Source organism: Chanodichthys erythropterus, chromosome 8 (assembly GCF_024489055.1).
Source record: "Chanodichthys erythropterus isolate Z2021 chromosome 8, ASM2448905v1, whole genome shotgun sequence".
NCBI lineage: Eukaryota > Metazoa > Chordata > Actinopteri > Cypriniformes > Xenocyprididae > Chanodichthys > Chanodichthys erythropterus.
Window position 1 is genome coordinate 46028761 of NC_090228.1, and position 72089 is coordinate 46100849.

At 36.3% G+C, this 72089-nt stretch overlaps 3 protein-coding genes across 9 annotated transcripts; all 3 read left to right on the forward strand.

Annotated features, from left to right (window-relative positions):
* Window positions 1-7214: 7214 nt before the first annotated feature.
* Window positions 7215-33337, forward strand: LOC137025068 (tripartite motif-containing protein 16-like). Of its 3 annotated transcripts, none has more exons than XM_067393080.1 (10): window positions 7215-7829; window positions 10901-10996; window positions 11082-11315; window positions 12007-12166; window positions 12300-12347; window positions 15475-15611; window positions 31233-31481; window positions 31655-31708; window positions 31783-31913; window positions 32093-33337. In XM_067393080.1, the coding sequence occupies exons 1-7, from the start codon at window positions 7257-7259 to the stop codon at window positions 31440-31442; spliced, it is 1458 nt and encodes a 485-aa protein (XP_067249181.1). In that variant the 5' UTR covers window positions 7215-7256; the 3' UTR covers window positions 31443-31481; window positions 31655-31708; window positions 31783-31913; window positions 32093-33337. The 3 variants fall into 3 exon arrangements, with proteins under 3 accessions (XP_067249181.1, XP_067249182.1, XP_067249180.1); XM_067393081.1 differs by having other exon boundaries at window positions 33100-33337; XM_067393079.1 differs by lacking the exons at window positions 31233-31481; window positions 31655-31708; window positions 31783-31913; window positions 32093-33337 and adding exons at window positions 17437-17528; window positions 17628-17816; window positions 17902-18029; window positions 20118-21855 and having other exon boundaries at window positions 15475-17184.
* A 3823-nt stretch (window positions 33338-37160) lies between these two features.
* Window positions 37161-47377, forward strand: LOC137025074 (tripartite motif-containing protein 16-like). Of its 5 annotated transcripts, none has more exons than XM_067393091.1 (6): window positions 37161-37760; window positions 42515-42610; window positions 42697-42930; window positions 43887-44046; window positions 44200-44247; window positions 45624-47377. In XM_067393091.1, the coding sequence occupies exons 1-6, from the start codon at window positions 37188-37190 to the stop codon at window positions 46142-46144; spliced, it is 1632 nt and encodes a 543-aa protein (XP_067249192.1). In that variant the 5' UTR covers window positions 37161-37187; the 3' UTR covers window positions 46145-47377. The 5 variants fall into 5 exon arrangements, with proteins under 5 accessions (XP_067249192.1, XP_067249187.1, XP_067249189.1 ...); XM_067393086.1 differs by having other exon boundaries at window positions 37188-37760; window positions 43887-44078; window positions 44214-44247; XM_067393088.1 differs by having other exon boundaries at window positions 37188-37760; window positions 43887-44078; window positions 44220-44247.
* A 12242-nt stretch (window positions 47378-59619) lies between these two features.
* LOC137024082 (cornifelin homolog B-like) lies at window positions 59620-61241 on the forward strand. Its single transcript, XM_067391248.1, has 3 exons — window positions 59620-59713; window positions 60851-61005; window positions 61103-61241. Exons 1-3 carry the CDS (start codon window positions 59620-59622, stop codon window positions 61223-61225), a joined length of 372 nt encoding a protein of 123 aa, XP_067247349.1. The 3' UTR covers window positions 61226-61241.
* The last annotated feature ends 10848 nt before the right edge of the window (window positions 61242-72089 follow it).

Below are 72089 nucleotides of genomic sequence, written 5' to 3' on the forward strand. Positions count from 1 at the left end.
AATTTGAAAAGCTTGCAGGAAGTGAGTCACAGATGCTGTTGTGTGGTCGCATGTGACATAAGTTGCCACAGGTAAAGGTGATGCACCCTTGGATGGATTTCTTCCAACCAGCTCATACACAAAATATGTTGGACCTTCTGCTCTCTCTCTTTCTGAATTACACACTCTGTTGCATCCAGGTACTCTATATCCTACATCTTTTGTAGAAGACAGAGAGTGTCATGATGACCAGTTGTGGAATTGTTTGCATAGACTCCAAATGAAACTCAGGTCATTTTGTTTCCGGGTGTTATTGTAGAAATCACCTCCAGAGAAAACCACTACTGCTTTCAGGGTGCTTTCATCAGCGACTCAACATGTACATTAAATGGGCAACTCTGCATCTCCATGTCAAGGCACACATCACCAACAAGGCTCACTGCCCGCGCCTCTATTGATGGCATTTCGCTGTTACTGTGTACCTCCCATAAGTCTTTGAAATTCCAGCTTACCTTTTTATTACCCTTGGCACTCCAGTACCGCAAAGCTTTAAAGTAACGCAGCTTGCGTTCATCAAATCCAGCCTTCAAACATGAGAGCGCATCATGGCCTGCTTCTGCAACAATTTGTTTTGCCCTGCAGAAAGTGTGAGGGTACACAAAAGCAGCTAAAGTAATTTATTTCAAATCACATTCATGATTTTTAAAAAGTTCTGAAGAAAATGGCAGCATGATTGTTTGCATAATTGTGTGAAATGTAACTAACATTTCTTTGCTTTCCTCTTGTCCTCAGAACGACTACTCCAGCAAGACTGACTTGTAAATGCATTCAAACTTGTATAAGCAATAAGGCTAAAACATAAGTGTGCTGAGGTTCTAAAATTGAGCTTCATGTAAGGAAAAGGAGCAAAATTAGCTCAAATGAAAAAATTAATTTATAGGAAATTATAAAGAGTCATTTAGTTTACGACCGAGCAACTGAACCGTCCAGCGTTCATCTACTCAAACCGTAATAAGCTCTGTAGTGGATATGAATATCCACTATCGCGACAACACCGATTAGAACGCAGTAACTTTAAGATCGACAGTTTAAGACATTAAATTTTACAAGCACATAATACAAGACACTTTCTTTTAAAATCTACAAGGGACTTTATTTATTCTAACACAAACACACACACACAAACATTCATATGTGTTGCAGAAAGAAAGGAAATGAGAGAAAGAGTTTTAAGAGAGAGAATGATATGATGAACAGGACTCCTAGCAAAATATGCACTTCAAAAGACCTGACGAACTTTAGCTTTAGAATCTGGAGGTACTTGCTTGAGTCGACTTTAAATTGCTTTGAATCTCCCCGTCGGCGTGGAGAGAAGGGTTTTCCAAGTCGATGATTTGTCTTTTCAGGTCCAGATGGTGGTTAGGTAAAAACCAATCCCATTTGAGCGTTCTGGCAAAATTAAAGGAAGTCTCTTTGTCGTGGCTGGAGTTAAAGTTGAAGAGGCAAAAGTCGTTGGTTGAACTTTGCTGCACACAAGACTCTCACGGAAAAGAAAAGTGAGTTAAAGTTGGATGGCTTGAATGAGCTGCTTGTCTGTTCTTCTTGTTACTCCATGGTTACTCTTTGTTCTTAAGTTCACTAGTTCTTTGTCTTGTGATGTGACTATTTAAACAAAGGTGTTTGTCCCACCTCTGAGAGGAGTTTTGGCCAATCAGATATCGTCCTGTTTCAAAAGGTGGCTTTTCTCTGCCCCAATCATACATAAGTGTTACCTCCGGTATTGCCGGCTTCGGCAGAGAGTACCATTTAGACATGATTTCTATTAAATGGAATATGATACATTTTACACAGATTTCATTCAAGCCATGATTTAGACATAGATTAGAGATTTAAATTCATTCCAAATAAGGCATACTTTCAATCAGTCATTCAAAAGTTATCACATTTACATGAATTGTGGGTGTTCTAAAGCATAACTGGTTACAAGTATGTATGTATAGACATGATATAAAATGTATGCAGAAATGTTTGATGCAGTCTTAGTTGTAGAAACAGTCTTTGTGGGTTTTCTGTAAAGTTCGGTCACTCAGAGAAACAAAAGAGGCCTGCATTGTCTCTTTTGATCTGGAGATCAAAGACTCTTTATCTTCTGGTGACCATTTGGGTTGTCACCTCTCCTGTCAGGAAGCATGGGGGTCATAAAAGTAATTAGCAAGGATTTTTCTGTAGATGGACTGGAGCCAAAAATTAGATTCTGAGTGATTGAAGGAGAGTCTGATGGTGGTGAGATCAGTGACGCTTCCTGGGTCGGCTCAGCCTCTGACGGCTCATCTGACAGCGATCCAGAGCCTCCAAGAAAAATTAGACTTACTGTTCTTCAGGACAGGATTGTTACAATAGTTACAGAGAGTGAGCATCAATAAACTTTGGATATAAATAATTAAGGTGAAGCTGCGCGCTTGAATTTGTCATCGCATCATACATCCTATGCAGTGTGGGGAATTATTATTGTTCATTATTTTCTATAGGTTATTTTAGTAATTTAAATAACATGGGTTATCTTAATATATGATTAATTATAATATTACACCACCCAAATATGTATTTACTTCCTTCTAATTCTCGTTGTCAGTGCAGACTTGTTTATCTTGACCGTTTTGAAAAGTGATATAGCCTGCATAAAAAAAAGCCTTGAACATAAAACAACAGGACAAAAATATAGTTGATGACAAGACATAATCATTTCATGACTCTAGACACTTCTTTGTGAAGACAGTGACATAATACAGTGAAATAATATGTTCTTTAGCCATATAAAAACAGGTGTAATGTGCGTGGGTAAAATTTACCCACATGGCGGTTTTAGGTATACAGCGACCGGTTCTAGTGTTAAATCTGTGCGCTCACTGATAATGACAAGGCCTATCTACACATAAAGAATGGTCTAACTCCTGAATTCGATTAGGGAGCTACCTACAAAGAATGTCAACATCACTAACAAGAATGGCCAACCACATTTGCAAGTGGGGCCAGCAACATTAAAAGTTAAAACAGCTCCATTGACTGTAACAGCTGCTGCAGAGAAAGCTGGCGAAGAAGTCAAGATATATTCAAGCCATCAATATAAGTCTTCTGGGACAGGTGGGAAAAAGTAAGTACCTTTTATGTTGTACTTATCAAAAATTATTCTGGACCTATTGCTGTGGCTTTTTTTTTTATTCCATTTTTGTAAATCCATTTTGTAAACAGCATCCTTCACATGCACAAAAAAGTGTTTGGAAAAACACCATTGCAATGGTAATTACTACAGGTTTGCATAAAATTCTGAGATTGCATTTCACTGCATTTTGAGGAATACTGAATGTTTTCATGCAAGTAAATGCAAGTTCATATTTTTCTAGAAGTACAATAATCATGGTTACACAGGGCACACAACACCTCTGCACTTTCTCTCAACATGAGGAGAGCTGTCAGTCAATAAATGTGAAAAAGTAACTTATTTGAAGAAGTAACAGATTTTTTGCTGTTAACTGAAAAGGTAATGTGTTTCAAAAAAGTTATCTGATTACGTAACTCAAGTTACTTGTAATGCGTTACCCCCAACACTGACGGTAGAGCAGTAGTCAAGATTGTACAACAGACAATATGAGCCAAACTTTTTTTTTACTTTTTCTGTATTTGGTTGACTGCATTTTTAGGTTAGAACAAACCTGAAGCCCCCTATTTTATTTTGCTTACCTGTAACATTTTTTTACCCGCTTTCACAGCTGCAGAAGGTAAAGATAAGTGATGGGGAGTCGACTCCAAAAGAGTCGATTCCTCGACTCTGAATAGCCCCAGAGTCGGGGTCGACTCCAGCACAGGAATCGACTCTCGGTGTCGAATCTGTTGCTGTGTCCGGAATCACTCACTTGTTTACTGATTCTCGAATCCATAGCCTACATAATGCATGGCAGTTAAGTGCATAATGTCTGGTTAAGTGCACTAAGCAAGGAGTGAACGAAATGAAGCGAGGAATTCTGTCGCAGAAACTTTGTCACATACATTTATGTAGCTTACTTTAGAAACAGATAACAGTCATAGTGACTGATAGATATTCTTATCAGCCTGACTTTTCTTTCCCTGTTTCTCCCTGTTTTCCCTCACCTGGTCTTCATGGATGCAAGGGTAGAACGGAGACTAGTTGTTATGGTTTCGTCACACATCTGGTTTTAATGTACACAATGTATATGTGTGTGTGTTTCTTGGAAAGCAGCCAAGAAAGGGTCCCTGCTTTTTAGGCCTTACTGGATCCCCAGGCAAGCAGGGGCACTGGACCAGATGTTGACCATATTTAGACTTGTTTTTTCTATATGTGCCACAATCCTATATCATGAAAGTATATTCTCACTGGACAATTGCTACACCACCCCATGAACATGTTTAAAAGCCCTGTACTGAAGTAAGTCTGAGAGGTTTTGTGAACGGATTGGCTTCATGTTCATGACTCTTTCCCATAGGCCTATGCATTCAATGAGTGAAAAAGACAAACTGAGAATGAGGCACGAATCGGGACCATAAATGTAAGATTAAATAACCTTGCAGTGACTTTAGTTTGTAATTATACATACCTCCGTGTCAGCTTTAGTATTGATGGTAGCTTATATTATTGCAATAAATATAGATTTGATTTTCCATAGTTAACCGTGTTCATTAAACTAACCATATATAAAAATAATAAAAAAACTCACATCAATAACAAACACATTAATAAATGTACATTATTGTATGGATTTTTTATGTATTGTATTAATTTTAGTATCTTTAACTCTCATGTCCAAGCACTTTTAAGACAATGATCATGTGCGTTTAGCGCCATCCCCCGACCATTATAATGAGATGAATTCATTAAAGAATCCCTGCTTTCTCGTTTATTTAATTCTGACATAATATCGGACCACAGATGTTTTTCCTGACTTTTCTCTCAGTAGGTATCGGCAATTAGCAACATTGATACTACTCATCAAGTCATCTCTAAGTGTTGTTTTAATGATGGGATTTTAAGGCTTTGCGTCGGGGAAAAATAAATTAAGTGTATAAGGACTGCCATCTTGGCTTATTTATGACCCTGTTTTGATGTACAGTAAATGAAGTCGAGGAGTCAATTCCATTGACTCCTACAGTGGGCTCCAAAAAACCTGGAATCGAACACCCCTAGTGAAGATGACTCGCTCCCATATTCCTATTCTGAATCTCAAGCTGCAGTGTGGTCCCAGGCTACTTGATGTCTCCCTGTGGAGGGATGAAGCTCTCTGTGTTCTTCACATTGGAGACAACCTAGAAATCACCCATCTTTATAGCGACATGCTGGCACGGTGAAGAGGAAATTTTCATTCCATTTTCAATAAACAACTGTTAAGGTACTCATTACACTTCTCATTACATAAATATATTATAATAGTCTCTATCTATCCATCCAGCTGTATCTATCATCACATACTACACAAACTATGCACTACTTTCATGCATAGTCTACCCCTCTACATATAAATATGACAAAGCTGTACACTGCTTTAACATGTCTTTGTGCACTCGTCTTCATTTTTGTTGAACTATACCTACAAATGCCTTTTGGTTAATGATATTTCTTTTGTTGAATTACAGATTGCAGAGTGTGCAACTGCAGAACAAGACATTCAAATTCATGGAGTGACAAAATCTGAGGATACCTGCACTGAGCAAGTGACGATGAGATCTATACAGTTCCTGCACAGTTCTTCTCTGGAGACCTAATGCCAATTTCATTGACGTGTTACCCATGAAACTGCTTGTGCTATATATCAACAAAAGAATTGTGGGCATCAGACTACTTTCTTCTACCTCTTAAGCCTAAACCTGACCGTATGCTGTTCATTCCACCCCACCCACTTTCATGTTCACTTTACTTGCCATTCACTAAGCTTGTATCTGTCTCCATACCCTTACTTGATACACTCATGCTTTATGCGTTACATTTTATACAGGACATCCAGCATTATCTACACACTACTTGAAGGCTATGCATTTTTGTTCCCCTTTATTGATGTTTTCCCTTTGTTTACTTTTATTCACTATTTTTTTCTTTCTGCACTGGATTTTACATTCCAGTAATATTGACTTGGCCTCATGTTAGTGTTCCAATTAACCAGATTGAACATTTTCTCCCATTTATCAATAAAGTAGCTTAGAAACTGAAAAGATATTGCATATATTTCTTTCTGCTTTTGAAGTGTATTTGCTTTACATGCTTAATTATTATTTATTTGTTATTACCATGTATGTCCAAAACTATTTTTCCTCACACAAACACACACACACACACAAATTGTTGCAATATTTCACCAAAATCAAGATTGAAGAGGCTACATTTGGTCAAAACCTCATGTTATGAAAGGATGAAGTGCTATGGTTATTTAACACAATATTGGCTGATTAGATGGCAATACTGAGCTAAACTGTAAACTGTTTGCCCTCTCCATCCTGTTCTCACTCTCACTGTTCCCACATCTCATCTTTTCTGATAACCCCAGACTCCAAATGTATGAAATCATGACTCACAGTAAAAATAATCCCTAATTATCATTTAAAAGACTAAATATTTAATGATACTCAAAGTGAAAACATTCATGAGGTATTAATGTCAGCATGAAATATAACTTATGATAGTAATTGGTTCGCTGTTGTGACATATCTGAGTGAAACGGCTTCTGGAACAAGAACAAATGTAGGATTGGGCTTGATTTTGTCCATGGGGAATTGATAGGATGGTTGTGGTTTGCTATTGGTGCCCCGCCCTCACACCAGTAAACACATCATCAGAGAGGAGATGTCGCTGCAAGAGGGAGAGAAAGTTATTTTGATTCAAGATTACAAGCACACATGAATTTAACAAAATGATGTGCATAGATAAATCATTTATAATAAATACTGCAATATTCAAAAATAAAAAAAAGATTTGGCAAATTTGATTTCATTGTGACTTTAAGGAACAATAATTCTGTCTCGCTTCTCTCAAACTTATAGTGTTTCTGAGACTGATTAAACACAATGTGTGTGGAAACACCCATCAAAACTAAAAACTTAGCAGGAATGAGGCTCTTCAGGACCAGGAACGAAGAAGCTGCTTTACAGACACACCTGTTTTGCACGCGTCACTCAAACACAGAAACAGGAAACAGGAAACACATGAGTTCAGAGAAAGAGAAACTTAAGTGTAGTTGAGCTGTTGTGTGTTTGTGTCTCTGTGTTCATGCTGTAAAATGGCAGAAGCCAGAATTTCTCAGGATGAGTTCATGTGTTCAGTGTGTCTGGATCTCCTGAAGGATCCAGTGGCCATTCCCTGTGGACACAGTTACTGTAAGATCTGTATTACAGGCTGCTGGGATCAGGAGGATGAGAAGAGAGTCTACAGCTGCCCTCAGTGCAGACAGACCTTCAGTCCAAGACCTGCTTTAGCTAAAAACACCATTCTGGCTGAAATGGTGGAGAAACTGAAGAAGATTAAACTTCCTGCTGACTGTTACGCTGGAGCTGGAGATGTGCAGTGTGACGTCTGTACTGGAAGAAAACACAAAGCTGTCAAGTTCTGTCTGGTGTGTCTGAACTCTTACTGTCAGAATCACCTTGAACAACATGAGAGTTTGTTTAAAGGAAAGAGACACAATCTGACTGAAGCCACTGGACGACTGCAGGAGATGATCTGCTCGAAACACGACAAGATCCTTGAGTTTTTCTGCCGCACTGATCAGGAGTGTATATGTGTGCTGTGTACGATGGATGAACATAAAAACCACGACACTGTATCAACTGCAGCACAGAGGACAGAGAAACAGGTATGAACTTAAAAGAGTCCCATTATGTTCATTTATAGGTTCATCATTTTGTTTATGGGGTCTACTAGAATACACTGTTTTAGTTTGTTTCTTTAAACCAGGGGTGCCCAAACTTTTTCCTATGAAGGGCCAAAAATCAAACTTGATTGAGAGCTGTGGGCCAAAAGTAAATTTTGCATCATAAATCAAACTATATTACATTAAAGTTGCTATGGGTTTATTTATTTCATAATATTTAAAATAAATATAAAACAACTTTAATCTGATTAACTAATGCAGTTTTATTTGTAAAGTGTTGCATTTTAATGAACAATTAAATGGGCAACAATCCCCAAGTGTTCAATGTACAATACAGTTCAATGCCAAATACACAATCAATAATAAAACCATGTGGTTGCAATGTCAGTGACCTAATGAGAGATATGAAGCTGGTCCTTATTTTTCAGAAGTTTTTCAAGATTGGGCTGTAGCTGACTTACAGACAGGGGCGTAGTTTGTGGGGGGGTTGGGGGGGTAGGTAACCCCCCCAATATTCAAATGCTTCAGTTACAACCCCCCCAATATTTCAACATGAAAATCACAGTAGATCAAATGAAAATATGTAGAATTAATTTATTTTGTAATAATAATTTTGTTTCTATTCAAATATGAGTTTGTCATAATAAATTAGACAAAAATATTCTCCCCCTCCATTGAACCGATTGGTAACGCCCAACCAATGCGTGCCGCTCTTTCACCAAAACAACGCGAGTAGTGCTGTACTGTTTGAATGAGAGAGCGCGGGTAGCACCAAAAGTGAAGACAACCGCTGCCCAGCCAACTATATTAAACCGCTGGTCCATTAAAAAGAATAAAGCATGCACTGAGAAGGAGGTATGAGAATGTTGTGTAATAAACTCATATTTTAGCTAGCTAATCCATTGCAATGTAGCTATAACTATCAGTGTAACTGTAACCAGTTACCAAAACAGCCGTGTGTTTTGTAGTTCATTTTTCAACAGTGTCTGTAATGATCAATGACAAAAGTATTCACATCTGTGTTTGTTTTCTTCCTAAATTAATCTCACTTTTGAACAAATTGGCTGAATGAACGATTTAAGTGACTCACTCAATAAAAAAGCGAATCGCTGCCGCCTACTGGCGGTTTCAATATTTAACATAATTTCTTTCTTTTTAGAATCACTCAGTTATGTTAGAATTTGATGAATGATTATACATAAATTTCATAGTTATGAAGGATAGATAGATAGATAGATAGATAGATAGATAGATAGATAGATAGATAAATTATCCAATAACGCTACACATAAAACAGATTATTATTTTTTAATTAAAAACAAACAAACAAACAAAAAAAAAAAAAACAGGCAGCATACGTTCAACCCCACCAATGTTGAAACCAAATCTACGCCCTTGCTTACAGACAAAGACAATATATTATGTAGGTGAGAGTCAGTTATTTGGCTTCTTAGTTTACTCTTGTTCAAGTTCATCAGACTGAAAGTCTGCTCGCAGAGGTAGGTACTGCCAAACAGAGACAGCATCACTTGTGCCTGCTTACACATCTTTGGGTACCTGTTAGCTGGGACACATTTGTAGAAGTCTGTCAAGGGAAGGGATGTGAACTTGTGTTTCAGTTCTGAATCACACTGAAGCTCAATTAGTTCCATCTGAAGATCATCTCTGACTGCATCCACACTGATGGTGAAGGGTTGAGCAAACAACTCAAAGTCAGCAGTGCTGTGTCTTAAGTCCTCAAAGCGGCTGTCAAACTCCTGAATAAGGTTGCTGAGAACAGCATCATACTCATGGACCTTCTCTTTCACCATGCCTACCTCTCCAAGACAGGGAAAATGAACTAAATTTCCTGCATGTGGGATGAGAAACAGAGAGAACACTGTGAGACAAGGACAGGGATGTAAAACAGAGGGAGAAAAAATAGAATAAATAACTGAAAAAAGAAGAAAATTATTATTTCATGACAATTTAAGAAACTAGCTAATTTTAAGCAAATTTTATCAGCTTGACAGGCTAATTTGTGAGAACATTCGTACCTGAGAAGGACAAACTGCTTCTGCAGCCACTGCAAGACATGCCTTGACGAACTCTCCAGTAGCGAAGGCTCTTCCACTTTTAGCAATTAGAGCGGAAATCTGATAACTGGCCCGTGTGGCGCTTTCTTGTGCTGATGAAGGCCGTAGCAGCGCGCTCTGTTCAGATCGAAGTCCAGCAAGCAGCTCGTTAGCCTTCTGTTTTCGCGCCTCGCCGCTGTACTTTGAGAAATCTGCAGAATATTTTGTTTCGTAATGACGACGGATATTGTACTCTTTTAAAACAGCAACAGACTGTTTGCAAACTAGACACACTGCCTTTGATTTGACTTCTGTGAATAAAAACTCATCTCGCCAAGCTTTTTTAAAATTTCTCTTGTCTGTGTGCCACTGCCTTGATTTCTCCATTATTGCGTTTAATTTGTTGACGTTAATTGACGTCATGTGTCGCAAAGCACGCAGTGCTGCACCTTGAATTGCGCATTTACAATATTTTTTTTTATTAATTTACATTTAATTTAAACATTTAATTTCAGTTTACTCTGTTGTAGTTCAACAATAAAACAAACAAAATTGTTATGTCAAATTAGAAATGACAATCTGTGTCGAAGGTATGGGATACGCTAGCCTTGAATACCGCTCAGAAGCACACTGCACTTGGGCATTTATAAGACACTGGACAGTCTTGCGCACTTACTTCCTGTCGCGTGCACAAGCTGTCAAGTGGCCAAGACCGCAAGTGTGATTATTCAGAACATATATGTGTGTTCTGCAAGAGAAAATCATACAAGTTTGGAAAGACATGAGGATGAGTAAACAATGAAAGAATTCACATTTCTGGGTGAACTATCCCTATAAAACTAGACATTGATGAAATAATGCTGACACTTATGACTGAACCTATAACCTTATCATGAAAGATCTTTAACCCTCAATCTCAGCACTTCACTGATACTGGATTCATATCTGTTTACTTGATGATTTATGTGATGTTTCTCCTGTCATTGGTTTGTCCTTTAGCACCAGCTGAAGGAGACGCAGAGGTTGTTCCAGCAGAGGATCCAGCAGAGAGAGAAAGATCTTCAGCAGCTGAGAGAGGCTGTGGAGTCTCATAAGGTGAGTCTGGAGAAGAAGAGAAGTTTGAGAAGTCTCAGTCAGACTCACTGAAGCCACTGTGTGATTGTGATGTGTGTCCTAACAGCGCTCTGCACAGACAGCAGTGGAGGACAGTGAGAGGATCTTCACTGAGCTCATCCGCTCCATTGAGAGAAGCCGCTCTGAGGCCACACAGCGGATCAGAGATCAGGAAAAGACTGCAGTGAGTCGAGCTGAAGGACGACTGGAGCGACTGGAGCAGGAGATCAATGATCTGAGGAGGAGAGACGCTGAGCTGGAGCAGCTTTCACACACACAGGATCACATCCATTTCCTGCAGGTAACAGAGATCTAGAAGAACAGGATCATAGTGGACATGAGCAAGAGACTCACAGAGAAACATTTCATGAGAGCAGAATGAGCCGTTGACTGAAGTGTTGATCTGTGTGTTCGGTTATTATATAATCATCAGTCAGACTCTCATCTGATCTTCTTCTTCTGAAAGAGACGCACTTACAAATGCAGTTCATATCTGGAAATCTCTTAGGAAACATTTTTATCTGAAAGATATATTGAACTTCCAGACAGCAACAGTTCAAAACTTCAATAATATTTAAATATTTAGTCCTCAAACAGGAAGTGAGGCTGTATTTTACCTCTGCTTTAGCATATTTATACCACAAAACCTGACCAGGGATCGTGTCCTAAGAGTCCTTGTGAATTTCAGAGCCACTAACTGCTCAAATGTTATAAATAATGATGATGATCTTGATCTGTTATATTTATGTTATTGTCAGATATTTGATCATCAAGTGTTTTCCTAGAAAGTTCACATATAGTGTAAGAGTCAAACACTAGATCTTACAGCTCTAACATGATATAATGAATATGAGAAGAATGAAGCTGATGCTGTGAAAGTGCTGGATTGAGGAGAGTTACTAAAGATCAACAAGAGCTGCTCAAATCTGACAGTAGTGCAGGTTATTGGCTGAAGTGTGGAGGTGATGAGCTTTGATTTCTGTTTTCTGTAGAGTTTCCAGTCTCTCTCAGCTCCTCCTGAATCTACAGATGTAAATGACGATCCCTTCAGTTCTCTCTCCTCTTTTGATGTTGTGAGAGAATCTGTCCGTCAGCTGAGAGACAAACTGGAGGATTTCTGCAAAGAGGAGCTGAAGAAGATCTCTGACAGAGGTAAAGTCCTGGAGATTCATCTGCTCTCAGATATCATGTAGAAGATCATATTAGAAATGTCTTAGGAACGGATGAAGGGATCATTTTCTCTTGACATGATAATCACACTCTTCATGTCTGTTGATTTCCACAGTCACTTTCACCAACATTGTTCCCAGAACCAGGAACGACTTCCTACAATGTAAGTCACTAAGAAAACAAGCAGAAAAATCACTGAGTGTGTTCATGTTCTTACTGTAGAAGGAGAAAGAAAGGTAACGCTTTAGATTACAGCCCGGAAAGTACTGCGTAATTACAACGAATTTACAGCATAACTTTCAATAATTATAGTGTAACTATACAGTAAGTATGTGTAAGTATAGGGGAACAATATGTAAAGTATTGGGAATAAAGGGGTAACAACCAGGAAAATAACAAATTATTTATACTGTAAATATTTTATATCTAAGGGGTACTTATGACATATAACTAAGGGGTAAGTATGACATTACGGGCCGTAAATTAAAGTGGTGCTTGTTACCCTCTTATTTCATGTAGTTACAGGGTAAGTAATTAATAAAATGCAAACAATCTGATCTCACTGACTCCGAAACCTTTATTTGAAAAAAAACTTTATTAAAAACAGGTCTACAACACTTATTATTCATTTTTTTTAAATCAACTTTTCATTTCAAACTCTAAAGTCCTGACAGAAAGTAACAAGTTTTGTCCTTTTTTTGGTTGTTGTTGTTTCTCGCTTGGCTTCCACCTGCTGTTGTTTCTCAGCTGATGAATCTTAAGAAGGAATCCCGTTGCTATTCTGTATTATAAGAAAATACAGTACACCCCGAAATTTTCTCATGGTTTAGGCTATTCATCTTTTCGCTTCCGACCAACTGTCACCAGCGCCTGCATGAGAGTCGACTTCGCGTTCGATGAAGCACATTGAAATGAGCAACGTGAAGCTTTCATGACGTTCTCGCAGGAGATTCATGTGAAACTCGCGCGAGAACTGCCGTCTCTGTTATTCTGTCTTGTTTGTTTCTCATTCTCATTATCTGCTATTCTGTGTATTTTGTTGTGAGCATTACTAAAATAATAATAATAATAAAAATAAAAAAAACTGACGGCATCCAACATCTGCGTGAGTTTCTCGCACGCCTACGTCACGCTTCAAGTTACGTCAAGCATGAACTCTCAACCCTCGCATGCACGCGCAGAAGACAGCTGGTCGAAAGTTTTAAAAATATTCAAATATTTGGTATTTTTCTTACAAATACGTATCGTTTCACTTCAGAAGACATCGATTCATCAATTAGGGTCGTATGGATTACTATAGTTATTACTGTTTGTGCTGTTTGATGCTTCGACTTTTAGGAACATGTGAACTTGCATTATAAAGCGTTCCCAGATGATTTATTTTTTTCCTAAAATCCTTTTTGTGTTCATCTTAAGAAGGAAAGTCGTATACATCTCAGATGGCATGAGGGTAAAAGATGAGTAAACGGTGAGCACATTTCCGGGTGTTCTGTATTTTTTAAATACAGAATAGCAAATGGGATTCCCTCTTAAGATTCATCAGTGGAAAGAAAGAAGAAGAGGAACAAGAGGAGGAAGAAGCCAAGCAAGAGAAACGAATAAGAAGTGTTGCAACTTTAAATCTGTTTTGAAATAAGTTGTTTTTCAAATAAAGTTTTCCAAGTGATATGACTGTTTGCGTTTTTATTTATTTATTTATTTATTTTTATTAATTACTTACCCTGTAACTACATGAAACAAGAGTGTAACAAGCTCCACTTTAATTTACGGCCCGTAATGTCATACTTACCCTGTAACTACATGAAATAAGAGGGTAACAAGCTCCACTTTAATTTACGGCCCATAATGTCATACTTACCTTGTAACTACATGAAATAAGAGGGTAACAAGCTCCACTTTAATTTACGGCCCGTAATGTCATACTTACCCTGTAACTACATGAAATAAGAGGGTAACAAGCTCCACTTTAATTTACGGCCCGTAATGTCATACTTACCCCTTAGTTATGTCATAAGTACCCCTTAGTTATAAAATATTAAAAGTATGAATAATTTGTTATTTTTCCTGGTTATTACCCCTTTATTCCCAATACTTCACATATTGTTCCCCTATACTTACACATACTTACTGTATAGTTACACTATAATTATTGAAAGTTACGCTGTAAATTTGTTGTAATTACACAGTACTTTCCGGGCTGTAATCTAAAGTGTTACCGAAAGAAAACATGACAGAAGAGTTTTGAGTTTTAATGTGAATTAGTGTTTTTTAACGGGGCGTTCAGAGAACATCAGCGGTCGCTGGAAGCAATATCTTCAAAAGGTGTTGAGGAGTTCTTGGAGGCATTTAAGCACATAAATGTCAAATACTTACAAGATGAAACTTGTTATTTCTTGCAAAATAAATTTTGGTAATACTTAAAGCCCTTATGCATAATGCATTATAAAGGTATTTATAATGTATATAATCTTTTCATAAATAATTATAACCAAAGTTAAAATGCATTATAATATTTGCAGATTCTGAAATTGTTTGTTTGTCATGTGTTTTAATGCATTATACTTTCTAAAAGTCACCAATGAAATCCAGCTAATGGAGTACTCCACATATAAAGAACAGATCCAGAATAGACGGTGTTTCATTTCATCACCATGACTGTTTACTTCAGTGTTTCTGTCAGCTTTCTGTAGCACAGCTGCTGAACTTCCAGTGAAAACAACTTCTGTGTTTAGCGTTCAGACACAATATGTTTTCTATATGTTTTTTCTTGTTTTCCATTGGGAAAAAAAATATTATGAATTCTTCCTGTTTGCTGATTGGATGCAGTTTGTGATGATCAATGTAATTAAGGTTTCAGTGCCAAATTTCTAAAGCATTTATTTAACATTCATAAATATAATTTTATTCACTTGGCTTTTTTGATCCTTGGGAAACTAATGATAATATTTAAACTATCCAGTCAAATCTGTCATGTGGCATTCAGTGACATTCATATATAATATAAGATTCATGATATATAGGTGAATAATAATAGTAATCACACAAAATGAAATATTATATAGAAAAAAAATATATATTATATATATCATGACAGATAAAACATTTGTCAATGTTTTTTGAAATAAGTCTCTTCTGCTATTTGTTCCAAAATACAGTAAAAACAGTAATATTGTGAAATATCCTTTTCTTGGGTTGGGTAAAGGACCTAGATGATGGATAATGATAATGATTTGTACAATATATCAGACAGATTGATAATTCCTGATTCTGATGTGTTTTCTCTCCATCAGATTCCCATCAGTTCATTCTGGATCTGAACACAGTGAATAAACGCCTCCGTCTGTCTGAGAGGAACAGAGTGATTACTGACACTGACACAGTCCAGTCGTATCCTGATCATCCAGACAGATTTGATGATTGGCGTCAGGTGTTGTGTAGAGAGAGTGTGTGTGGACGCTGTTACTGGGAGATTGAGTGGAGTGGTAAATATGGTGTGTATGTATCAGTGTCATATAAGAGCATCAGCAGGAAGGGACGGGGTAATGAGTGTGGGTTTGGATCTAATGATCAGTCCTGGTGTTTGATCTGCTCTTCCTCCAGATACTTATTCAGACACAATGACATAGAGACTAAACTCCCAGTAAAGCCCATCAGCAGTAGAATAGGAGTGTATGTGGATCACAGTGCAGGAACTCTGTCCTTCTACAGCGTCTCTGGAGACACAATGAGCCTCATCCACACAGTCCAGACCACATTCACTCAACCACTCTATCCTGGGTTTAGTGTTTTTTATAATTCATCAATGAAACTGTGTTGATGAATCAGAATAGACTGTAGAGAGATTCTACCCATAATGCTTTGAGCTGATGATGAATCAGTAACAGTGAGATGTTATAGAGTCTCTTATTTTCTCTTCATTACATTAAAACTACAGCTGAACTTCTGTCAGTGAAATAACATGAAGAATAAATGTGTGTAATCAATCCTCATATAGACAGATCAGTGTGTATGTGTGTGTGTGTGTGTTTGTGCACAGCAAATTCATCAGTGTTAAATTTCAAGTGTTAAGCCAATTCAGAGTAAAGTGTTGAAGTTATAGTGTAAAATTTAGAGAAATTAACACCATCAGTGTTAAAAGCTGGTTTGCTTCAGTGTAATCACAGAGTTAAGGTATCCAACACCCCCCAGTGTTATTTGCTACATCCGGGCATTTATTCAGCGATCTCGCTGAAAGATTTTTCCAGACGCCATTTTCTCGTGCCTTGCGGAGGATAAAGAGAAACGACAACTGGTGAGTTAAAGCTACTTTAAAGTTTGCACTTAAGTGATATTTTATATCAACATTATTAATTTAGTGTTAGTTTTTAATATTTTTATATACGGGGATGTATTAACGCGCAAATGATTTATTTGTCCTTGTTCGTTACAAGGCGCGCCATCTGAAGCGGTTTTAAATATTGCTCCTGAGTCCTGTCAGTTATAAATAAGAAGTGTCTCAAGGAAAACGTTTTACTCTGTGCTTACATTGTATAGCTCTTTTTGTGCAAACATGAAATTTATCGGAGTAGTTGATATGGTAGGTGTGTCGAACATACGGCCTGCAGGCAGAGCATAACGTTAGCCCGGGGAGCAGAGCCCTGCCACGGAGGGAGGTGTCCAATCCAATCCGGCCTGAGGGATGATTCCAACAATAATATAAAATTACAGTTATTCGAGACGCAATTTTCTATCACTCGCTTTCATCTCGAATAAGAGAGATTTTAAAGTTTTAGTGGGCAACTATTTCCGGGGTTTTGTTTGTAATTGTGTAAAATCGCGCGCAATCTAACGTTATTCAGCAACGTCAACGTTAATCGCTTATCATTGAAGATAAGTGTCACATAAACTAATAAAATACCTCTGATGGCGTTTACTTAATTTTAACAATAAATTTGATGTACGTTCTCTTGTGTAGGAATCACCGGATCACGAGACACTACTTTTAAAAATTTCTTCTTCAGGTAAGTAATTTGTTTTTTATCTGTAAAGTTGCCATGAGGCTAACATAACCTTGTGAAATTAGATATTTAATAATTGTGTCTTAAAGTCCTAAAAAGGAATATAATTAATATGAATTCTGCATGTATTGTAGAATTATTTATTGCAATTATAAATCTTGGAAATATCTTTCATAAAAGGGATTTTTTTTTTTTTTTTTGGTAAGTGCATTTGTTAAACAGGGTAAGTTAAAAAGATATTGCTGTCATCCTTAGAAGTTGACTGGTGATCACCCATCCACAATCTTCCTGATGAATCACACACAATCCTCAGAGTGTTTCCAAGGCTGCTGGACACTAAAGATCTGGTAAGTATTGGCATCCTTTTTTTCAATTACAATTAATATCTCTGAACTTAGATTGTCAGAAATATGAATTAAAGTTTCTGTTTCTGTTGCTGGAGATAGCTCAAGGTTTTAGCCTCCTGTTTGGTCCACAAACAGCTGTCAAACTGCTGGAGAAGTGGCCTACATTCTATAAGGAAAAGGTGATCAGAGAAGCAGAGAACCTTGACCTTACTACCACCTCAGTGCTCCAGAGTTTGCTGAAGTCTGCCAGGAATCAGTACCATGATGAATCTTCAGAGGATCACCCAGGTATTCATTTCACAGCACTCATGTGACAACAACACAAAAAGGGAAGGGAAAAAAAAAACATTTTTTTGTTTTTGTTTCTTTTTAGAGTGGGACAGTGACATGACATATTTTCTGCTGCTTCTGCATATCCTGCCACCACAACCTTTAAAAAAAAAAAAAAAATTGAAGATCAGCGCAGCTCAGGCCATGGACCATCTAGCTGTATTTCACAAGGTATGTGCCAGGCCACAGTTTGTGATTTTTAGTGGGTAGCACAAACTACATGGTTTCCACGGAGCACTGAAAAGCATTAAAAGTCATTAAATGGATTTCACGAAAAAAGGGCCTTAAAATTAATGACTTTTAATTCTATTCTAAGGGTTAGTTCACCCAAAAATTAAAATATTAAAATAATGTAATTTATTACTCACCCTCATGTCGTTCCACACCCATAAGACCTTCGTTCATTTTCGGAATGCAAATTAAGATATTTTTGATGAAATCCGATGTCTCCGTGAGGCCTCTATTGAGAGCAAAGCCATTCAAACTCTCAAGGTCCATAAAGGTACTAAAAACATATTTAAAATAGTTAATATGACTACAGTGGTTCTACCTTAATATTATAAAGCGACAAGAATACTTTTTGTGCACCAAAAAAAAAACGTCTGTGACGAGCAGGGTGGGGCATTTTACAAAAGTAACGGATGACTGCCACCCACACAAACATAATAAAACATTACTTAAAGTCCAGACCTAGTCCTCTCGTCGCTCCTCCTTTTATGTTTCCGGAGCTCCTCAGCGAGAGATAAGAGACCGGTGCAACGCGCAGCTCAATATCACTCACGTCACCGGCCTCGCGTCGTTCCATCAGGGCTCCCCCCGCCCTGCTTGTCACAATGACTTTTCAACAAAATCTTGTGATGGCCAATTTCAAAACACTGCTTCGAAGCTTTTGTTTTAAATCAGTGGTTCGGATCACGTGGTTTGGATCGGAAAAAAAGATTCGAAGCAGTGCTTCGAAATCACCCATCTCTAGATATTGTTGAAAAGTCTTTTTTTTTTGGTGCACAAAAAGTATTCTCGATGCTTTATAATATTAAGGTAGAACCACTGTACTTACATGAACTGTTTTAAATATGTTTTTAGTATCTTTCTGGATCTTGAGAAGTTCGGTGGCTTTGCTCTCAATGGAGGCCTCACAGAGCCACCGGATTTCATCAAAAATAACTTAATTTGTGTTCCGAAGATGAACGAAAGTCTTATGGTGTAGAACGACATGAGGCTGAGTAATAAATTATATTATTTTCATTTTTGGGCAAATTAACACTTTAAAATTAAAAGTCATTAATTTTTTAAATTTTAAAAAAAATTTAAATTTTTTTTTAAATCTTCTGCTCACTAATAGAGCTGGGTATCTTTTGAATTTTATCGATTCTGATTCCGATTCTGATTATCAATTCCTAGTTTTAATTCCAATAAGATTAATGTCATTTATTACTCACCCTCATGCCGTTTCACACCCGTAAGACCTTCGTTAATCTTTGGAATACAAATTAAGATATTTTTGATGAAATCCGATGGCTCAGTGCCTATAGCCAGCAATGACATTTCCTCTCTCAAGATCCATAAAGGTACTAAAAACACATCTAAATCGGTTCATGTGAGTACAGTGGTTCAATATTAATATTATAAAGCGACGAGAATATTTTTGGTGCACCAAAAAAAATAAAATAACGACTTATACAGTGATGGCTGATTTCAAAACACTGCTTCAGGAAGCATCGGAGCATAATGAATCAGTGTGTCGAATCAGCTGTTCGGAGCGGCAAAGTCATGTGATTTCAGCAGTTTGACACGCGATCCGAATCATGATTTGATACGCTGATTCATTATGCTCAAGCTTCCTGAAGCAGTGTTTTGAAATCGGCCATCACTATATAAGCCGTTATTTTGTTTTTTTTGGCACACCAAAAATATTCTCGTCGCTTTATAATATTAATATTGAACCACTGTACTCACATGAACCGATTTAAATATGTTTTTAGTACATTAATGGATCTTGAGAGAGGAAATATCATTGCTGGCTATGCAGGCCCCACGGAGTCATCGGATTTCAACAAAAATATCTTAATTTGTGTTCCGAAGATGAATGAAGGTCTTACGGGTATGGAACAACATGAGGGTGAGTAATAAATGACAGAATTTTCATTTTTGGGTGAACTAACCTTTTAAAGAGCATTAAATTAGATTTAATGATACTTGCAGAAAACCTAAACTAGTAAGAATAGTACTATGTAAATTGATATATAATTTTTCCCACAGTCAATCAGCTGCGTTGAAGAACACTTGGAGAAACTGGAGGGACATCGCCAGCCATATCTCCTTGCCTCAGGAACTCACAAGTGGGCAATCAGCAGTTACTACATTGTGATTGACATGATGCTCATTCCATGTCAGGGAACCACGTCGTTGGCAGCCTTTGATGAACTATTTAGCACACTTTGTTTTCAGTGTAAGCTATGATGAATAGGGCTGGGTACCGAACTCGATACTTTTTAGGTACCGATCGAACTGCCTCGATACTACCGAGTATCGAAAAGTGTCTTGTCATTCGGTACCAAATTTCGGTACCTCAGAATGGAGCCGAGGAGAGGGGCGGAGAAATGCTTTCGCTGTCTCGTTGAGGAGCAAGAAACGTTGCGCTACATTGTTATTTATATCTAAATATATAAAACTATATGCGCGAGAGAGACCCTATGTGCGAGAGGGCGAGTGAATCAACGGTTTCGTTTTCAGTTTATCTCCGAATGGACGGGTGAGAAACGGCTGTTTATGTGAGCAGCCGGTTCACTACAGATACTGTTAACAGAAAACAAGTGTCGCACTGCCTGCAGAAACAGCGGAACGCGCAATGTTTTATAGTCTAGTTATGGACAGGTACAACACACAGCAGCTTTACATCAGTGTTCGTCCCTCAAGTTTATGGAAACTCGCGACCGGTTCGTGACAGGCTCGTTCGCCTGCACGAGCACAGGCTCTGCCTCTCTGGCTCCAGAACGCGAACAATTCTGCTGAAAAAGAGGTATCAGCGTCCTCCTGATACTGCGGATAATTTGCGGGTCGGGCCAAGTAATAAAAAAATAACATTCAAATAAATTGCAGGTGGATGAGAGATGAATCATTAATCTGTTGATTTTAATAAAGACGCATAACTCTTATTTCACGGTAAGACGCAACGAACTTGCGTCACTCTTACTTCCGCTTTGATCTTGTTAATAATAATTAATTTTTTGAAGAAGAACAATTGCTGAGTGATTTAAAAAGAGCCTCACATACTTAATTTTTGCATTGAAAACTCAACTTTATTAAAACTATTTGCACTGATTTATTGTGTTGGGTAAATTTTGTTAATTTGTGTTTTTTTTATTCCCCGCAGTGGCTCTGGAGATGAGTCTTTGAGTCTGAAAAAAAGTCAACAAAGTTAAAATATAAAACCATTTTTTTTGAGGTTATGTAATCTTGTTTAAACAGATTTTATAAAACTGGTATCGAAAAAGGTATCGTTTAGGTATCGGTATCGAAGTCAAGGTATCGGTATCGTCTCGGTATCGAAAATTTTTGAACGATACCCAGCCCTAATGATGAATCTCTCAGCAACATGTACACATTCCTCCAGACAGCAGTCTACAGTATAGATGTTGACACCACTGAAGAAAGTCCAAAGGTGAAGGAACTGAGAGCCAAGCTCATTAACAGGAACTAAGAGTCAGTGAACAATGTTTAAGTGTTACGTTTGCAGAGTATTGCATAATGCACCTGTCATGTTATGTGAAGCTTTTGATGATACTTGAAGCTCTTCGATTTTTGATTGTTTTATGCTTACAGATTGTTTTATATTGTACCAAACGGCTGCATCATAGACTGCAAACAGCAGGTATGAGCTTTGTTTTATGAAGTTTAATGTTGAACAAGGTCATTGTACAGGGTATTTTGAGTGCCCTGTCCCTGGCTTAAATGAAATGTGAAGCCCTGTTAAAAGAAAAATAATAAAATCTATTCATTGCAGCACTTTATGGTCTGATTATTGGGATGGTAACACTAATAGATGGTAACTGTTGTAACTATAGTGTAAATCCTAATGGTCTATGTAAATACTCAACATTAATTTAGCTTAAAATTTGCTTGAACGTTGGACCAGGTCAACAAGTTAACATTGAACACCGATTTGGTGTTCTGATCATCCATTGTGGTGTTAAAATTTTACACTATAAGAGTTTGTTAGTTAACACTGTCAGAGTGTTAATAATGTTAACTCTTTTAAAAGTGTTAATTTAACACTTTGCCAGTGGTTCCCATATATACTCTGGGTAAGTGTTAATTTTAACTCTGAGGGAGTTAAATTCACTCTTTAAAATTTGCAGTGTGTTTGTGACATATCAGGACACAAATGACATAGGTATTACAATGAAAGGGAGACTTATGAGGACATTACCCATGTCCCCACTTTTCAAAAGGCTTATAAATCATGCTGAATGATTTTTTTTTTTTTTTTTTTTTTTTTTTTTTTTGTGAAAGTAAAAATGTGCAGTTGTCTGTAATGGGTAGGTTAGGGGTAGTGTAGGTGAATAGAAAATACGGTTTGTACAGTATAAAAACCATTACGCCTATGGAATGTCCTCACAATTCCCAAAAACAAACCTTTACATTAAAAGGATGCAATAATATCATAGAGTGTAAATGATTAAATTTCTTAAAATTATTAAATGGATGCTGCATTATTAGGTGAATAAAAACCCTCCCCACACCTTCCCCAAACCCTACCCAATAAACACTTTTAATATTATTAAACACTCATTCGCAGTTTATTTCCACTTTTAGAACATTATTTAAAATTTTTTTTGAAAATAAATGCGAGTTTGGCAAAAGGCGGATTTGAATCTGCTTCGATCGCGTTAAAAGCCAGATCTGTGAGCCTTACTCGCTACTGCTGCACCACAAATGGAAGAGAGACACGAAATGGAAAACATTCTGAAACAACTTCAGAATTCAGATTCACACATTCATTTTTTTTAAAGTGTTAACAGCAGTATGAACTGACGGCATATCTATCGATTTTTAAGGTAATCAGCGAAACTACCTAATTCACATTGTTATATGTGTTTTATCCTGTTAAAGGATTAGTTCACTTTCAAATAAAATTTTCCTGATAATTTACTCACCCCCATGTCATCCAATATGTTCATGTCTTTCTTTCTTCAGTCAAAAAGAAATTTTTGATGAAAATATTCCAGGATTTTTCTCCTTATAATGGACTTCACTGGCCTCCAAACGGTTGAAGGTCAAAATTACAGTTTCAGTGCAGCTTCAAAGAGCTTTAAACGATACCAGACGAGGAATAAGGGTCTTATCTAGTGCAACCATCGCTCATTTTCAAAAAAATTGTAAATGTATATGCTTTATATAAACAAATGATTGCCTTCCAAGTGGGTCCGCCAACACCACACTTTCATATTCTTCAAAAAGCTTACGCTTTATGTCCTATGCCTTCCCTATTCTACTTACGGAAAAATGGAAGTAGAATAGGAATTCCATTAGAGTTAAGCTCATCTTTGCTTGCTCCTTTTAAGTTATCTTGAATAAAACAGCTAATTTTTCATTAAGCCATGGGCGTCGGAACCATTGTATGTGGGTGGGACAAGACCCACCCACTTTTTAAGACCAATGATATTGGACCCACTCACTTTTACCGTCTCTAATTCAGCATTTGTCTAATCCCCCTCAGGTGATGCTACTCCACAAACCACCAACAGAGCATAAAAAATACCAAAAATATATATATTTTTTAAAACATCGCCAAGTAAAACGCTGCGTTTATATAGAACTGTCTCTTTACCACCACAACAAACGGGACACTTTTCAGACGCGCATTCCACCTTCGCCTCAGCGCCAGCCGCAAGTCAAACGAGTCAAAAGGTAGCTTCAGCTGAACAACAGTGAACTGCGGTCAGATGAGATGTTGTCAGGATATGTCAGTAAAACTCCAATCAGCCGTTAGGCTATAGCCTAGCCTACTGTGCTCGAAGCGTGAACTCAAGAATTGCTCGAGCAAATGCGCCGGCGCGCGCTGCATATTACTTTATTATAGCTTAACTAAAGCGCTAAAGAAACTACGGGCATGCACCGTCGTTATTCTGTTGTAAATGAAGTAGGCTAATGAAATTACCAAACATGCGATTAAAGCTGCCTCAAAACTGTGCATGCATGTATGTATTTGTTGACATGGTTTTAAAGCTATTGTTATCCAATTTGTTGGCGTTAAAACGTCTTAAAATGCATATATGTACACCAAGGAAATCAAAATTTTCTCGGGGGAGCATTCCCCCGAACACCCCTAGCAAAATACATGTTGTGGCCTCGGTAAATATAAAACCATGCGTACAGCCCTGCTTCTTTTATATCTAACGAAATATATATATATTATAATTGCATAAAAAAAAATTTGGAGGGAGGACCCACCCACATTTTTTTTGCTTCCGACGCCCATGCATTAAGCACATACAAAAGACCTAAAACGGAAGCAATCTAATCGTGTTTTACTGAAAACGGAAGTTAGATTGCGCATAAAACTCTTTACAGACATAATTAACTGTGGTTTGAATTTGAATTTAATTTCAAACTTTGATCCAAATACAATGCTTTTAGTTTTTGTCAAATTTAGAACCTTTGTTCTTTAACATTAATGACAGACAGCATTAGTGGCTGCTGTAACTTTAAGATCTGCCGCTGTTCGGTTGTTTAGTCTGACGTCACGCAGCAGCGCTTCCGGGTCCAAACGCTCTTTCTCATACCACAAGAACACAACAAACAGTGCTAATATACACACATAATGTGGTGGTTATACTACCCAAAAAATTATAATCATAACCTTTATCTCCATACCAAAATCCCAGATGGCCAGACAGTGATTCATCTTATAAATCATTAAAATATTAATGTCTGTGACGCTGTGAGCACAGAGACTGTTGTGTAGACTGTATTTTAAATGTTTAACTTTTTAAAAATTTAAATAGCGCTCATAGAGACGGCATTCTCAAGTGAAACGAGTCGAGTCTTGGACCCAGAAACGGAGTTACTTAACAAGCGGGTTGAGAGCATTTGATTGGACAGAAGATTTGATGAGAAACTGAAGTGCGATGTGATGTCATGAAAATCTGTGATCCATTTTAGTGGAAGTGAGAGACTTAAATCTCCTAAATGCGAATTTTGTCATTGTTTTTGAACACACCTGCTTAATTCATAACCTTAAAGCAATAATTCATACTAAAAGCTAAAAAACTTACATTTTGATTTCAGGGTAATTTTAGAAGCATTTGCATGAAGAAGAGTGGGATCATAAAATGTAAATTGTTTATATGATTACAGAAAAAATGGATGCTGTGTGAAATCTTTTTACTGCATTAAACTAAAAAACAAACTCTTTAACACATTAAAGGTCCCGTTTTTCGTGTTTTTTTTTAAGCTTTGATTGTGTTTATAGTGTGCAATATAACATGTGTTCATGTTTCTCGTGTAAAAAAACACAGTATTTTTCACATAATTTACTTATCTGTATACCGCTGTTTCCACTGTCATAAAAACGGGCTGATGACTTCCTTGTTCTATGAAGTCCCTCCTTCAGAAATACGTAACGAGTTCTGATTGTGCCAGCGGTTCCTGTGTTGTGATTCGACAGCAGCTTAGCGCACCCAGAGCCATAGAGAGCGCACCTTGCCACGCCTCTTACCATAACGTGTGCTGCACATAGTTTTACATGTGGGATTATTGTGGTGTCGTGCCGAATGAACACAAAAGACAATAATTCCCGAGAGACTGAACTCTTTAATCTCCACAAGCAGCGACAGAAAATGTACAACGTTAGCACTCACTCAGAAGAGTACCTCATACGGAAAACAGCCATATACATAAACATAGTCCCCTCTTGTGGCCATTATGTGCACTGCAGTCCAACATTAACTATTGCAGTAAGGATACCACAATTATAATTTTCGGGAACCGAGTTAAACATAAATTGTAACCATTGATCTCTAAGTACAGCGTCCCTGGGAAGGCCAAACAAAGGTGATTGGACTGCGGGATGAAAATAACACTGTTTCGACGACATGGCGACAAACACACTCTACAAATGCAACTCTTGCTCTTCTCCGTGGGAGCGCAACAAGACCACGCCCCCTTTTTTGTGTATTCCTGTGGGCGGAGGTTAGTCAAAAAACTGTTTTAGTGACGTCATTAAAGAAGGAAGTAGAGGGATGTAGTCCAAACTGGCCGTTCGATGTAGGCGACTTCTGTTAAATAAAATATCTCGCTTGGCATTGAACTTTGAGCTTTAAAATTTTACAGATTTTATTTATACTCTAACAACAACATTACACACTAACTAAAGTTTGAAACATGGGATCACGAAGAACGAGACCTTTAATGTTGACAGAACTAATATAACCGATGTGTTTATGTGAATACGAGTCAAGATGGTTGTGACAGTATTTTAATGTGTATTGAACCATAAGTGCAACAAGCCATGAAAAAGAGGCGGCCTGTGTGTACGCACTGGGAATGAAGCACAGGAAATGAAATCATGCACAATTCAGACCAACTTTTTTATGATTCACATTTTTATTATAAATTTGTGTTATTTGTTGTTATTGAAGACATCAGAGAGTTAATGTATGCAATAAATGATTTTTTTAACACACATTTTTAGCAATTTAAAAATGTTTGAAGGAGTTTTTACACAGCTCCCCGGTTGTGAAACGCTGCATTAAAATACATGTGGCACGAGAAATCTGTTCATTCATATCAGACTGGAGTCATAAAGTCATGATCTGATTTCTTTCTTTTTTATTACTATTTTATGACAAACTGCACGTAATGATTTTCTTTTAAATTGAAATTGAATTTATTATTGAAATAATCTGGATGGAATGAGGTGAGTGTCTCAGACAAAAGTGAGTGTCTAAGTACAGTAACAAAGCACTCATTTTTTCATCTTGCTGTTAAAGATTCGACAAAAGACTCAACATTTTTTCCCCTTATTATTAGCGACCATTATTGTTGGTGGCCATTAAGTGAAATATATCTTTGCTGTGATATACTGTTAATGATCATTCAAACACTGTCATGTGTTTCCTTTCAATAACAAAATCAACGCACTACAAAAATGAAAAACAGCAGTTAAGAAAGCATCTGATCGTAGTGATGTAAATACGTTTGCACAAGCTCGGCGATTTACCGGCAGATGAGTAAATTATAATCAAACCATAATATAAATACTAAAATAATACTATAATAATGTAAATTTTAAAGTATAATGAGATTATAGATCTGGCTATGAGAATCTATAGTTTGAATTAATCCCTTTTTGTTTGAAACATTGTCATTACAGTACAGAATAGCTCTTTCAGCATTATCCTGAACACTAACTATATTTCCATCAAAAGTTGTGAATTTAACCTAAGCATGAAATAAAAAAACATTTATTATTATTATTATTATTATTTATTAACAGCCTTTTATTGTGGCCAGCCTAAGGCACACCTGTGCAATAATCATCTAATCAGCATCTTGATATGCCACACCTGTGAGGTGGATGGATTATCTCGGCAAGGAGAAGTGCTCACTAACACAGATTTAGACAGATTGGAGAACAATATTTGAGAGGAATAGGCCTTTTGTGTACATAGAAAAAGTCTTAGATCTTTGAGTTCAGCTCATGAAAAATGTGGGCAAAAACAAAAGTGTTGCGTTTATAATTTTGTTCAGTGTAATTGGAAGATTAGATGGGCGTACTCCTCCCAAAATTACATTTAATAACTTCACTTAATGCATTGTATTTCAGGACTTGCATTTATATAGGCTGAAATTCAACATGGTCATATATTTAATCTATGAATAGTTCACTTCAAATCATTCACACATTTTCATTATTAAAAATTCAATAATTTATATTCACCTTTCAGATTTCACTTCCAAAATATTTGGTCTGTTTAAAAATACAACCTAAAAATATTCGGCAGGCAATTTTTTTGTCGATTTTATTTTTCTTTACAAATTCGCTTCCACAAATTCGACAGAAAATTCAATACTGCACATCCGGGAACTGCAGGAATAGCAGTAGATTGCCGATGCATGACCTCCATCTGCTGTTAGTCGGCTCACCAGCAGGTGGTGCAAGCGGCTGTTAATGAAGACCAGAGCAACAGCTACAGTAAGTCTTAACACACTACGGTCATAGCTTATACACTAGGGCTACATATATGCAATTTGAAATACAATGGCGGGTACACTTAGGCACAGTCATATTTGTGCATACAATCTTCATGCGGGTTTGTGTGTGTCTCTGTGTGTGTGTGTGTGTGTGTGTGGTGTGTATTGGGATTTGGCTGGTCTGGCCCATAGCCACAAGGCTCTTAACACACAAGGGGGTGATGCTTTTGAAGTCCCCAGAGCTGGGGACTGGGGTTCTCTGTTTAGTTTCTGACAGGGCCACAAAGATGCCAAATCCCAGTCTTTCTTAGACCGGCCGGAGCCAATTCGTGATTTACATGCACAGTTCAGCAGGCTAAAAGCATTCTGAAAATTCCAAAGTTGGTTGGTGTTGCAACAGGCGTTACATTTGTGTGTGTTTTCTATTTATTATGTGTATGTATGTACACTATATTGCCAAAAGTATTGGGACACCCCTCCAAATCATTTAATTCAGGAGTTCCAATCACTTCCACAGGTGTATAAAATCAAGCACCTAGGCATGCAGACTGCTTCTACAAACATTTGTGAAAGAATGGGTCACTCTCAGGAGCTCAGTGAATTCAAACGTGGTACCGTGATAGGTTGCCACCTGTGCAATAAGTCTATTCATGAAATTTCCTCACTACTAAATATTCCACAGTCAACTGTTAGTGGTATTATAACAAAGTTGAAGCAATTGGGAACAACAGCAACTCAGCCACGAAGTGGTAGGCCATGTAAAATCACAGAGCGGGGTCAGTGCATGCTGAGGCACACAGTGAGCAGAAGTTGCCAACTTTCTGCAGAGTCAATAGCTACAGACCTCCAAACTTCCTTCAGATTAGCTCAAGAACAGTGCGTAGAGAGCTTCATGGAATGGGTTTCCATGGCCAAGCAGCTGCATCCAAGCCTTACATCACCAAGTGCAATGCAAAGCGTCAGATGCAGTGGTGTAAAGCACGAGCCACTGACTCTAGAGCAGTGGAGACGTGTTCCCTGGAGCGCTGAATTATGCTTCTCTGTCTGGCAATCCAATGAACGAGTCTGGGTTTGGCAGTGGCCAGGAGAATGGTACTTGCCTGACTGCATTGTGCCAAGTGTAAAGTTTGGTGGAGGGGGATTATGGTGCAGGGTTGTTTTATAGGGCTTGGGCTTGGCCCCTTAGTTCCAGTGAAAGGAACTCTTAATGCTTCAGCATACCAAGACATTTTGGACAATTTCATGCTCCCAACTTTGTGGGAACAGTTTGGGGATGGCCCTTTCCTGTTCCAACATGACTGCGCACCAGTGCACAAAGCAAGGTCCATAAAAACATGGATGAGTGAGTTTGGTGTGGAGGAACTTGACTGCCCAGGTAAAAAAAAAAAAAAAGTACATTTCAATAATGTACTTAAAGTGCTCTATTTCCACGCACTAATTTTGCACTTAATATACTAATTCTTCTTTAGTACTTCTTAAGATAGTCTTAAGAACATCTAAGTGTACTCAACTGTGCTATTTTGAGACACCATGAAATATGAACTTAAATGTGCTATTTCTGTATTTAAAAAAATTTATTTAGATACCACTTGTAGTACACTATGGGTTCAAATGTACTATAAGTGGTATCTAAATACATTTTTTAAATACAGAGATAGTATATTAAAAGCACATTTTAGTTCATATTTCATGCTGTCACAAAATAGCACAGTTGAGTACACTTAGATGTTCTTAAGACTATCTTAAGAAGTACTAAAGAAGAATTATTAGTATATTAAGTACAAAATTAGTGCACAAAAATAGAGCACTTTAAGTACATTACAGAAATGTACTTTTTTTTCACCTGGGTGGCCTGCACAGAGTCCTGACCTCAACCCCATAGAACACCTTTGTGTTGAATTAGAGCGGAGACTGTGAGCCAGGCCTTCTCGCCAACATCACTGCCTGACCTCACAAATGCGCTTCTAGAAGAATGGTCAAAAATTCCCATAAACACACTCCTAAACCTTGTGGAAAGCCTTCCCAGAAGAGTTAATATATATGTTTATAATATATAATAGAATAGAATAGTAATTTAGTTTTTGAATTGATGTTCTTTGATATAAAATAAAAAAAACATTCTCCTTGTTTAGATACTTTAGTGAGGGGTTCATGTTTGTTATGAGGTGTTTTTATTCCCTCTCATTGTACATTGACAAAATTAATGCTGAATGAACATGTCCAAAAGAAAAAAGAAGAACAAAAAATTAATCAGAAGTGTAAATGTAAAATTGATTGAACTCTGACAGAACCTCTGAGTGAGTAATAATTAACATTAAACTCAGCTCACTTTATGATCCTGTAAAACAAGCCAAAGTCAACATTATCATGAGGGCATTCTTGCTTAATAATCAGGTTAATAATTATATTTTATGTTTTTATACATGTCATTAAATTTAAGTTTACAAGTTAAGCATTTGTTCAGTTTTACATCTGTTGATACAGGATGTTGTTGCATGTGGAGGAAAAATAACATTTAAAAGAATTTTGTGGATTCAGCAAGTTGAACTCTACCAGCAACATATGTGGCATGATATCAATCACCACAGAAAATGTCAACTCATTTGTTAGTTAGAAAATTGTTGAGCACTTACAACTGATGTAAAATATATAGCAAAGGTCAGAAATACATAAGAGATCAGGAATATATCAGAGGTCAAGATAATAACTGGCACATGACAATAGCTAAAGTATTTAATTTAAATAAAGTCACTCAAACTTGCACATGGATGTACATTTTTAGGTTATTATTCCTCATAGTCACACAGCCTGTTTTATTTAGTTAGGTGCTATAAATATTATTAAAGTGTGAGATTTTTACCTGCGTAATCGTGAAGATCAGACACTCCATTCACAGGTGCAAGCTTCTCTGACCTATATACATTAAAAAAAAAGAGCTAAACATCGACTGATCCTGGAACACCCCTTTAATTATGGTTAACAATTAACTTGAATTACATTTCTTATCTGAAGCAATATAAGTCATGTACAAAAGACAATAAATCAGGACACTATAAAAGGAACATGAGAGGCTGTGGAGATGACAGAGCAAGAGCTGGAAACAAACATCAGTGAAGAATGAAGGCTTTAGTATGTATACTGCTGCTGTTGGAAACCTTTGTGTTTGTCGTCCAGCAGCAGGTAGATGGAGGACTCAATGAGAATGAGATCAGTCAACAGATCAGCTCTGAGGACGGAAGACAGAATCCACCTCAAACAGACACTTTGAGAGCTGAAGCTTCAACTGACAGCCAACAATACTGCAATCTGTGCTTCCCTGACATCCATGCAGCACTGAGAGAACTGACTGCCACGTTACAGAGCAGAAAGAAAACATCAGACCTTTAGAGACACGACTAAGGGATGAGATAAACAAGAAAAATGATGGTACCTCACCAAAACATTCACTATTTTATCAATAATCCCCAAAGAAAAACACCAATGCAATATATTGTATAGTGTAACTGTTAAAGTTGAGCGTATACTGTGTAAATTGTTTAGATTATTTATTACAATTAGTAGTATAAATGTCATTTAACAGAATCTTTTTTCCTTCACAGAAATTTCAAATCTTACTCTGAGTCAAGTGGAGGAGTTGAGAAAGGAAAATAGAGGTAAAAGTGTGCTTGAATGATGTTAAATTCAGTGTATTCATTCTCATAATATTGCATATGTTTTTCAATAACAGACAGAGAAATAGCTTTTTCAGCTGAACTGATGCAATCTGGCAGTGGATATGTTTGTCCTTTTCCACTGACATCACACTAACCTACAAGAACGTCCTCACAAACATAGGGAACGCCTACAACCCAGTTACAGGTAATTATCAATGAAATGGAGTCAAAATCTTCTGCTCCATTCAGACCTCTCTGCAGTTGTGTAATGTGTATAAGAGAATTAAATGATCTGCCATCTTTCAAAACTATTACACAGTGTGTTTGGTAATTGAGCAATCATACAAGAAACAGTGATTCTGTATCTCTTGTTATTTGATTCAGGTTTTTTCACAGCCCCACTGAAAGGAGCGTACATGTTCAGAGTCTCTGTATTTGGTCATGGTGGAGCTACAGCATCTGCCTCCATTTATAAGAATGGAGAGAAGGTGGTTGTAGCATATGATGTTCAGGCTCAGGATCATGATCGGTTAAACTCCTCAAATGGAGTTGTGTTGATCCTGGAGGCTGGAGATTTTGTCTATGTGAGACTTTGGTCTGGCGCGAGGATATATGATGACACAAATAACTTCAACACTTTCAGTGGTTTCCTACTGTTTCCCTTAAGATAACAGGAGCTTTGAAGAATGTGATTCCAATAATTCTGAAACTTTAGCATATGATGAAAATCATGAAGAATCATTAACATGTGAACCTGTATTAATGAGAACTAATGTGTTTGAAATTTGACATAGTGCTGAAACTCTTCATACAAAGTTACGTGTATAGACAGCTCAGTAATCTGACACAGACATGAATATCACATTACTGAAATAGTAAATCTAGAATGTTAAAGTAATACATTTTAAGTGTAGCTTGTAACTGATGCTTGATCTGTATCTTTCCATCACAAGTAAGAAAATAGAGACATTGTGGCATTTTCTTTTCCTCATATTTTCATGAATATTTCCCCAACAATGCTTGCTTTGAAGCACTCATGATATCATATTTATCAATCAAATTTTTCAGTCAAAATAACTGATTTGTGGTGGCAATTTCCAGAAATTTCGAAAAAATGTGGTTTTATTTATAATTAGGACAGCACATTTACCAGATTATGTACTAAGTTATATGTACAATTGTCACAGTTCGCAGATGCATTGTTTCCTTCTTGTCGCGTGCTCTGTGTTGTGACAGCAGTGGGTGTGTTTGTGTTGGTATGCGTGCGAGTGTGTTTGTGTCCAGGCCACGTGGATCTTCAGTGGATCCAGCTGCCACTCATCACCATCCTAACCTGCTGCTCATTCACGCACCCCTTTAAATACTCACCTCATTCTCATCTCCATTGTCAGATCGTTGTTTGGTGTCCTGTTCGTGGTTGTCTCGTCTGTTCCTGACCGGAGTCCCTGTTGTTCGTCGTCAGTCCCAGGTTGATTGTCATCGTGTCTCGTCTCATGTCTGGATCTTGGAATCATCTCACCGCCACTCTTCACGTCACCAACTTGCTTCACCAACCGATCATCCCAGTCCCTGCGCCAACCGAAGCCTGCACATTTCATTGACTGTATCTCTTTCTGCTTGTTGTTAATAAACGGCGTTACTTGCATCTGCTTCCTGTGTTCAATCATGACAACAATAGTACACATGACAATAGAACAAACTATGCATATAAATTATTTTCTATTTTACCAAAAAATAAAAATAAAGCTATATAGCACTAGACTAGCCTTAATAAAATGAGCATTTAGGGTGGAAAATATGACCAAAATCTTATAAGTAAACCACAGCAATTAGCAATTAACTGCCTAAATATGAGTAAAAGTTTTGAGCACTTTTGGTGCGCACCCGGGTTCAACTGACGTCAGAGTTTGGTATGTTTGAAATGGATGATGTGAACACTGTCTTCTGAACACCCGCAAACCGTACCAGAGTCCACTTAAAAAGGTTGGTCTGGGGTGCGGTTCAAGTGAATCCCGATACAGTTCTCTGCTGATATTATGAATGCAATCGTACCAAATCGCGGAAGTGAACCGCTGTTGATGACGAATAATGTGGTTGACAGTACAGTCATAAGTAGCACACATCATATTCAAGATGAGTGGAAAGGGTTCACTGTGGTCATCAGAATCAATCGAAACCCTTGTAGAATGACTGAATAAAAGCCTTTACGGTTATAATAGTCTGCAGGGCTGTGGGGTGGACATAAAATACTAATGTGGGTACCATCTACAGCCCCTCTACATTGTGGGAAACCCCAATGGTAACAAAAACCTTGAATGATGGCCTTGAATTCATCTTTAGAAGGTGTTTTGATGTACACTTGGAGCAATTCCTGTACCATGACAGATGTTACATGTTTTGTTACCATACAAGCAGTGGACAATCCAATCCCAAATAAATGTGAAAGTGACTTGAATTCCAGGTTTGTAGCCAGCCTCCAGATACATACTGCAACCTGCCCTTCCACAGACAATGGTCTGCCAAATCTCGTGATATGTAAAGATGTGGCCTGAGGATATCACATAGCTGCATGAATGTGGTCCTCTTAATCCTAAAATACTTGCACCATTCAAAGTCTGTCCAGCTGGTTAGGACATGCTTCCACCACACACCAGATCGATGAAGGATCCAAACTCTCCTATGACATGAAAGGAAATTAAGCATTACATGATATATTCTATAAACAAGAAAGTAGAATCATATCTTAGCTCATTCATTAAATTCTATACAGTATTATTGTAACGCAGAGTCAGCGGAGTGAGGATCCATCTACAGCTTTATTATAACCAGAGTCAAACAGTACAGGGTTGTAACACAGCAATGGCAGTAGCGGAGACAAAACTGAATCGTAAACAGGGGCAGGCTTAGGTCGAGGCAGGCGGCAAACATACACAGTCCAGAAAAACAGGCAAAGGGTCAGGGCAGGCAGAGTACAATCACAATCCAAAGAACAGGCAATAGTCGGGGCAGGCAGCAGAGAATCAGGCAACAGGAAAACAGTCCAAGATCAAACACAGTATAACAATCCACAAAGAAACACTCAAAAATGACCACCCTAGCAAATCAAGACTTTGTGATGGTGGTGTGTGTGTGTCTTGCTTAAATAGCGTGTGTGTGATGAGCTGCAGATGTGTGCGCATTCAGTCCCAGGTATGAGGGCTTGTGGGAAATGGAGTCCAAAAGCAACAGTCAATATTCTGGTGAGAGCTCCCTCTGATGATCCGGAGGAAGCGGAGAGGGAGCCTCACCTGTGAAAATTATGTTTTAAGTTAAAACTACACATAAACATCAAAATATTAGTCATACTATTCTACGAAGTTGGTAACGGTTAACTGTACAAAATATTTTATTTGTTTTGATAAATGTTAGCTCTTTCGTGCATGCGTATATATATATATATATATGTGTGTGTGTGTGTGTGTTTGTGACATATCAGGGCACAAATTTGTATAATGACTTACAGCGGTCAACAAAGGAAAGGACAAGGTTTCACATTTTATAAAATGAGTTAACAGAGTCTCTGATGGAGCATTTAATTTTTTCCAGGTCTAGAATGAAGTCCTTCAACCAAGAAAAGTTAGGAGGGGAAGATTTCCAGTGTAACAATATTGGTCTTCTGGCTACCAGTGAAGCAAAAGTAATAATATCAGCATGACGCTCGTTGTTCAAGCCATCAGCAGGGGGAACTCCAAAAACTGCAATTATTGGGCAGGGATTCACAGAAACATTAAGAGCCGTGAGTCCACATTTGATGAAGACACTGTTTCAATTCTGGCCCTCACTGTGTGGGTCTAGAGGAGTCCATGCCTCGACGGGACAGGGCTGTTTTGGCAGCAAAAAGGGACCAACACAATATTAGGAAGGTTGTCATAATGTTATGCCTGATCAGTGTGTATATATGCGTGTGTATGTGAAAATTCATTTTTTTTATTGTACAACATTATATGTATTTAGAAGTCCAAACGACAATCACCTGATCTATACCTATATAAAGGGTGATTAGTGTGTTTCACCTTGTTTTTAAGATACGGCACACTTGGCATTGCTTGAAGATATTGCGCTGCAAGCTCTCAGGAGAGAGCACATCTTTAGAGAGAGCATGGACATATTTGCTGGGAGTGAAGAATGGCTGTTCAGTCACTTTAGGTTGCCGAGAGAAGTCATTGTTGGTTTATGTAACTCTGGAACCACACCAAAGCCATTTCACTAACTGCTCACACCCCATAGCACCACATGTCCAAGATCTAGCTACCATTGGGAACATTCCAAAGGGAAATAGGAGACCAACCAGGAATTTCTCAATCCTCCATAAGCCGTGCCATTCACAAGGTGGTAAAAGCTATTATAAGGCTTATGTTAAATTTCCCTATGGTGTGGCACACCAGATGGTAGTTAAGGTTTCCACGAGATGAGCTGCATACATAATACCATTGGTGCAACAGACTGTACTCATGTGCATATCACAGCACCAGATCCACAAATGCAGTTAACTATGTGACCAGAAAAATGATCATTCCATCAAATAGTCTGCGATGCCATATTAAATGTTGTTGCATGCTGGCCCGGAGGAACTCCCCATTCCTTCATTTTACAGAACAGTTATTTAGGACAGCGTTTGAAAGCTGGAGCTGGTGGAGAGGGTGAGTAGACGTACACAGCCAAAATATTTTATTCAATTCTTTTGTATACAGGTTAATTATCTTAATGTTTATTGTAGATGACTGGGGTCTAAAAACATGGTTTCTGACACCTCTAGCCAACCCAACGACCCCTCAGGAAGTGCGCTACAACCTGAAACATGCCTGTGTGCACTGAGTGGTAGAGCGCACAATCGGGTTACTCAAATCCTGTTGGATGTGTTTGGATGCAGCTGGTGGAATGCTCTTATATAGGCCGGAGAAAGAGTCAGATTGTTTTAGCATGTTGTGTACTGCACAATATCACAATGACACGGGGTGTACCTATTCCTTATGAACCACACGCCCAGCCTGAACCTGTGGATGACAAGATGCAGAATAACACTCTTGCCCAAGCAGTGGTCCAAGCACACCTTCAGCTGATTCAACGTCTATAGTAAAAATAATCTTATTCTAAAATTTAGTTTTTACAATTTGCTACAGTGCACATGCTATAATAGTATGATTGAAGAAATGCAACTTCTAAAAGTGCTTTGTAACGTGAAAAATAGATCTCGCATAATATATTTATTCACATACACTTAGATACGACGAAAGCATGGAAACACCCAGGAAAACTAGAAACTTAGCAGCAGTGAGGTCTTCAGGACCAGGAATGAGGAAGCTGCTTTACAGACACACCTGTTTTACACACGTCACTCAAACACAGAACCAGGAAACAGGAATCACATGACTTCAGAGAAACTGAAACTGAAGTGTAGTTGAGCTGCTGTGTGTTTGTGTCTCTGTATTCATGCAGTAAAATGGCAGAAGCCAGATTTTCTCAGGATGAGTTCATGTGTCCAGTGTGTCTGGATCTCCTGAAGGATCCAGTGGCCATTCCCTGTGGACACAGTTACTGTAAGATCTGTATTACAGGCTGCTGGGATCAGGAGGATCAGAAGAGAGTCTACAGCTGTCCTCAGTGCAGACAGACCTTCAGTCCAAGACCTGCTTTAGCTAAAAACACCATTCTGGCTGAAATGGTGGAGAAACTGAAGAAGACTACACTTCCTGCTGACTGTTACGCTGGAGCTGGAGATGTGCAGTGTGACGTCTGTACTGGAAGAAAACACAAAGCCGTCAAGTCCTGTCTGGTGTGTCTGGAGTCTTACTGTCAAACTCATTTTGACCGTCATGAGGAATTTCACTCTCGTAAGCCACATAAAGTGACTGAAGCCACTGGACGACTGCAGGAGATGATCTGCCCGAAACACGACAAGATCCTTGAGGTTTTCTGCCGCACTGATCAGGAGTGTATATGTGTGCTGTGTACGATGGATGAACATAAAAACCACGACACTCTATCAGCTGCAGCACAGAGGACAGCGAAACAGGTATGAACTTAAAGTGTGCCATTATGCTCATTTACAGGTTCATAATTTTCTTTATGGGGTCTACTAGAATACGTTTAAATCGTTTAATGTCTGTTTACACTCTCTGTCTGAACACTGTTTTAGTTTCAGTTTCTTTAAAACCCGCTTTCCAAAAATCACAGTCTGCTCTGATTGGTCAGCTGGTCCGAGTCTGTTGTGATTGGTCTACTGCTTAGCTTGTGTGTCGGGAATGTAACACGCTTTACCATAACCAGCGATGGGGAGGTGGGGTAATGCCGGAAGAATTGTCACTGGGACGGCACAATGACTGCTGATTATATATGCTCGTAATGATGATTGACAGGACTGAATGATTAGTCTTCTTAATATGACCCCTTTAAACCAGTAGTTCACATTCATCATTTATTCATGTTATTCCAAACTGGTTTGACTTTCTTTTCTGAGGAACACAAAAGGTATTTTAACCGTTTCAAGTTGTTTGGTAGGGTTTAAAGAAAAAAACTCCTTGCTCATCCAAAAACAGCCTCCAGCATATTCAGTTGTCAGACAAGACTGGAACTTCAAACGGGACCAGCTTCTGTGGTCAGATGAAACTAAAAAAAGAGCTTTTTGACAGCAAACCCACCAGATGGATTTGGTGCACACATGGATAAAAAGTACCCCATGCCCATGGTTAAATATACTACTGGATCTTTAATGTTGTGGGCCTATTTTTCTGCTGGAGGTCCTGGACATCTTGTTCAGATACTTGGTATCATGGATTCTGTCAAATACCAACAGTTAAAAAATCAAAACCTGGCCGCTTCTGCTAGAAATCTTATAATGGGCCGTGGTTGGATCTTCCATCAGGACAATGATCCAAAACAAACATCAAAACCAACACAAAAATGGGTCACTCAGCACAAAATGAAGCTTCTGCCATGGCCATCACAGTCCCCTGATCTGAACCCTAAAGAAAATGAGTGGAGTGAACTGAAGAGAAGAAGCACCAGCATGGAGCTGGAATCTGAAGGATCTGGAGAGATTCTGCATGAAGGAATGGTCTCTGATCTCTTGTCAGGTGTTCTCCAAACTCATGAGGCATTATATGTGAAGACTCAGAGCTGTTATCTTGGGAAATGGACATTGCAATAATTGGGTGCCAATAATTGTGGCCAACGTGTTTTGGAGAAAAACATTTATTTCATGAGCTTTTCCCCCATTTTCAATTGTTTTACTTCGATGAAAGGTTAGAATATTGTGAATTTTTTGAATGAAAGATCAAAAGGATAATCAATGCAGATTTATTTTCACAGCCACCTTTGCTCATATTTACTAAGGGTGCCAATATTTGTGGAGGGCACTGCACCTTTAATGGACATCTCTATCCAGGGGCGTAGGAACCACTTTGACATTGGGGGGGACATTTTGGCCATTATGAATCAACGTCCATCTCGCCACCATAATAGTAACATACAGTATGGTGACGTCACGTGGTACGACATATATGAAATAACAGCAAAATAAATAAACAAAATCATCTGTTTATCATCTGTTCATCTGTTTAATTTATCTATTTATTATTACACAAATATTGAAGTTGGGAAACATAAAAGTGTACAAGCCCCCCTGCAATTGCGGGCAGAAAGGAAAGGGGCACTTTACAAGGCAAATATTTGATTTGTAACCCCAAAAAAATACAAAAACACAACAGTCACATACGGCTTTGGATATAGGCACTTGGAACTAGAACTATCATTATTATCTATATCAATAACATTTTACTTTTCTATTAAAAAGTTTATAACAGTAAAACAAAGCTTATTATCTAAGATGACTATGAAGCTAATGAAATTGATGCTTAAGTCTAATATTCCCCTCTAATGCCAGTGCCCCACCTGCTCCCCATGCTCCTTCCCCCCAGACAATGTCCCACTTTAGTTTGGTATCAGTATTTTGTTCTCAAAGCTCCATAGAAACATCCTGAAGACTACAAACTCATAGGAAGATCTTTAAATCTGTCTGTCATTCTCTTGCTCTTCTAAAATCCTCCTGTTCTGCTCTTCAGGGGGTGAGGTAAATGGTGCCTTAGGCATGCCCTATTGCTTAGGCTAGAAAGCCAAAATGTTTTTTTCTCTTGTCATTCAAAGCAATAAATTGCTTGCAAATGGACTTTTTGTCCAACAAGTCCAGTTTATCCTGATGGATATGACAGACAGAAACATGGTTAAGTCTGTTTTGAGTCATTGTAGAGCGGAGCCAAGTCTTAAGCCTGCGGAGGGCACTAAAACTTCTCTCTGCCTCAGAGGAAGAAACAGGGACTACCAAAAGCAACCTGACCAGGGTTTCCACTTGCCCAAATAATCCACGTACCTTTTTTTTTTTTTTTTAGATTTATGGCTTTTTAGTTTTAGAGTTTACTGTTTAAAATTCTGTTTCATAAAAATATATATATTTTCTATAAAATATTATTAATATATCATTTTTGTAAACATCAAGATCTATAACTTTTTTTTTTGGTTTCACTTTTTAAACTTAGTTTGGCTTCAACAAAAAATCTGCCAAGGGTCTTCTTTAAAATAAGACCAAACTTAAGTTTGGGCTCCCAATATTACAGGTTTTATGACAGTTTTTTTTTTTTTTTTTTTTTTTTACATTTTTGATATTTTTGTCCTCTACATTTTAAAACCTCACCTCACACCCTGCTGTGCCACCTGCCTCTCCTTTTGTCTCGTCCATGGCTGCATCATGGCTCTCCTAATAAATTAACAAATGTAGCCAATATGATATTGCAAACAAAGTAATAGTGGACTTATACATGGTCAGTTATGTTTATCGTGGGCTCTTCTGTATGTGAAAAATTTATAAAAGGCAAAAACTTTCATAGTCATCATTAATTCCTTTTAAGACCTCACCTCACAACCTCCACCTGTTACTTCATGTGCCACTCCTTCCTCACCTGCCTCTTTCCTGATAATACCAGCCTTCTCCTGATGACAAATTATATAATTTTTTAATGTAAATATAGGCTTGGTAAATGAAGGTTATGATGTCGCCCTGTCCTTGTGTAAAATGTGTTGTATTATAACTATTTACACTAACCTTACTCTTTGTAAAAAACTTCAGCAACGTTATTTCCTTTGGTTTTATTTTTTTCTGTGGTGGCATTGTGCTGAAAAGAGATGACAGAACGTTTTACTTTTGCTAAGGTTAACACAGAGAAATCGATTGCCCGCTATATGGCTATCTACCTAACGTAACGTTAACCTCCTCTCGCAAAGCATAACATACGTGCCATACAAAATTCCACTGTTGATTTAATGTCATGCCTCGTATCCATAATTCAGTTTTAAAAAGCTTGTTAATTTAAACCGCTTGACTGAGACTAATTTACCTCATACAAAGTCGAGTCGTTCAAAGCTGGTGCGCACCAATAACGTATTTGAATGTTCGTAGTGTAATGTTGACTTCTCTCTACCAATCAGATGCTCCGAGTCCGACTATAGGTGAAAAGTGAAGAATATGAAGCTGGTGATTGGCGAATGGTGATTATTCAAACATGAATGAAATCACTCTGGGTTTGACTGACAAAACCGAATATCTTCTTCGTCGCGTATTCAAAATAAAAGTTCAAAATGTACAGTTTTTGTTCCTGCGGTGTATAGGCTAATTTTTGGGTGGGACACATGCAGCATTTTCCAATATTGAGGGGGACACGTCCCCCCCGTCCCCCCCGGTTCCTACGCCAGTGTCTCTATCACTTAGTTACACACATCCTGTCACAGTTTAAACTGTCCTGTCAATCATCTTGTCACAGTTAACGTCCTCCACATTCAATTTCATTTAATTTCCTACAGTTTCAGGGAGAAATGTAGTAGCAGGTTGATCTGCCAGCAGAGGGTCTTTCACGAGTTGACTCTCTTCATGTGTTTGCATAATGATGCATTTAAAAGTTAATGACAAACATATCATTACAAAAGTTCACAATGCTGTTGAAGATGAAAAATAACTTGGATAACATTGAATAAAGATCTTTTTGTCAGGTTATATACTGATTATTATTCACTCAAACGTATTTATCTAAACCTTTCTACTTAAACATCGGACTCGTCCATCTACCATGTTTGTAATTTTTAACACTTTTTATTCATGTTTTTTAGTTATAATCAAATTCTCATCCATCGCACAGTGGGTTGTGGTCAATATGATCCATTAGAGTGTGCGCCAATATTCACTTTGGACTCTAAACAGTAATAGTAGATCATCCGGGTATCTTTGGAATAATCATACTATGATTTGGGACAGTAATTCTAATTTTGAATATTATTATGGACCATAGTATGCAAATTGAGACATAACATAAATCTCCTTAAAGTGATAGGAAAAGTCAAATATGTTTGCATGTTTAGTCATGTGAAACACATGAGCCAGTGAGGTTTGCTATTACTGATGTGTCACCATATTTGATTTGGGCTCTAGAAACAGAGACATTATTCAGAATATCTTCTTTTGTGTTCTGCAAGTGAAAATCATGGAGTTTGTCAAGTCAAGTTTGGAAACACATGAGGATGAGTAAACAATGAAAGAATTCACATTTCTGGGTGAACTATCAAACTAGACATTGATGAAATAATGCTGACACTTGTGATTGAACCTATAACCTTATCATGAAAGATCTTTAACCCCTCAATCTCAGCACTTCACTGATACTGGATTCATATCTGTTTACTTGATGATTTATGTGATGTTTCTCCTGTTATTGGTTTGTCCTTTAGCACCAGCTGAAGGAGACGCAGAGGTGTTTCCAGCAGAGGATCCAGCAGAGAGAGAAAGATCTTCAGCAGCTGAGAGAGGCTGTGGAGTCTCATAAGGTGAGTCTGGAGAAGAAGAGAAGTTTGAGAAGTCTCAGTCAGGACTCACTGAAGCCACTGTGTGATTGTGATGTGTGTCCTAACAGCGCTCTGCACAGACAGCAGTGGAGGACAGTGAGAGGATCTTCACTGAGCTCATCCGCTCCATTGAGAGAAGCCGCTCTGAGGCCACACAGCGGATCAGAGATCAGGAAAAGGCTGCAGTGAGTCGAGCTGAAGGACGACTGGAGCGACTGGAGCAGGAGATCAATGATCTGAGGAGGAGAGACGCTGAGCTGGAGCAGCTTTCACACACACAGGATCACATCCATTTCCTGCAGGTAACAGAGATCTAGAAGAACAGGATCATAGTGGACTTGAGCAAGAGACTCACAGAGAAACATTTCATGAGAGCAGAATGAGCCGTTGACTGAAGTGTTGATCTGTGTGTTCGGTTATTATATAATCATCAGTCAGACTCTCATCTGATCTTCTTCTTTTGAGAGAGATGCACTTACAAATGCAGTTCAGCTCTGGAAATCTCTTAGGAAACATTTTTCTGAAAGATATATTGAGCTTCCAGACATCAACAGATCAAAACTTCACTAGTACTTTAACTTTTTTTTTTTTTTCAGTTTCCTCCAGCTAGATTTCCCATCATCTCTTTACTCATCTTTTTATAATCTTTTGTTTACCATCAGATAATCTTCAAACCTGCTGAAACCTTTTATAATAATTTTCATTAACACATTAATGAATTTGACAGTGAAGTTTCCAGACGACAACAGTTCAAAGCTTCACTAATATTTAAATATTTAGTCCTCAAACAGGAAGTAAGGCTGTATTTTACCTCTTCTTTAGCGTATTTAAACCACACAAAACCTTACCATGGGTTCGTGTCCTAAGAGTCCTTGTGAATTTCAGAGCCACTAACTGCTCAAAAATTATAAATAATCATCAATCTACTTGTTGCTTTTGAACTGCTTTTTCTGATCAAATCTACTCAACCCTGTCATGTGACTCCATTGATGCTCTTGATCTGTTACATTTATGTTATTGGCAGATGTTTGATCATCAAGTGTTTTCCTAGAAAGTTCACATATAGTGTAAGTGTCAAACACTAGATCTTACAGCTCTAACATGATATAATGAACATGAGAAGAATGAATCTGATGCTGTGAAAGTGCTGGATTGAGGAGAGCTACTAAAGATCAACAAGAGCTGCTCAAATCTGACAGTAGTGCAGGTTATTGGCTGAAGTGTGGAGGTGATGAGCTTTGATTTCTGTTTTCTGTAGAGTTTCCAGTCTCTCTCAGCTCCTCCTGAATCTACAGATGTAAATGACGATCCCTTCAGTTCTCTCTTCTCTTTTGATGTTGTGAGAGAATCTGTCCGTCAGCTGAGAGACAAACTGGAGGATTTCTGCAAAGAGGAGCTGAAGAAGATCTCTGACAGAGGTAAAGTCCTGGAGATTCATCTGCTCTCAGAAATGATCCTCCATCATCTCATATCATGTAGAAGATCATATTAGAAATGTCTTAGGAATGGATGCAGGGATCATTTTCTCTTGACATGATAATCACACTCTTCATGTCTGTTGATTTCCACAGTCACTTTCACCAACATTGTTCCCAGAACCAGGAACGACTTCCTACAATGTAAGTCACTGAGAAAACAAGCAGAAAAATCACTGAGTGTGTTCATGTTCTTCCTGTAGAAGGAGAAAGAAAACATGACAGAAGAGTTTTAGAGTTGATCATGTAAATCAGTGTTTCTCAATGGGGCGTTCAGAGAACATCAGGGGATGTTGAGGTGTTTTTGGGAGGTGTTTGTTAAAGGCGTGTAAATGCCAAAGATTTACAAGATTTACAAACTTGTAATTACTTGCAAAAGAAAATCATCTGTAACAATATAACCACATTCTAAGTGCTCAGATCAATTGCATCAGAAATTGAGCGTAGCATCCGTTTACAGTTGATACGTGTCTATTGTAGACAGAATCATTGATTATAATGGGTTTTATGTGCTTTTGTGGCGACACGACATGTAACGCCGTTCAGGTCAGAGTGGGACCTGCCAGTTTACACCAATGTGACCAGAATAGACTTTTTCATTTCCACAGCAACAACTATTTACTTCAGTGTTTCTGTCAGCTTTCTGTAGCGCAGCTGCTGAACTTCCAGTGAAAACAACTTCTGCGTTTAGCATTCAGACACCATATAACACACGTCAGAAGTGCCGGTACACAAGGAACGCTAAAGGTAAAGATATAGAAGTGTGAACTGGCACTGGAAGTATGAAATAAAAAGATTTGAAATGAAATGAACTTTAACAAAGATGTGAATCAGGACACTAAACTGGGGATTTAATATATTCTTCAAAAACAGTAAATCTTCTAAAACTACTGAATAAATATGATTATTTTTCATTGAAAGCCAATTAAACACATTCAATATTAGAGATAAAATCACAGTAGAAAAAAAAGCTCTTCAAGAGTTTCAGAAAAGTAAGAAACTGAAAGATCTTCTGGGAAAAAATCCACTATGGATTTTGTATCAAGTCACTTTAATCTTTGGGGAAACAGATAGAAATCTAAAGAAAGCTCAAAATTGCCAAAGTCTACAGCACTGAAAATCACCAACAATACAATAGACCTACAATGCTTAAAAACTTGTACATCAAATTATTACATTCATCACTGAATCAATTTAATGGATCCTTGGTGAATTAAAGTATCAGTTCAAAAAAAAAAGAAAAAAAGAATCACATTGACCTCAAACATTTGAATGGTGTAAATATAATAACAGGCCTTTAAATTATAATTAACACAGAATAATAACCAACATTAATATTCAGAGAAGACTGATTAAACCGGCCCAAAAAAGGTTGAGATCCACTGATGTAAATGATGATTTTCACAGGATATCTGATAAACTGTACTGAGACACTGATGATATATTGATCATGAAGAGTTCAGAAACATTAAAATATCAGATTGATAATTCCTGATTGTGATGTATTTTATCTCCATCAGATTCCCATCAGCTCAATCTGGATCTGAACACAGTGAATAAACACCTCCATCTGTCTGAGGGGAACAGAGTGATTACATTCACTGACACAGTCCAGCCGTATCCTGATCATCCAGACAGATTTGATCAGTGGTTTCAGGTGTTGTGTAGAGAGAGTGTGTGTGGACGCTGTTACTGGGAGATTGAGTGGAGTGGTGATGATGTGTATATATCAGTGTCATATAAGAGCATCAGCAGGAAGGGATTGGGTAATGAGTGTTTGTTTGGAGGTAATGATCAGTCCTGGAGATTGAACTGCTTTTCCTCCAGTTACTCATTCAGACACAATAACATAGAGACTAAACTTCCTGTAAAGCCCATCATGAGTAGAATAGGAGTGTATGTGGTTCACAGTGCAGGAACTCTGTCCTTCTACAGCGTCTCTGGAGACACAATGAGCCTCATCCACACAGTCCAGACCACATTCACTCAACCACTCTATCCTGGGTTTTATGTTTATAATGGATCATTGAAACTGTGTTGATGAATCAAAATAGACTGTAGAGAGATTCTACCCATAATGCTTTGAGCTCATGATGAATCAGTAACAGTGAGATGTTACAGAGTCTCTTATTTTCTCTTCATTACATTAATACTACAGCTGAACTTCTGTCAGTGAAATAACATGAAGAATAAATGTGTGTAATGAATCCTCATATAGACAGTGAGATCAGTGTGTGTTTTTGTGAAGTATCAGGACACAAATGTGTATAATGACATGGGTATGACATGGGTATTACAAAAAGAGGTGACTTATGAGGACATTCCCCATGTCGCCCTTTTTCAAAAGGCTTATAAATCATACAGAATGAGTTTTTGTGAGAAAGTAAAAATGTGCAGTTTCCTGTGATGGTTAGGTTTAGGGGTGGGGTAGTGTAGGGGGATAGAAAATATGGTTTGTACAGTATAAAAACCATTATGCCTATGGAATGTCCCCACAATTCACAAAAACAAACCTTTACATTAAAAGGATGCAATAATATCATAGAGTGTAAATGATTATATTTATGAAAATTAATAAATGGATGCTGCCTTATTAGGAGAAAAAAACCTAGTACTGCTATACAAAAGTTGACAATACAGGACATTAGGAACTCTAGAAACAGAAATATTTTATATAAAACAAAGCAGGGAAATAATTGTCCTTTCCTTCACCAGTGGCCAACCTAAAGTATTGTGCATTCTTATTATATTAGCTCTTCTATTACAGTTTAAAGAGAGTCGTGCGGCTCTGTTCTATTCTAGTAAGTCTTTACTTGAGGCACTCGACCATACCACTGAACAATAATTTAAATAAGTAACAACCATTGTTTGCACAATTTGAGAAATGCAATGTTGTGGTAAATATTTCACACATCTCTTAATAACTGACAGACCTCTTCCCATAACTGTTACCATATTTACTATCTGTTTTGACTACTTCAGCCTACTGTCTAATACAACTCCAAGGTCTTATTTCCAATACCTGTTCAATAGGGTATATGTCGAACGTCACATGAACAAACTGGAAAACTGTTCTCATTGCATCCTCTTGTCAGACAGTGTTAACAACAGTATGAATTGACGGCATATTTATGGATTTTTAAGGTAATCAGCGAAACTACCTAGTTCACATTGTTATAGGTGTTTATTCTATTAAAGGATTAGTTCACTTTCAAATAAACTTTTCCTGATAATTTACTCACCCCCATGTCATCCAAGATGTTCATGTCTTTCTTTCTTCAGTCGAAAATAAATGAAGGTTTTTGATGAAAACATTCCAGAATTTTTCTCCTTATTGTGGACTTCAATGGCCTCCAAACAGTTGAAGGACAAAATTATAGTTTCAGTGCAGCTTCAAAGGGCTTTAAATGATACCAGACGAGGAATAAGGGTCTAATCTAGCGAAACGATCGGTCATTTTCAAAAAAAAAATGTAAAAGTATATGCTTTATATAAACAAATGATCACCTTTCAAGTGGTTCCGCCAAAACCGCACTTTCATATTCTTCAAAAAGTTTACGCTGTATGTTCTACCCCTTCCTTATTCTACTTACGGAAAAAATGGAACTGGCGCTACATTCGTTCCGTAAGTAGAATAGGAATTCCATTAGAGTTATGCTCATCTTTGCTCGCTCCTTTTAAGTTACCTTGAATAAAACAGCTAATTTTTCATTAAGCACATACAAATGACCTAAAACGGAAGCGACCTAATCTTTTTTACCGCAAACGGAAGTTAGATTGCGCATAACACTCTTTACAGACATAATTAACTGTAGTTTGAATTCGAATTTAACATTCGCTTCCGGGTCCAAACGCTCTATCTCATTCCACAAGAAAACGACAAACGGAGCTAATATACACACACGATGTGGTGTAATTACCAAAAAATTATAATCATATACTTTATCTCCATACCAAAATCCCGGATACCCAGACAATAAAATATTAATGTCTGTGACACTGTGAGCATGGAGATGGTTGTGTAGACTGTATTTTAAGTGTTTAACTTTTTAAAAATTGAAATAGCACTCATAGAGAGGCATTCTCAAATGAAACGGCCTTCCTTAACAAGCGGGTTGCACATGACGTGGATTTGACACACGTCTCGTTTTCTCACAACTCTTTATATTTATTTAAAGGGCATATTGCAGGTTAGAGCTTCAGTGATTCAATGTATAGAAAAATAATGTATTAAATAGATTTTCTTGAAAAAACACATATAAATACGGTAAGGCTTCTGGAGTCGTTTTTTGTAAGAGAATTTTACTTCCGCATCTGAAAAATGCCAAATCGGAAGTGACGTAACTCAAGGGAGCGCGATCAATATAAACAAAACAATGGATCGCAATGACAGTTCAGACGCTGAGGAAATTGTAAATGTTTATTCATACTCGTATCACAAACCACAGCCATACAATTAGCTTGCTATGTGTTTAAGAGAGCAGGGACCGGCGAGGATTAGACAGAATAACGGTCAAAAGAGAAAAATTGAGCTGTTGTGTGAGGAGAAGCAGTGGAGAACAGGGCGGAGACCGATGTTAGCTTAGCTAACGATATGTGCTCAGATCACAATATTGTACAGATTATTATCATGAATCAGGCAATAGCAAAGCTATTGGTCATCTAGGACTAACATTATTGATTACTAATAACAGAATCTAATAAACCTAGATCAGGCGTATGTCACACGCGTTAATATCCGTCCACACTGTTACGTGATATAGCGGTTTCTCATCACGACTGATTTGGTAGTTAGCAAATGAAATAATAAAATAATAATAATAAAGATTTACGGTGCACAATTCACGTGTTCATCAAGCTGCATCTCTGACGGATCCGTGATCATGTCTCCCGCCGGCGGCCGAACATAGTAGTGTGTTTCATGTAATGTTATCCTTTATTCATTAATTCTGTGTTATGAGTTTATTCCGTGCCCATTCACTGATAGTGTGAGGATGTATATGACACCATGATTATGTAGTTGTGTGAACTTGAATGTATACGTTTACAGTATGGCATGAATGAAATTGGAGTGCATTACCAGCACATAATTCAAAACTGTTTTGTGTGAGTGTGAGACTGCTAGTGAAATACATAATTTGTATTCATCAGTGTTGAAATTGATTCAAGTAAAAACGGTGAAGAAGCATCGCGTGTGTAAGTTTATTCATTTAATATCATTATTTACAGTAGTATTACAAAGTTGAACTCCATCATATCGCCAGGATGAACGCGTTTTTCGAAGCACTTGCAGAAGTGAAGTCCCTTCTCTTCACCTGCACAAAACACACACCGGCACGGAAGATAGCAGCGTCGATCCTTTTTCTTGTTATTAAACCTCTGGACTCGATGTCCTGACAGGCTGAAGTTTGTGCAACCTCCACAAACACTATAATTTACCATGGCGATGATAAATAGAATACAAAAATTACAGAAAACACACTGATTCACGACCGCTGTCACTGAATACCAGCCTACTGTGCACTGAATCAACATAGATCTCGGCGATCGATTCCCTTTAGTGACGTAAAATGACGCGACGCTGAAAAAAAAGCCGTTTTTACAGAGACCGTCACTTTATCTACTAAATTCATGCCCTTATGTCCTGCAAAACATTTTTAAACCCTGCAGTACCTTTTTTATATGGTATTTTTGTACAAGGTTAAAAATTCATCATGAAAAAAATGTTTAACCTGCAATATGCACTTTAAAGGTGCCCTCGAATCAGAATTTGAATTTACCTCGGCATAGTTGAATAACAAGAGTTCAGTACATGGAAAAGACATACATTGAGTTTCAAACCCCATTGTTTCCTCCTTCTTATATAAATCTCATTTGTTTAAAAGACTTCCGGAAAACACTCGGATCTCAACATAACACCGACTGTTACGTAACAGTCGGGATCATTAATATGTATGACCCCAATATTTGCATAATGCCAGCCCATTCGACGCATTAGACAAGGAAAGGCAGTATTAACGGCTGGATCTGTGCACAGACAAGGTAAGCAAGCAAGAACAACAGCGAAAAATGGCAGATGGAGCAATAATAACTGACATGATCCATGATATCATGATATTTTTAGTGATATTTGTAAATTGTCTTTCTAAATGTTTCGTTAGCATGTTGCTAATGTACTGTTAAATGTGGTTAAAGTTACCATCGTTTCTTACTGTATTTACGGAGACAAGAGCCGTCGCTATTTTCATTTTTAAACACTTGCAGTCTGTATAATGCATAAACACAACTTCATTCTTTATAAATCTCTCCAACAGTGTGTAATGTTAGCTTTAGCCACAGAGCATAGCCTCAAACTCAGACAGAATAAAACGTAACCATCTAAATAAATACTTTACTCACATAATTCGAAGCATGCATACAGCATGCATGACGAACATCTTGTAAAGATCCATTTGAGGGTTATATTAGCTGTGTGAACTTTGTAAATGCGCTGTAATATAGTCGACAGCTCGTGTGGCAGAGGAAGCGCATCTCTTAAAGGGGCCGTGCTGAAAAAATCAGTGCATAGTTAATGATGCCCCAAAATAGGCAGTTAAAAAAATTAATTTAAAAAAATCTATGGGGTATTTTGAGCTGAAACTTCACAGACACATTCAGGGGACACCTAGGACTTATATTACATCTTGTAAAAAAACAATCTAGGGCACCTTTAAGACTTATTTAATTGCTCTTATGAGTATACTTGACAAACTTGACATTTTGTCATAATTGTGTGTGTTATTATTTGTTCAAGCATGAAAGAGAACTTTATTCTGGCGCGTGTCATTTTGTGCATTGTGTGTGTGTGTGTGAGAACATTCACAGACAGTGTGTTCTTGTTTGTCTTGTCGCGCTTAAATGGTTTAAAGGCCACTGAAGAGTGTTGGATTATTCAATGCATTATTCAGTGTGTTGATGTAATTTCAACTGAAACAGGAAGACAGGGTGACATATTGAACAGCCCCGCCTCTTTTTTTAAATAGCCAATGGCGTTTCGTTTATGTTACTGCTCACCAGGGGCTTGTACCATGAAGCTGGATTAGCTGGCTAGCCGGTTAAGTTTCAGGTTACTTTGCACCAATCCTGGGTTTTAGGTACCATGAAAGTGACTTGGCTTTTAGCGGTGTTCATCGCCATAGTAACTTCCGCTCCACAGCTAACCTGCTCCAGGGCAGGTTATGTTCTGGATCAGAGATCTCAAACCAAAATTGGACCAATCAGATGTGAGCAAAGTGATAGTGACACATCCAACCCAGTAAAGTCACGCAACCAGTTTCACTTCCTCCAAATTAAAAAGAGGAAATTGTCTGGCTTTAATGATAATTAGAATTATTTTACGATTTATATAATTATTATATGATCTATATTATTATTAATCCATTACACACAAGCAATTTTAGTTTAACAGTTATTATTAAGCATTTAGTTTAAATGAATATTAATATATACAGATCATATAAGCTGTAGAATCAATAGATAACTCTTTAAATATGACTACATGTGACCTTACATGTATGAGTCTCTATTGCTGTATATTATCAACTATATAAACTAACTTCCCAAGTTTCACTTGCACTGTTAGAGCAAGATCATTTATTTTATTTGTCCTCTTTCGTGGACAAGTATTTTCTTTAGTGTAAATGCATTTAAATTCTTCATTTTCTTCAATCTCTTAACCTTCAGCAAAAGAGTTTTGAATCGCGCTGGCTCTCTTGCGAGAAGTAAATCACAGTTTCTCTCTGTTACGAGGCATGTGATTGGCTGTTTGCCACTGATGTCACGGATTCATGTGCACACGCTCCACAATCTCAGGATCAAAGTCTGAGTTGACAGAGAAAGTTGATGATCAGCATCATGGTACCAACAAAACCGGATTGGAGTGGTCATTCCATTCTCATCAAAGGAAAGCATATTTACACTGTCTGAATCGTTCCCTATCCTCTATATAGTGCACTATGTGCCATTCACCATGTAGAAACTAGTAAACGTGTGAACAAATGACCGAATTCAGCCGCAGCTTCAGTGTAGGAGGGGGCGGGACTTCAGATTCTAGAGAGCATTTGATTGTACCGAAGATTCGACGAGAAACTTTGGCCTAGAAAATTGCAACTTTTCATTTTCCGTCGGTCTTAATACACGATGTAACTACAGAAGAGTCAAGATTTAAATAGGAAAAATATTGAAACTCTTTGGTCATTTTTGAGCGAGATGCTAACGGTCTAATCAGATTCAATGAACTATGCTAAGCTATGCTAAAAGTGGTACCTCCAGACCCGGAGATCGGCTGAATGGATTTGAAAACGGTAAAACTCAACTGTTTAACTCTAGGGGAGTTGGAAAATGAGCCTATTTTCAAAAAAAGTGCAGTGTTCCTTTAAGGCTAACATATTCATACTAAAAGCTAAAACTTTAAAAGCATTTGCATGAAGAAGAGCATGATCACAAAATGTAACTTGCCAAAGGATTATCGAAAAAACGGATGCTGTGTGAAATCTTTTTACCGCATTAAACTAAAAAAAAAAAAAAAACCTTTAACACATTAATGTTGACAGCACTACTATAACCAATGTGTTTATGTGAATACGAGTCAAGACGATTGTGACAATATTGTAATGTGTATTGGACCATAAGTGCAACAAGCCATGAAAAAGAGGCGGCTTATGTGTACGCACTGGGAATGAAGCACAGGAAATGAAATCATGCACAATTCAGACCAACTTTTTTATGATTCACATTTTTATTATAAATTTGTGTTATTTGTTGTTATTGAAGACATCAGAGATTTAATGTATGTAATAAATGATTTTTTTTAACACACATTTTAGCAATTTAAAAATGTTTGAAGGAGTTTTTTACACAGCTCCCCGGTTGTGAAACGCTGCATTAAAATACATGTGGCATGAAAAATCTGTTCATTCATATCAGACTGGAGTCATAAAGTCATGATCTGATTTCTTTCTTTTTTATTACTATTTTATGACAAATTGCAAGTTATGTGTCAGGGTTCTGTGTCTGTTTCCTGTTGTGTTCTTTTATTCACATGTTCCTTTGTTCAGTTTTCCCGCCACTTGTTTGTTTCCTTGGTTACCCTTATTTGAGTTCATTAGTCCCACTCCCAGCTGTCTCACGTTTATTAGTCTTGTTTGCTCCTTTGTCTGACATGTTTATATTCCCTGTGTTCTCCCTCAGTCTTTGTTGGTTGTTGTCAATGTATTACGTCTGCATTAAGGTTTGGTTATGTCTCTTGGATCTCCTGAATTGTGTCAATAAAGCCCTTTCTGTTGAAGTTCCTGTGTCTGCATGTGTTCCCACACAACCAACCATGAAGTGTGACATGATTTATTATTTTTTTTAAATTGAAATTGAATTTGTTATTGAAATAATCTGGATGGAATGAGATGAGTGTCTAAGTACAGTAACAAAGCACTTGTTTTTTCATCTTGCTGTTAAAGATTCGACAAAAGACATTTTTTCCCCTTATTATTAGCGACCATTATTGTTGGTGGCCATTAAGTGAAATATATCTTTGCTGTGATATACTGTTAATGAACATTCAGACACTGTCATATGTTTCCTTTCAATAACAAAATTAACACACTACAAAAATGAAAAACAGCAGTTAAGAAAGCATCTGATCGTAGTGATGTAAATACGTTTGCACAAGCTCAGCGATTTACCGGCAGATGAGTAAATTATAATCAAACCATAATATAAATACTAAAATAATACTATAATAATGTAAATTTTAAAGTATAATGAGATTTTAGATTTGGCTATGAGAAACTATAGTCTGAATTAATCTCTTTTTGTTTGAAACATTGTCATTACAGTACAGAATAGCTCTTTCAGCATTATCCTGAACAATAACTATATTTACATCCAAAGTTGCGAATTTAACTTAAGCGTGAAATGAAAAAACATCACAAAAAAATGTTTGTGAATAAAGCAGCATTTCCAATAATAATTGGATTTTGATGCAATCGGGGAAGACACAGTGGTTCTTTTTTCATACATTATAAATGACTTGTGTCTCAGAGCACAAGGATAAAACAATAAATGCTGCATTGTTATCTTGCATTAAAGGAAGATGTTTGGGAACTCACTCAACATTTTGCAAAGTGACAGAGACGCTACTGGAGAGAATGAAACCAAATCATTCTGATGACAGACTTGGTTCAGGCATTTCAGAATGACCAAGATGCTGTGTGATTAAATGGAGTGTTGCAGGTATGACAGTTAATGTAAAAATTAAAGTTAATGTAAATCTGGCATCATTCCAAATCTCTTACTCTCTCTCTTTTTTTATAGGGTGATGGGTGCAATGACTGTTTTTATGGCTGCTTTTGCTATTCGCTGTCCTGGTGTCAGATCTGCCGTGAGATTAAGGGACGGGCATCTGTGCATGCCAATGGCAACTCTAAAGCCTATTAAATACTGCTGTATCTATGATGTGCATCACATCTAGCTCCCTGAAACCTGTGATTATATGTTTTCGATCAGGACAGATTGATCTCAGTTCAAAACATAATGAAAATAGTTACTAAACCACTTAAGATTTCAGTTAAGCCATCATGAAGATGAGTTCATGAAAAGGTCATGAGATGTGATGAGGGATTGGTAGGGGTGGAAAAAACTGAAGGAGCTTAGCTTTTAATACTATAACAAGTCTGACCGGTTCAGTTCAGTTAAAAGCAATTACGCTAAGCAGTTTGCTCATTATTGCCCATTCCTGTAACATGATAACACATATCTTTTTTTAATTTTCCACATTGTCAATAGTTTTATGATAGTATCAGTAGGAAAGATTAATTGAAAATATGAGTATATAATCAAACTGATTTAAAAATTGTATGAACCTAAAGCTACATTGTACTCAATTATTTTACAGACTCATGAAAATGGTTATAAAATGTTTTTTTTTTTTTTTTTTTAAATTAATATATTAAAATCAAAACAATGATTATGAATTTTACATAAAACTATAATAATCTTAATAAAGAATAATTATTTTTGTATTATATCAAAATGGTCTTCTGTGATATACTGTTGTTTCTTTTGCTTCTATATTCTGGGAATTCCATTAGAGTTTTGCCTTTTATGTGTTCTTTTTCATTTTCTATTTATTGCATTTGATTTTATTTATTTTTGAGGATGTGTTTTGAATAGTGTGTTCTTATAAGACCTGGGGGCTCATTACATAAAAATTCAACTTAAAATGGCATTTTGGGGGCCTGAAAATGCAAACTTTTGAAAGTACAAGTTTTTGAAAACTACCGTTATTGTTTCCATGTAAACTACAAAAACACGAATTTGTGAAAACAGTGACGTCATGCATATGCTTTTAACGTGTGCAGTCTATAGGTGCGTATTACTTTTTTTGTGATGTTGTTGTTAATAGGGTTGTATACGTGTATATTTGTTGATAAACCTACTAAATAAAAAGTCTATAGGCACATAGTTTCTTTACAAAGTGACATCGCCATCTACTGGCTGGTGTGAATAATACAGCTTTTTTTTGCCATTTTTGCGGATCCACGTGAACAGGGATTTTTTTTAAATGTGAAACTTTTCAAAAACTTTAAAAGAAATATTGTACCATCTTTAGTACATAGTTGTCATATAAACGCACCTAAATTGTCCAGTGAATAAAAAAAAATAAAAAAAACGAATTAAACATGAGGATAGGAAAGGTTGAATAGGCGTTAAAGACAAAAAAATGAACAAGACAGACCCCCAGTTTCTCTTGCTCCAACTTAAATGTCACACTGACTACATAGTAAAAGATTTTTAAAGACAAATCGTCTGGATTTTAGCAATAATTATTTATAAAAAATATTTTGTGTGATTTAGCCTTGTTTGCGACAAGAGACGTTTTTCCTGAGTTTCCAAGCCTTTTCCTAAGTTTTCCAGTTCTGCGTCCAGCAACTTCTTTCTGCCTTTGGACGGCAGACTGCCTGAGTTTATTATTGAACAGAATTAAACTTATTTCCTGTACCTTTGCGTTTGGGTCCTCTGTCCGTTTCCTGACATTTATGTAATTATTATACCTTTAATCCTTTACACATGTACAATTTTAGTTCAACAATTATTATTAAGCAATTAGTTTAAATCTTTATAAATATGTACAGATAATATGTAATATAAATAAGCTAATAGAAAGCTTTAAAAATGACTACATGTAGGGCTTACATGTTAAGTCTGTGTGTGTGTTATATGATCAACTAGGCCTATATAAACTAACTTCACTTGCACTTATATAGCACAATGTTTTCATTTAGTTGTCCTCATTTTAAATATATACAGATAATATGTCATATAAATAAGCTTTATAATTAATAGAAAGCTTTAAAAATGACAGTAAAAGGCAGATTGTTGGCTTGGCTGAATTTCAAGTTAATCTCTGTAATATTACCCTTTAAGAAAAAATGCATTGTTTACATGAATATTTTATTTGATAGTCAAGAGGTTTCTGGCAAACCTGTTCTCTTCATTGTAAGTCAAATGAGCCGGGTTATTGAGGCTATCATCTAGTTCCCTGTACCATTCTTTAAATTGTTGGCCATTGTTCATGATAAATGCTTTATCTCTATGATAATGAAGCTGAAGTTATAGTGATTGGATTGAGACTGATGAAACTCCAGAGTCTGGGCAGGTTGTAGACTTGCACAGGCTGTATTACAGAAACTTCTAATATTATTAATCTTCAATTTAAGATTGTAAAAAGTTTGAAATTACAATAGTTATGCCTATCAGATATAGGATCAGATTCTAAGTTAGGATGTTTCTGTAATATACCCTTTTTTTTTCGATCAGGAATCCTGCTGAAGATACATGCTCTTCATGCCTCATTTCCTACATTACCATGACTAAAATTTCTTTAACCATGTCTTTCATAGAAATCTATATCAAGTGAGAAAACCACTTTAACATGTTGACAATGTGAACATTTTATCATTTTATCAGGCAGTGTTCATACACAAAAACAGTCAAGGTATCATCTCAGAAAAAATGTACAACTAACTGCTTGATAGTTTTTATTTAAAAGCCTAAAAAGAGATTACAGGTAAATATCATTAAATTGTTTCTCTGTTATTTTGCAATAGATAAGGCATGTCTTCAGTCCACAATGGAAAAGTGATGTGTAGGTGTTGATAACTGGTCTGGCTAGTTGAATTAAGTAGAAGATCATTTTTTACTTGTTTATTCACACATTTCCTGGTAGCAAAAAGCTTGTTTTGGCCTTTATCATATAGCTAATTTCAGCCAACCAAAAATGTTTACTCAGTCATACTTCAGGCATAACACACACACACACACACACACATATGTCTTCATCCTCCAGTGAAACTATGCCCCTGTTAAAACATCATGATGATGGATTTTCAGGTGGAGGGTCATGGGCATTATCAGCAGTGACATCACTAACCTGACCAGTGAGTTCGAGGAAGTACTTTAATAGAGATGCACACCTACTCGTATCTTTTTGTGAGAAAGTCTTGACACTTAATCTCCATCCTTTTGCCTCTTCAATTGTGAATGAACAAGTCTGTCAGTCGTCTCTAGTCTCGCACTCAGGTAAGAGCAGTTTTTGAGATTATTCAATTTTAGTTTTTATGTTTTTAAGACACAGGTTGGGGTGGCCAGTGTTAAAAAAAGACAAAAATAGAACAAAAATAATTTTTATTTTTTAGATAAGATTAAAAAAAAAAAAAAAAAAAAATTCAGGGCTCAACAGTAAGGATAGCCTGATGGTCCAGGGCCACTTGACGTCTACGTCTTACACTTGTTGATCATGTTTTTTAAACATAAGCATTTGATTTTGTGTAATATATTGAACATTGTTGTCACTGTGCTGGGTAGATTACTTACAAATTGTAGTCCATTACTGAACACAAATTACAAATTGAAAATTGTAGTTATTAATGTAATCCATTACATGACACATTTTAGGTAAAAAAAAAACTACTACTACTTTTGGATTACTTTTGGATTACATTTGACTTTTAATTCTAATAAACTAGTTTTTCACATAAATTTGAGTAAGATAATCTAGTACTATAGTGATATAAAATTATGTTGAAAATTTTTCATCCACAAAAATGAAGTGCATTAAGTGTTACATTGCATCGGTTTCCCAAACAAGGGTTTGTGAAGGAACTGCAGGGAGTTTGTAAGGTGACAAAAAGCCAATAATTAATGAAACCATAAAAATGTAAATAAATTAAAAAAAAAAAAAATCTATTAAAATTCAAAAAAGATTAAATATTTTATAGGCTGTGTGGGCTCTTGACTTGTGTAATTCCACGAAACTGGAAGACTTTCTGAACATACATAAGAAATGTTATCAAAAGGACGAAAATAAGGATGAAAGAAAGAAAATAAGAATTATTGAGAATTAAGGAAATAATGAATAAATTACTGTGAATATTAAGTACTTATGTATTCAATAAAAATTTAACTATAATCTGAATATGAGTTTTTTTAAAACATAATCTATTTACAAGTATAATTTTTGGAATCTGATTACACAATCCAGATTACATGCAATCAGATACTATACACTGATTTAAATATCGAGCTTAGTTTTTGTCAAAATGTCAAGAATAAATTGTAATAGTCTTTAAAACAACACTGGAACAAAACAATGGTTTGAAAATGATAAACAAATGACCATATGACACATGAGCATTTTTATGCTGATGCTAATGACAAATAGATACAGAATAAACCTCTCACTCCTAAAAATAAAGGTACTTTATTGGTATATATTGTTCCATAAAGAAACTTAAACATCCATTGTGCAAAAGGTTCTCTATAGTCGAAAAAGGTCCTTTAGGTTTATATTCTCCACACTAAAAATTGTCTTACTGGGGGAAAAAAAAGAGGTTCTTTTAAGAAATGTTCACTGAAAGCCTCTTGGGAGAACCAAAAACGATTTTACTATGGCATCATTGCCAAAAAAAAAAAAACCTCTTGGCACCTTTACAGGTGTACAGGTCTGACTGGGCCAGCATGAAATAATCTTTATTAATGATCCTTGACTGTTTTTGCATGTTTTGTAGTTTATATGTTTACACAAAATAAAAATTAATCAGCATTCTTAAATCAAGAAGCAAAATACATAAGCCTTATTTTGTGAAAATGTTTTACAATTAAGTGACTTTACAGTTAAAATATAAAGCGAAAAATAATGAGAAAAATATCAACCAATGGGGTAAGAAAACTCTTTTTTTCCATTTAAATTAAGTTTGTTTTTTCTTACCCCATTGGCAGACATTTTTTCTTGTTTTAAGCATAAAGTTTCTTAATATTGATACATTTTTCAGAAAACAAGACTTTGAGTACTTTGTATCTTGATTTAGGAATGTTTCAATGTGGAAACAAGACAAAAAAACTGAGGTAGAAAATCTTTTGCAGTGTATGCACTTAAATGCCTGTGTGTTCATGTTTCTGTTCAAGGATTTCGCAATAAACAGGATGACTTCTCAACAGCCCCGGCCCTTTGTCATGTCACACACCTCCAACCAGTGGAGCTCTGGAATCTGTGACTGCTGCCAGAACGTACCCGAGTGTGAGTCTCTCTCTTTGTTTTGTTGATTTTGGTGTGTCAATGCGGGTGAAGTGTCACTTTTGTATCTATACAATAGTATTGCTGAAACTAGCTGTGCCATCATCACTGAACATGACAGAAATGTGTGTATAAAGGGCTCCCCGGAGGAGTGCCAGAATCATTTAAGTACAGGATAATGTGTAATCAGTTTATTTAGCTATAATTACTGGTTGACTGTACAATAATTAAGCCTGTCATAGTTTTTAAAGTGGGCACAAGACAGAAACTGCAATAGTCTTTTGTTGCTTATTGTGACATATATCTTCTCAAACAAGAAAAACTGTAGGGCAGGACGTAATACCCACGAATGAATCATTACAATTATTATTAAAGGTGCCATCGAACGTTTTTTCAAAAGATGTAATATAAGTCTAAGGTGTCCCCTGAATGTGTCTGTGAAGTTTCAGCTCAAAATACCCCATAGATTTTTTTTTAATTAATTTTTTTAACTGCCTATTTTGGGGCATAATTAGAAATGCGCCGATTCATGCTGCGGCCCCTTTAAATGCTCACGCTTCCCGCCCACGGAGCTCGCGCTTGCCTTAAACAGTGCATAAATAAAGTTTACACAGCTAATATAACCCTCAAAATGGATCTTTACAAAGTGTTTGTCATGCATGCGGCATGCCTGCGTCGGATCATGTGAGTATAGTATTTATTTGGATGTTTACATTTGATTCTGAATGAATTTGAGGCTGTGATCCGTGGCTAACGGCTAATGCTACACTGTTGGAGAGATTTATAAAGAATGAAGTTGTGTTTATGAATTATACAGACTGCAAGTGTTTGAAAATGAAAATAGCAATGGCTCTCTTGTCTCCGTGAATACAGTAAGAAACGATGGTAACTTTAACCACATTTAACAGTACATTAGCAACATGTTAACGAAACATTTAGAAAGACAATTTACAAATATCACTAAAAATATCATGATATCATGGATCATGTCAGTTATTATCGCTCCATCTGCCATGTTTCGCTATTGTAGTTATCGCAGCAGTTGATCATTCAGAATCAAGTGTTTCCAGAGAGTCGTGTCTTTAAACAATTGTGAATGTCAACTCTTTCACATCTTGATTCATTCTCATCCCTAACTAGGTTGTTTCTCATTTTGGTGCTTTCCTTGTTTTGCCTGTTCGACGGCTCGCAAGCATGGCGAGTGTCTTTGTCTGCCTCTGCTTGATGGATTTGGATGCATTCCTCCAATAACAATGGCCATGCGGGTATCTGTGCGCAGTCGCTATGGAATCCAGGTTTGGACAAACAGGACTCTGTTTTTAAAAGCCAGTTCTATCCAAGCAATATCTTAAATCTGGAGAACTAATCATGTTTCTCTCTCTTTCTCTTTAGGGTACTATCTGTAATGACTGTGTTTACTCCACTTTCTGTGGCGTCTGCGCCTGGTGTCAGATGTCTCGAGAAATGAATGTCCGTGAGCAAAACGTCACACTCGTCAACAATCGAGCAAAATGAAGGCCCTAACCCTAACCAACAACTTCCTCATTATTCTCAGTATTCTGCAACTAGTAACAAATGAAATGACATTCTTCATCATTCTTCTCAGGCCCCGTTTACACTAGTGCGTTTTTGTTTTAAAACGCATACGTTTTGCTACTGTTACGCCTGTCGTTTACACTATGCCTGCTTTTTCGAACCTTGAAAACAGAGACTTTCGAAAATGCTGTAGACCCCATTTTAGTTTGAAAACGGATCAAAACGTAGACTTTTGAAAACGATGGCGTGGCTGTCCACGTTCAATCTGCGTATTCTTGACCACTGTGTAAATAATAACATGGAGACTGAACTGTAATCTTTGCTGGCTTTGTTGTCACTTTTAGCATTTTTTATTTTTTTAATACTGAGGCAACTGTTTATACTTCTATGCGCAAGCCCAGTGTGCATTAATGGTCATGTGACATACATTTTTCCTTGTTTCTGAAACACTGTGGAAACGCCAGTGTAGATGATGATTTTAAAACGTTTGCGTTTTAAAATGGTGTTTTAAAACGAAAACACACTAGTGTAAATGGGGCCTCAGTGACATTAGATCTGCATCACTGTACTTGTTCCATTAACACACTTAAGGCAAAACCAAAGTTTTTAGGTCAATTTTTAGATTTAGTCCTATTTTATGGAATATACTAGTGGAAGGAAAATATGTATTTAAGTGTTTATTTTATGGCATTTTATCAATTTGCATGTGCAAATTTCATTTACAATACTTATCTTTAAAGACCAAATGATTTTATTCTCATATAGTCAGAAATCTCCACTTAAGCAGTTTTGTTCCTTTTTATATTCTGAAGGTTTTTATAGAAAGTTTTATTCATATATTCACTATATAAATTCACTATATCATTCACCTGATTTATATAGCATTTTATTCCTAAAAAAAAAATGGTTTTAATGGTTTTACATTATTTTTTCTGGCTGTTGACATTTTCTGATTTATGAATTGATGAAAAGAGAAATCACTCTGTAAAAAACTAACTTCTAATGTGTCAAGAAAATGAATTTCAGATTTCTTTTCAGAATTGTATGCAAATGAATGCATATTTAATTAGATAATGCTTCCTTTGCATATTTAAAGAAAAAAAAAACAGAAAAGTTGTAATATAAAAATATTGTTTTGATGCACTGTGATTAATCAGCTGGTGAAAGTATGATGATATCTATTAGTTTATTGCCTTAATAAAAGCAGTTTGATGGTCATCTGGTATGTCTATATTTTAGTATCCATTAAAAACTTTCTATGAAACTTTACTTAGAGGGTTAGTTCACAGAAAAATGAAAATTCTGTCATCATTTACTCACTCTCATGTTGTTCCAAACCTGTAAGACATTCATTCATCTTGAAAACACAAATGAAGATGTTTTTTAATGAGAGTTCTTCCATTGAAAGTCTATTCACTCAAAACACTGATGGTTCAAAACATTCATAAAGAGATTGTAAAATGAATTGAGCAGTTTAATTCTTCTAAAGAGAAACGATCGCTTTATATAATGAAAAGTTGTAATTTAGGCTTTTATTCACATTTAAATTTGGATCAGCAAACGTACATAGAGCACTCAAATATGGTAAATGTAAAGGTGCGTTCACACCATGTTGTAACTACCGTAATTATGAGATTTCAACTTGTAAAAAGCGTTCACGTCCTCGTAAAGTTCGTAATTATAACTTGCAGCTCCTATTTGTACCACCTGGATTTATTTTACAATCTCTTATGATTATGAACATTTGAAACCATCAGACTTTAAATTGAAAGACCAAAATCTCTCAGATTTCATTTAAAATATCTTCATTTGGGTTTTGAAGAGCTTTGAAAAGAGTGAGTAATTAATGACAAAATTTTCATTTTTGGATGAACTAACCAATAAAATTTTGTACACCTGCTTTGTGAATATTACTATAAAATGCGTTAAACAATCCAAGTCTCCTGCACTAAAATGTGAATTCCACTTTACTGGATTGTTTTTATAATAACCACACCAATCCAAAGGCCACAGAAGAACAAATATCCACACTGCACCATTTGGGGTGATCACATCTTTACATTTGATTGGCTGGGAGCAGAGAACAAGCCATTGTCTCAGACAATGGGATATCATAGTACTGTTACAAAAGCAGCAACTTTATTTCTTTTATTGATGGAGTTTATTATGTTAGGGGTTCACACTCAAAAAAGAAAAAAAAGATTTTTTGATGCTGTTCACTTTAACAATATATATTTTTATTTAACACCATTTTATCAGGTTTCTGGTACAATTGTAATGCCTTCATGTTAAATTGATTTGAAAGGTTACTCTTTGACTTAACAATGTTTTCATTTTGAAATAACATGGGAAATACCACTTATTTTGTTTTCGATATGATACCGATACCTCTAATATGAACTTATAGATTTTAACATTTATTCAATTAATGAATTACTAAGAGTAAAATGGGTTATGATACCAACTTAACATTATATTTGAAAAGGCATTTTAACATTCAATATGCCTTAATTGCAGTTTATTAGATTATATTTTAGTTTACACATGGTTAAAATGTTTACTTGGTAAACCATGGAAAATCTACATATAAGCCTAGCACCTGAACCTGAACTATGGTCTCTGTAGTAAGGGTTCATTTTCATAAGCTGCCAATGACAGGCTGTTGCACCCATAAAATGAAACATTTGTATTCTGACAGAACATCAACTTTTAAAGTTCAATTTAAATTCATATAATTGCACAAACTATGTAGGCTCCTATTTCATTTTGTTTATTGTGAAATAACTAATAATGAGAAGAATAATGTTTTTCTGTCTTCTGTTAAGCATTGTTGTGGGCTGCGTTTCCCAACAGCATCAATGGTTTCTTACGATACTAAACGCAGCCCTGTTTGAATGTAGTGTCGGCAGTGAGCGAACACTCTCTGTGATTGATTGGTTCTGACTTGCAGCATTTGCGTGTGTTCAGATGAGCAGGAAAATACTACAAATTATTCGCTAACATAGGTTATTTGTCCAATTCAATGCATATTGTATGCATTAAATTTATGGTTCAATAAATAAAATAACTGGTAAAAAAAAACACACCTTAGTATCAATATTTTAACATGAGTATCAATACAATACTCAGCGTCATTATCGATATATCAATACTTCATAACAATCTGCCCATCCCTACTCCGGATGAAACCAGTATCACTTCTGAAGTGCCAACACCAAACATCACATGTGTAAAGAAAAGTTAAAGGTGCCCTAGAATTAAATATTGAATTTACCTTGGCATAGTTGAATAACAAGAGTTCAGTACATGGAAAAGGGTCCGTGTACTTCTGCGTCCATTCCTTTTTCGTTTTTTAACCACGTCAAGAAAAACAAAAAACGAACGGTTGTTGTATTTTTAAATGCTATGGTGAATACCAAAATGTAAATTAAAACCTAATGCACAAATTTCTTGTGCACAAAATAAATATTGACTTCTTTTCAGATATTTGTTTATTCCGTTTTGCATCTTTATAAACCAAAATTAAAAAAAGGACAGATTAAAGTCGAATAAATGTCAATTTACACGTTTTCTTTTGTAAAATTGTTATTTCTCCCACACTTTCGAGATCCATGTCTCTGAAACATGATAATACTTGACTTGATTTCCACCCCATTTTCACTCACGAGGGGTCCGATACTGCAGCATGTCCAAGAGATGCTATATATGGCGGCAAATGCGTCCAGCAAAGCTGGACATTCTAACCACTCACCATGAAAAATAAGCACTTAATGTGGCTAAATGTAGGTGATATTGGCGGAGCAAATTCACTACACCTTATAAGCAGCCCACTATGAACACAATAACACGTTAAGCATTTTCCTTGAGAATAAAACACAGTTATGAAGAAAATGCTTAATGCATTAAGACACTGATATTAAATGACCAATAAAGATATGCAGACAAGCAGGCCAGGCCGAATATGAAGGCACAACACTATCACATGAGAATATCAATAGTACGCGTGTGTAATCTCGTAGAATATATATGCCAAAATGAGTTTTGGCGTGCATATGATACGCACTTTATGGCGTGTATATGACATGCTCTTAGGTAGGATGGGGGTGGATGGGTGGGGGGTTTGTGCGTATAGTATAATACGCCATAAAGTGCGTATCATGTGCACGCAAAAAACTACGTACCATATGCACACCAAAACTCATTTTGGCGTAAACATTCCACGACATTGCACACTCGTATTATTGATATGCATTTTCATGTGATCGACACGCTTTCAATGTTTAGCGTTATAGAAAACCGATATAAACGCTTAACATAAACATATTGTCCATCCACTTTGTCCTTTCCACTTTCCACGATGCCGTTGTCTTAGCCTTAGATGCTGTTGATGACAAGAAAATGTGCGAGAAAATAGTTTCTCTCTGGTTGTTGTTTTATGTCCCAGTGACGTGGGCGAAACGCAGTGCTTTCAATGAGAATTGAGAAATATTTCCTGTCTTCATGAATTATGTCTTCATGAAAATTACATATTGGGGTATAATTTTGTTAACACATATGTTGGTAGGCTATATTTTCAATCTGAACAGCAATAGCATAGCTATAGACTCCTAATACCAAACAATTTCTCAATATAAAATAATATAAAACACCTAACAGAGCCAGACGAAAAAGTCACAGTAATTTAGATGTCGTTTTGGCCTTTATTCATATAAAACAGAGTAAAAAGCAAAATGAGGGCATTGAGACCACAAGCGGGAACTCGATAATGTTAGAGCACTAAACAAGAGGCTACAAGGTTTAGAAATGTTTAGGTTAAAATGAAAATGTAAAAAATAATAACAATAGTAATTTAACAAATGAAAATTAATCAATGTCATTTAGGCAGGCTCTTGAAGTGAGTCAATCTATTGACGCCAGAGGAAAAGCCACTAGAGGGCGCTTTAGCGTCTGTGTGTATGCCGCAAAACACTGTAAATTAAATTTAGCATTTTTACATATTAAAAAACAAGTTGTATATCAATTATATTATTTTTCACAAAATAATAATATTGCATAAAGAAAATTACCTCGTATCTGCTAATTCTATAAGTGTTAAAATAAAAAACAAAGAAACCCCATTTTCCATATTTCATTTCTGGTTTAAAAAAGGAAAAACGAATGGACGCAAAAGTACACGGACACGTTTTTAATTTTTTTTTCAAACAAAACAAAAAACAAGAATTCGGCTTGATTTTTCGTTTTTCGTTCAGGGGTAGAAAATGAATAAACAACTTGAATATTTGATCTCAACATGTGGGCGGGAATGAAACGCCCCTTTCCGCTGATTGGTCAACCAAACATTAAACTGTGCCATCATCAGTTCTTCCGCTGTTCAGAGCAGCAGAATAATAGTCCTTTGAGTAATTGATTCTAGTTAGTTGTACATGGTTGATTCTATTTGGTTTGACTTTGTTTCAATCATGTTGAATCACTGTCCATGATTAAATCATGTTCAGCCAGAGCAAATTTTTTTGAGCGCAGTCTCCAAGGTGTGAAACATACTTTCTGCAATGAACTAAACCATTTTCATCTGAAAGATCTAGTGTAATTTAATTACTTTTCCATTAAAAAAGTAAAGTAAGGGATTACTCCATTTTTTTGTAATTTTAATACAGTTACTACTGATGTAATTGCATTAAAAAAAATTTTAATGTAACCTTCTCCCTTAAAGGGAACCCCTGGTGTTAAGACTTGTATGGCTTAATATAACATAATTGATGTATCTTACTGAAATATGTAATAGAAAAATCATGAAAGATTTATGTTATTTAAAAAATCCATGACATATTTGGACAATGGGCGGCACCTTTTTGTTTGCATTCTATGTCGATGACGTCAAATGGTTGCACTCACTGCTCTTCTGACACTGTCATATTGCTATTTTTAACGCAACACAACTCGGAATATAATATACGATGCCACATTGTGCAGATTTTGGTTGTAATTTTTGAGTTGATGAGCCACAAGAGAAGCAATGTAAGTCTTTACTAGCGAGAGAAAATAATAATAATGTTGTTCTGACTTTTATTATTATTATCTATGGTGGGATTTAAACTTAAATGCAAAGTGAATTAGGAAACAGTTCTGTAAAGTTAAAAAAGCTAGTTCTTGTTTATCCACCAGCAAGTGTTTTTGGATCAAGTCAGCCAACAAAAACCTGTGCTGAAACACTGTAGTAGCACACAAGACAAAACCGCTACCTTCAGTTGAAAATTAAAAGAAAAGGAAACGTACAAATGACCTGGATGAGGACATAAACTATAGCTGCTGTAAGCTCCTCAAACTTGAATGTGCGAAAGTAGAAAAGGAGATCTTGAAAATAAAAGGTGAATGCAAAAAGCTAGACCTAGAAAATGTAAAATTAAACCTAGAAATCATTAAATTGCGAGCAGTTAAAGTCTCTTGGCTACTCCTTCAACTTTGTTGAAATGTATATCGAGTTGTCATATTAACAGTTTAATTTCCAATAGTTTGTTTAAGGCTAATGGTTAAAGTTCAGGCCCATTATATTTATTATTACATTTAATAACTGCAGCACAATATTTGTTTTAATATTTATTATTGTTTAAGGTTTAAAGTATGTGATTAAGACCTATACTGTTAATTATTACATTTAATAACTTGTTTGCAGTACTATATATATATATATATATATATATATATATATATATATATATATATATATATATATATATATATATTAGATTTGAGATATACAATTCACAAGTAAGATGAGTAATACAATTATGAATTTGCATGCTATCGCTTACTAAGTTTTGCATCGATCCAGTAGCAAAATAACACACATTTCACTGTTCACACATGATCTCTTACCGGTAATTTACTAAGATTGTACGTGTGAAAGTGGCTGGTGATCATCAGAAGTTAGATTTATTTTCAATTAAAGTAAAATACAGAAGTAACTTTAAGTTACTTTTGTTTACGAATAAATTAAGCAGTAGTTGACATCATAGTTACGAGTCTGATTTGACTTATGATTTCATAAAAAGATATTAGTATTTGCTATCAGCCAAAATAAGTTGAAAAATTTAGGATATTGGGAAAAATCCAGTAGTGTGCATCCCTAGTACTAGAGAAGCAGGTAATGTGTCTTACATTACATTTGTGCACCTTGACAGTTGTGTATGTCAATGAATTGAATTGAGTTCCCCCGTTACCACTGTCACAGATGAATGCCTTGAGGTGAGTGAGCTCCAGCTCATCTCCAAGGTAAAGCTCACACAAGGCTTCAGTCCTCCACAGGGAAACGTCCAGGAGTTTCTGATCACACCTGAGACACAGGTCCAGGATGGGGACTTGGCTTCCTCGGACCTCTGTCATCCTCAATGCTTGTACCTGCAGAATAATAGCCCAGAAATTACATTGTGTTACGGGTAAGATCGCCCTCATTAAAAATGTACAGATTTGGGTGATTCTAGAATCATGGTTCAGTTGTCTAGATTTTTGGAGTTGTGTTTTTCTTTTCTTTTTTTCCCCCTAATCTCTGACAGGATAGTCCTTTGTTTGATATACAATTTATATGGTTTTATTTTAACTTAATTTGTCTCCTCTGACCGCTGTTCTATCTAATCCAGGACTGTCTCTGCTCTCTTGGCCGAATATCAGTCTAATTGTATGGCTGTGGTCCATCATATGAGTATCCATAAACATTTACAATTTCCTCAGCGTCTGAACTCTCAATACAATCACTCCCTCCCGTTACATCACTTCCAGTTTGGCTTTTTTCAGATGCAGAAGCCACAATAGCATATTTAGAAGTATATTTTAAAGAAAATAGAGTTACTACATTATTTTTCTACATTTTGACTCTAATCTTCAAAATGCTCTTTAAGAAACTTAACTGTGCATGGCTGCTTAAAAAAAAAAAAAAAAAAAAACTTATGTCACTTCCACACTTTCTTGACGTTTTTGTAGGGTTTTAACATGTATATTAAAGGTAGCAACATTTACAGTTAAGCCTTTACATGTGGGGTGGAGGAGAAAAAGAAATAACAATTTCATTTATTTCAATATTTTTTTAATAACGATAGTTAAAACAATTTAAACAGGAATAAACTTTCATTCATGTTTTAAACCAGGTTTGCATAGTTAATGATTGGTTAGATTATTTGATTGGATGAGCAAATGTTTTGTGGGCGTTGTCAGACGTAATGACGTGACGTTGATTCCATGTTCGTCATCACAAAATACCCAACCGCTTCATAAACACGGGATAGGCAAACTACATCTCTCAGCTGGGTAAAGAAAAACAGTGTCGCTAATAAAGATTCTTGTAATGAAGGTAAAGACGATTACAGTGACATACAGGAGTTGTATATTAGGCACGCGTGAGTCCGTTATTATTGGCGCGCAAACAAACCGTGTATGTGCTCAGCTCACTGTAACATCGCTATAACATCGTATTAATGTACTGTGTGAGTGTTAATGCTCGTGTTTTTGAGAAGTTTGTGAGGGTGTGCTTATGTTACGATATCATAGAGGATATCTATGGCACTCCGAATATATACTGAATAAACAAAGAAGAACAGATAGATAGAGGGTAGTACAGATAATAAAACCTACCTCATATACAGCATCATCATCATCTCATAAAATCATATGACAGTAGTTTAAATGTAAATCGTGTAATTCATGATAGCTGTAAGTTTGCTTTTGATGTGTGTGAAGTAAACATGGCCAAGAAAAGCAAAAAAGGTCATTATAGTAATATTGAAATTGTTAATAACATTATATTTGGGTGATTCTTGGACCTGGACATTTTCAGAAAATGAAACATTTTTAATTAAAATATTACTGGCATAATTTGTTTCCCCAGTATGCTTAGATACCTGCCCTGAAGTTGGCTATGCTGATTTTTATGAAATAATATGTATTTATTTTTTTTTATTTATTTTTTTTTTTAACATTTTTTCCAGGCATCGCAAAATAAATAGTCATTTCCATAACCGAACAAAAACATGTGTTTTCAACCAAAAATGTTGAAATATTTGTAGTTATAAATATATTGGGTTACACATCACACTTGCATCTTTCCAAATTGTAAATTGATTTATTTCTCTGAAATGCAACTGTTAAGATACAAAGTTAACACCAAAAAAAGGCTGAACACTAAGCCGCTGAAACCTTTCATTCATATTTCTGACATTTTCAAATCTGATATTTTTCAACTCATATACATATACTTTACCCTTAACTGCTAAATAATCAACACCACCACCATCATTACCTTAACTTTATTTTTTTTTTTTACCTGTAGTAGAATTATAAATGACAGAAATGCAAAAGTGAGTCATGACCTCAATGTGTTGGACAAAATGAATCTCAAATTCAAGTTTGAAGTTTATTCTTATTTTTATTTCAAACAGGGATAGTGTATTGATGAACAACTGGCCTAACAGCAGTAGTAATAAAAAAGATAACTCATTCCAAGTGTCACAAATTATTTGAAACAAAAACAATATCATAAACACAATCATCCTCATGTTTTCATAAAAAATCAAAATGATAATTTTCTTACGTCTGCGTCGTTGTACAGTTTGCCACTGTCATATAAAAGCATATAAAATGCCTCCTATTTTGTAAAAAACAACAGAATTGAACAATGATTTTTTTTTATATATATATTATATATTCCCCTACACATGTAGTAAATGTGAAGGAAAAAAAAAAAAGTGGAAATGTGTTTGTTTTTTTAATATCTGTCAAGGACAGAAAAAGTACCATAGTTGGAGAATCACCCAATTATTAATTATTTGTATTATATTATAGTAACAATATTAGGGCACACACACACACACACATTCAAAATATTTTATTCACATTGTTACCACCAAAATAATGAACAAAATAAAAGATCAAAAAATTACCAAAAACATGAGAAACAGAGTTGTCTTAAGCTAGTTATTGTAAATAAATAAACTTAAAAATATAAACAAATGTAACCATATATAAACTATAAATGCATTTACTTAATGTATGAGTATGTTATTGAATTAAACCATACATGCCACCAAAAAGAAATATGAATTACACATTTACTTAACATTTCATGAACTTCTCAGTTAAACATTTCACTATTTTTAACAAATAATTTTTTCAATAGATCTTGTGCAAAAACTTTAAATAAATTAGAAGTTCAGAGGAGCTCCTCTACACTTTTTTTCTCAAGAAGCTCAACAGGTGAATTTGGTAAAGTCTTAATTGATCGTCACGACTTCAACATTGTCTTCGGAGAGCCCAACAACCTTGATTTCCTCCGCTGGTCTCCTTTCTCTACAACCTGAGCTGCAAAAAAACACATTTAGGATAAGTGAAAATGAATCTTTGATGCTTTTCCTTTGTTTTGTAATTATAATTATTATTTTTACACATTATGCTATGAAAGACTGTGCTGTATTATCAGTTTTGTCATGGCTGAAGGTTGTGAAGCTGTGACTTTATTCATCCCACAGGCTTGAGTGTGTTTTAATTTGATTTTAATTTCACAATTAACAATGTGTCTATTAGGAATGGGCAATACAGCTAAAAAAATTATTACAATAGAATGTTTCATATTATTCGGTATTGATAATTATTGTTAACTTTTATAAAACAAAATATTTTTATAAAATATAAAACTTCTAATAATTGTATATATATAAACCTTTTTTAAACAAAGACCAGTAGAAAAAAAGTTTGTTTCTTTTAAACAGATCATGATTCTGAATGACAACTAAACAAAATAACATAAACTAGAGGTCCTGACAAAATATTAATTGATGCAGTCTATTACAAAATGTTAAAT

What these genes read in the sequence shown, in the direction of transcription:
- LOC137025068 (XM_067393079.1), top strand. Translation starts at nt 7,257, where the DNA reads ATGGCAGAAGCCAGAATTTCTCAGGATGAGTTCATGTGTTCAGTGTGT. An exon ending in GAAGAAGATCTCTGACAGAG is followed by an intron (nt 12,167 to 12,299) that starts GTAAAGTCCTGG and finishes TGATTTCCACAG; the next exon opens with TCACTTTCACCAACATTGTT. An exon ending in CAGGAACGACTTCCTACAAT is followed by an intron (nt 12,348 to 15,474) that starts GTAAGTCACTAA and finishes TCTCTCCATCAG; the next exon opens with ATTCCCATCAGTTCATTCTG.
- LOC137025074 (XM_067393086.1), top strand. Translation starts at nt 37,188, where the DNA reads ATGGCAGAAGCCAGATTTTCTCAGGATGAGTTCATGTGTCCAGTGTGT. An exon ending in AGATTCATCTGCTCTCAGAA is followed by an intron (nt 44,079 to 44,213) that starts ATGATCCTCCAT and finishes ACTTTCACCAAC; the next exon opens with ATTGTTCCCAGAACCAGGAA. An exon ending in CAGGAACGACTTCCTACAAT is followed by an intron (nt 44,248 to 45,623) that starts GTAAGTCACTGA and finishes TATCTCCATCAG; the next exon opens with ATTCCCATCAGCTCAATCTG.
- LOC137024082 (XM_067391248.1), top strand. Translation starts at nt 59,620, where the DNA reads ATGACTTCTCAACAGCCCCGGCCCTTTGTCATGTCACACACCTCCAAC. An exon ending in CTGCCAGAACGTACCCGAGT is followed by an intron (nt 59,714 to 60,850) that starts GTGAGTCTCTCT and finishes ATCCCTAACTAG; the next exon opens with GTTGTTTCTCATTTTGGTGC. An exon ending in GCAGTCGCTATGGAATCCAG is followed by an intron (nt 61,006 to 61,102) that starts GTTTGGACAAAC and finishes CTTTCTCTTTAG; the next exon opens with GGTACTATCTGTAATGACTG.